The sequence below is a fragment of the Cottoperca gobio genome, chromosome 6, assembly GCF_900634415.1.
Source record: "Cottoperca gobio chromosome 6, fCotGob3.1, whole genome shotgun sequence".
NCBI lineage: Eukaryota > Metazoa > Chordata > Actinopteri > Perciformes > Bovichtidae > Cottoperca > Cottoperca gobio.
In genome coordinates, this window is record NC_041360.1 from 2335419 (window position 1) to 2407507 (window position 72089).

A 72089-nucleotide genomic window follows, 5' to 3' on the forward strand; every position below is an offset into this window, starting at 1 on the left:
GCCACCCTGATACAATCACAGCCCCCACCCTCCCCCCTCTGGTCCCCGTCGTCACATATTCATAATATGGAAGACTTCTGTGTGTTTTTTTTTTCAGTAGGCTTGCTCCCAGCACATATGTTGTTAATTACAATCAATGTCCTCCTTCACATTAAAGCTGCACATTTTCTTTTAAAAGATAAGAACAAGTCTATATATTCAGATACATAACACATTAAAACAGGATTGTTGTGAATCTCAAAATGTGAACTGTATTATTCTATGCACATCAGGTCATTTTGTAACATTACCTGTAAAATAAGAAACCACAGTACATCAGTATGTGATTCCTTAAAGCTAGGTTGGATATGTATTTTACAAACATTTCTAGTCATATTTGTTGAAATGCTAAGAGCTCGGACTTGTTGCAGCTATTGATTTTGAGCTTCTTCTTCTCTGATGATCATTGGATCTGTGCACCTGTGCTTTATATGCCTACTAGTATAGGAGCAAAGACAAGGCTGTAAAGACATCTCATTCAGGCTCATGGCCTTAATGTTGCAGGCCCTGCACAATCACACAATAACATCACAACATAACACAACATAACACAGCCCCTTCTTCACCTTGCACCATGTTGAAAATCAACACGAGAATCGAGGGTAAGATCCTAAACCGGAAGATACCCAACTGTGCCAGAGTGGGAGAAACATCAGTCATCATGGCAGTGTCTGTGTGGACTACAAAGCTTTCATCTCTTCCGGTATCAACGGTGGAAGCAGTTGAACAATAAGCGAACCAAAGTCCAGGCAGGCGGACCGCGTCTGTTTTCTACAGAATCCAAATATCTTCCCACGGGGCACTGCACTCCCTCGGGTCCTCAGCAACACACATGAACAGTGTCAAGTAGATCGGCCCGAGGGTTGGCGAGATAATCAAAACTCTCACTCTCTCTCTCTCACACACACACACACACACACACACACACACACACACACACACACACACACACACACACACACACACACACACACACACACACTTCTTGAGAAAGCTATAGCACAGGCCAAGCATTGGGCCCATTCCGAACAGGCATGTACAGAACATTTGATCATACAGAAGACGTGAAATGATTTAAAGTAAATTGATGCAAAGTGTTTGATGCTGTCTATCCTCTTTGTCTTTGCTGGGGAGTTGCCATCTGAGGTTCTGAAGGGATCTTTTTCTTAATTCAAGTTTCAGTTGAATGTATTTTCAACACACATCCTTTGAGTGAGGGATGATGTTTCTCATCATAACTCTAACCAAGAAAGAAATACTTCACAAAAGTCAAACTACGTCTCTAAAGTAGAGATATTTCAAACACCCACACGCTGAATCACCATCTATTTTCTCTTCTGTGTTGGACTGTTTCCCCCGCTGATGACGGTGCTCTGGAGGAAGGGTTGCAGGCTGGGTGCTGTTGGAGTTCTCCTCCATCCTATATTATTGGATTACGATTGCTGATGCATTAATGTGTACGCCACTTTAAGGTTGCAGTTGGTAAACGTTGCTAAAATTGCAAATTAAAGCACATTGCAGCATTTCTGGTTTATTTCTGAGAAATGTGAGATAGCACAATTCCTACAATAAAGAAGGGACCTTCTTTCTGTTGAAGTAGATTCTTGGTCTATGCTCATTTGTTACGGCCACAGCCGACACCCCTTTAACTCTTCTGCATAGTTTGTGTTCCGAATGCTGGTTTAGATGTGATGTCCCCCGGACGTGATTGGCTGAAGAGGCTATGTTGACATTGTTGCTACGGTAACATTGTCTATATTAAACCGATCTAACTTTTTGTTAATAAATTACTTTACCAAGAAACATCTGGTTTTATGTTGCTTCCCTTTCCCTCTTCGAGCTGCGTCATAACAGTCTACGCTCATTACATACATACCATACTGTGATGTTACCTGTTGTTTAACATTGTTTCAGGTCGTGTAATGAGTGAAGTGTTACTTTTGAGAGACATATGATGTCAGTGTCTGTGAGTTGAGATGTGAATCATCTGTTTTGGTTGCATTAGTCCAAGTGGAGCCTCTTGTCCACAGTCAGGGATAAGGATGACAGAGAAGAGGTGTAGTGTCACACACACACGCAGCTTTTTTCTCACACAGGTAAGCTTATATTACAGGCACAGCTGACAGGTCGCTCTGCTGTCCGCCGCTCTGCTGTCCGCTGCTCTCCAGGCTGCGCTGCGTCGTGGTTGAAGAAGCGTCGCCGTCTCCTCTGGAACCCAGCCTACTGCAAGAGAACAGAACCAGGCCATCACCATGCATTTATTATGTGACTGATTACCTGATTCCGTTCAGCTGTCTGGCCTCCAGCTGGGACACTCCTGTCTCTCCCCAGCAGCCGGCGCCCTAACCACACCCCACTGCACAGTGCATTTCAGATGTGAGCTGTTGTTCTGGGATGCATGTCGTGAATAGAATCGTGTGAGAATTGAACTTGGTATCGGGAAATGTTGTCCACTTGCAACAAAATCCATTAGCTACACAACGTCCCGGTGCTTAGACCTCCATCAGGGGAATCACTCCTGTGCAAGTGGACGACATGCTTTTGGACTTTTCAGCATCAGCCTTCACAGAGCAATCATTGTGTTCCTTGTAGGACCTTGCTGTGAGAGGCCCTCTGGTCCTCAGTACTCAGTTCATCTACCGGGGGCAAAAGTAAAAGTTGAACCATCTGAGTTAGTGATACCATGAACAGGTGGTGAGGTTTTAATGGTATTATTGTCATTGATAGAGTCCCCTACTGTAATATTAAGTGTGGGTAAGCGATTTCTTTAGTATTTGCTCTTTCATGCTGTTAAACAGTTTTACTGTTAACAGTTCAAAAGTTAATAAGTTCATCTTGTCAGCAATTTGCACCTCTCAGGTAAAATGTCACTGTGCATTATGTTACAAAGATAAACTGAACACACACATCACCCAGTGTGCAAGAGACACACACTCCACCAGAGGGCAGCACGAGGACACAAATTCATTTTCACATGTCAATGTGCCATTAAACGTCCTAAGCTTTGACATGGCAGCACTTTAATACGCCCTGCACGAGCACATGCATTGTGGAGTCATTTGGAGCCCGAAATTCTGTCATCAAGTACTCAAAACAACCTTTGCACATCTTTGTGATCACACACTACAAACTCTTCATCGTATTCCTCACTGTTGCACATTCCTCTGACAATTTTGTACATTTCTGCACAATACTACCACTTTAATAACTGCACAGCTCTTCCACTTTTGATTCAGATACACTGTTCATATCTTTTCTCAGTAACTTGTCATACACTTACAGAAATTCCTTTTTGTATATTTATGTTTGATACACATTTTAGATTTTCTTATAGTTTTTATATTAGTTTTTATAATAATTGTATATTTAATTTCTCTTATTGTGTTTATGTATGCACCTTTATTCCTTGTATGAGACAACCTACTTTGAGCACACAGTGGCACTGTTTGGCCTATTTACATCACATTCGTGAGATTTGAAATATGTTTAAATGAGTTGATAACCCAGCTCATAAAGGATGTGGTTATTACATCTATAACTTCTTTTGGGTTTTCTAAGAATAAGACTTTAACCACGAGGTTCCAGACAATCATTTAACCTCTTAGTGGTGACACATTTTGTCACTTTTTGTCAAAACTTCAGACGAGTACGAGAAATTTGTAAAATAAATTCTTGGCAGAAGTGGCAATAATAATAAAAATTAAAAGAACAATAATTCATTCCAGAGTACGTGTATGGTGCTGAAGCGGTCAGACATACTGTACCGGTCACAGCTGAAACTTGGATGTTGCTGTTGTGGCTGTTGTGTGTCCTTCAGCTCCTGCCCCAGTCCGGCCCTTTGTGAAGAGAGTAACCGTGGGAGAAGATGTTCCACTTATCTTAGACTTCATCATGTAAACCTTCTGGTGCCCAAATCCACTACTGTAAATAATCTGAGGTCAAAGCAGGAGAAAAGTGTGCTGCAGTGTTTAAGATGAAGCACAGATCATTGCTGTTGTTAATTAAGCATGAGATGTCTGAAGTTATGATCGTTTAAAGTATGTCCAGACTTTTTGTAAACTGTCCGTCCAAGTGAAGCAGAAAAGTGTAGTTTAAGCTTTCTGCAGAACCTCTTTGGATCACAAGAAGTTCCTGTAAACCTCCATCAACCTGCATTAGAGTCACAGAGATAACCTGCCGTTTGAATTATTCAACTCAAAAGAAGCAGAGAGAGAGAAGAAAAATAAGAAATGATATTTGTTTAAAGTCAAGAGCGAGAAAGAGAGATAAGTAAGGCAAGAGACAGTTTACTCTACAAAGTATCACTCATTATCTTCACTCTTGGATAATCTAACTGGGGTATTGTATTAGCTGCCTGAAATCTTGCACTGTTTTTTGAGGAAACAGTGAACGCAATGTTATTAACAACTCTATCAAATGACAGATAATGGCAATACAGACAAATGGAGCTGGTAAAATTTGTTTCTCTTTCTCAGTTTGAAACAGACCTAATATTAAAACTTTAGATCATCTTCGTAATTCTTGTAAAGTTAAATAGCCTACTGTACATTGTGTGTCCTCATCAGTCACATAAAAGGAAATAGCAATTAAATAAATTATAAAAAAATATGAATTACTACATTACACATCTTTAACACTGTTGCACATTGGAAAGTTTTTACCCCCACACATTCTTCTTTCTTGTCAAAAGCTGGCGCCTACATTACCCACAATGCAACCACAAACCGTTCTGTCAGAGGTAAGCACCAACAACACAGTTTTAGAATCTAAAAGGTCTTAATGCATTCAGAACAAACTATATGATTATTACTAAAGAACACGCTGCTTATTTTTAACAGAGTTACACAGGTTATTTAACTGGGACTCTGTAATCAATCACATTTTATTTATATAGCTCAATATCACAAATGACACATTTGTCTCAGTGTGCTTTACAGACTGTACAGGTTACGACACCCTCTGTCCTTAGACCCTCGCATCGCACAAGGAAAAACTTCCTAAAAGAAACCCCATAATTAAAGGGGGAAAAATGGAAGAAACCTCAGGGAGAGACTGAGGAGGGATCCATCTCCCAGGACGGACAGACGTGCAATGGGTGCAAAGAAAAGGTGACAAAACACGGTGCTTCCTCTAATTTCCTCTTAAACTATCGTTTCTCAGCAGTGATGGAATGCAACTAAGTAGATTTACTCAAGTACTGTACTTAAGTTAAAATTCAAGGTACTTCTTCACTTGAGTATTTCTATTTAAAGCTACTTTAAACTTCTACTCCGCTACATCTCAGAGGTCAATCTTGTACTTTTCACTGCACCACATTTGTCTGACAGCTTTAGTTCATTTTCACATTACAATTTTTCATCCCCGTCTTGTCAAATCATGTATCTGCAGATGAGTTGATTTAGAATTGTTGTGACAAACTGAAGCATGAAGTGTTCCTTTATGTGTTGAGAACATTCAGCTACGTCTTCAGCTACAAAGCCTCTCCGATCAGCTGCACAATGCATCGTCACAAAGCTGAAAAGTCATGAAAAGTTAACTTTTTATATATATATATTCTTTTATTATATGACTATATTTATGTATTTATTTATTTGTTTATTATATTATCATTATTTGTTTTCTATGTAAATCGGTTAAATCGTGTGTAGTGTGCTATATAAATAAAGTTGAATTGAATTGGTATGGGAGAGAGAGAGCATCCAGGGAAGGTCCCTGTTCGCTCCGAGCAGCAGGATCAGCACCTTGGAGAGCGATGCAGTCCTGACATAATGTATCATTTCTTACAATAAATCATTGCTCCTGCTTTGATCACAATATTGTTGCAACACCTTCATTGAAAGCGTCCATGACATGAAGAATAAAACATTCCACTACAGGCCGCATTAATACTTACAGCATGCTACAGTTGCAGCTGCACGTGGTCTGTCCCTGCATTGTGTCCATGCTGGAAAGTCTAAAGGTGCTTCTGTGTGTGACGCAGAAACCAAAGATGCACATGACGTTCGGATCAGGGAGGGGCCCTAAAACATAATTAAGTATAATTTAGATCTTTAAGACAGTCCGTTTGAGTTTGAAGAGTCTAGAACTTGTGAACGCTGTTGTAAATTCTGGTCCTGAAGCAAAAAATAAATACAAATGAGTTTTGGAGAAGAGAAGTATCCTCAAGACCTAAGTACATTTTTAGATAATTAGAGTTCATTTTGGGCTTTAATCTAACGCAAATAAAAAAAACACTAGTGGCAGTTTGTATACATCTCTGGAACTTAGATACATTGTTGAAATATGCAAAAACAAGTACTGTTATATTTAGCTGCAATTAATTTCTCTGACTGTAAACTTCAGTGGCCACCACCACTACAGGCTGAGTGTGTGGGTTCTGCTGTGGAAGCAGAAGTTAGTCTGTTGAGCTGTGCTGTTACTACAGCAAGTCCCTCTCTGCTGCAACAACCCTCCATCAGCTGACGGGCTCTGCCTCCAGTGGCTGTGTGGAGGCTTTTCTGTGCCAGGCAGCAGTCCTAGTAGTCGGGACACAGATGTCAGTTGCAGAGCTCTCTTAGCTCCTATAGGTTAAGGTTGTGGGCCAAACACTTCATGCATCGGAAGTTTTCCAGCTTGTTCAGCTCACATGTTCGTATATTTTCAGTGACAACCATAAATGTTGTTTCCCACAGTGTGAAACAACTCCACCACGCTTTCACCTGAGAGACACATTCACATGACACGAGAGCTGTGAACAGTAAACGTGACATCCGGTCCACTCGCATTGAATGTCCACCAATCACAGGCAAATGCTGCTCTGGTGACTTCCAGGCTTCCCTGAGCTTTTCTTCTGTCTCCTGGTACAGCCGAGGCACCACTGTCTGTGTAAAGCTGCTCAGATGGTTTGGTATCCTACATTTTGTGGATCATAAACTGACGGTGTTTTGAAATATAATATAAATTATATTTGATTTTAAAAAGTTGTGATTTCAGATGATTTCCAGCTGGACAGTTCTCCCTTTATAATGTGGTACATACACTTGTGAGTAGTTACCAAATAGTGAGGAGCAAAGCAGGAGTGACCTGGACATCAGATGGTGTTGCTCTGTTGAGGTCTTTAAATCCAAATTCAGAACACATCTTTTTGCCTTAACTTTAAATGAGTGACCTATTTTTTCATTATTCAGCTGGTGGTCTCAGTCTTAAGTCTAGTACTATAGTCCATGTTTGTCCTACCGATGAGAATAATGTTAACTTTCTAGAGGCCACTGCACCTCAATAACCCTCTGTTGTTTGTGTCCCACAGCACAGCTGTGTGGCTTTCTCTCTCTCTGAGGACCGAGGGGGTCAAATGCTGAACAGACTGTAAAGCCCCTTGAGGCAATTTTGTGATGTTGGGCTGGATATTTCAAATGTACTTGACTTGAGTGATAAATAATATTAAGTAATAATAGGTAGTTCCTGAACAATGCAGAATGGAGGACTATATATGATGAGTTACCAGAGAAGGTACTGTGTGATTATACATCACTTTCAAAGTGTTTCCTGGTTAAATATGTATGAGCCTATGTGTTACTCTTTCTGTGCACCCCCAAGTAAAGTGATATAACATACAGAGTAGATAGTAAGTAAAGCATCATCTCACGAAACTAACAAGACTGTTACCCGGTTCTCTAGTCACACAGCCTGTTAGATTGTTGAAAGCTCCAACAAAAAACACTAAACCACTGAAGTGTCAGAGCTGACCTATAATCCAAACTATAATATAATCGATAATTAACTTAATTTGACTGGTGTACACAAAGTTTTGGTCATTGTTGTTGTAAAAGCTGAGTTACAGTATGTGAACACAAACACCACTTCCTTCTGTTTCCTGTGAGAACTGACCTTTGACCCCTACATCTTGCTCCCAGCATCGAGTCAGACACATGCTATCCCCTGGGAGCTTGACGGCATGTGCTCTACAAGGTCCCTGCTTTCCTTTGCTCAATTCTCTGTATATTTTTTTTACTCTTAAAGTCTAAAAATACACTTGAGTGCGGATGTTGCTGCCGTGTTACATAAGCTTGTGGGATTGAAGTGTCAGTTATAAGAGGTTGTACAGAAAGTTTCTGGATCTTAGTTCTCACAAAGTAAACAATCATAGAAGAAAGGACAGTTTCCTGGAACAGCTTCACAGAGGAATATCTACAAAAATTAACTTCAAGCCTCATGTTTTGGTCACTTTTTAATATACTTGAGGAAAAAATGTCACAGGTTTCCTGGGCTCCTCTTTAAAAGCTAATACTAACAATAATGAAGTCAATTACTCAAACTGTATTTAGTTTAGATTCCAGAGTTTTCGGTATTATAGCAGCGTGATCATTCCCACAGTGAAAAATAAATGTCCCTTCATCCCCAGAAATGTGTCCTGGATAATGTCTCTGTCTTTCTTATACAAACCCAAACTGTTTCCCGAATGAAGTATTACCATTATTTATATTTCTTGCTATGTGATCTAATGAATATAGATCAAATATATAATGTTTCTGGTCAAAGGAAACAGCAGTAATGTGCGCACAAAACAAATAAAAGCGTACATAAAGTGTGAGCTGGCTTGCAAATTGAACTTTATAATCATAATCAACTTTAATATGTGTGCACGTGGATGAACATCACCACAATTAATCATGAATGGGCAATGCAAAAACATTCATGATATACGAATAGGAATATACATATTGTTCCTGGGGACAGAAACACAAAGATGTTTGAGGCTGATGGCTGCAGAGTGAATGCCTGCACACTGCTGAGTATGGACTGGTGGAGTCACACTGGAGCTCACCACTAGTTGTTCAGCATCTGTACAGACACATGAAATAACTTCATATCTAAAAAAAACCAATAAACTCTATGTAACTCCATAATGCAGCATCAACAAAATAAACAAGTGTGTCTCGCATTTATAAGGTGGATGTGTGCATGCAGCTGGTGAATATGTGTCAGGTGGCTGGAGAAGGCTGAGAGTGTGTGGCAGCCCTGTCTATTATCAAGCTATGTGATGTGCAGGTTGTTTAGTGCAGGTTGTTTAGTGCAGGTAGCTTTGTATGAGGATACACTGCACTGAGGCTCAGTAACTAGTGGGGTTTTCTACCACGCCACTGCTGCTGTCTGTCACTGCATCACAGGGTCCTCAACAGAGCTGAGCATTAATTAATTCAGTCTGCAGCCTGATATCGTGTCACACACACACACACACACACACACACACACACACACACACACACACACACTCCTGTTGACTCATGAGAGTGTTATTTGGGAATGTTTTGACTTTGTGAAACATGTTGTCATTTGTTTTACATGCAATCTATCACATTTGCAGATTAGCAGCCATTGGCAGGGAGAGATGTTGGGTGTGTATTGGGGTTGCTGATCTTGTGGTGATTACAGTTTAGTACAGACTGAGAGAGTGAGGGAGGGCACCTTGTGTTCACCAGAGTTTTATCGTTGTCTAAGTTTAGATCTTGGCTCACAGACGGCTTCTCAAGTAACAAGGCTTCAGGCTCAGTCCAGCCACTCCACACTGAGACAGAAACACAGCTACACAGAGCTTTAAAGGGAGACGAGCAGAACCATAGAAAAGTGGAAAGTCACAAGAATATAGGAGGAGAAGCAGGAGAGGGGCCGTTACTGCCAGATGCTATCACATATAATTTCAAACAGGAGACAAACGCAGAGAGAGGAGGAGCACAAATCGGACTATTGTGTTTGGAAACAACTCTTTGTCACATCACTTTAACTGGGCTTTCTACCTGCTGGACCATGACAGAGGAAGCAGAAGTGGGAGTTGACCTCTCTCCAACCTCTGGGTCTGAGCAACAGGCGCCACATTTTCTACAAGATGTCATCTTCCACGGCAAGTTTAAGGTAAGTGTCTCCACAAACAGAGCAGACAGAGAGACAGCTGAATGTGTAAAATGAGGGTGAAACACTGGATGAAGTGTGTTCAGGTAGAGATGTAGACAGTATGCACAATCATATGTGTTCCAGGTGACCCTATAGGAAGTATATTGTGATTTGGGATGTCAGTATTGTAAGAGAAAAACACTGCCAGGCTGAATTCTGGGGAAATATGTATAAAATGATACATGAGACATATGAGATATATCTTCCCATTTGATGGAATAATGCAGCCAAAAAACAAAAACATGGAGTGTTCAGTCTGAATATTTCACCAGACGAGTTAAATATATTCAGATTGTACTGAGTCAGGACCACGATTACAGCGACACAGACAGTGCAGTACAAAATGAACACAACAAAGGCGCCAGGCAGGTATGTAGCGCAACATTCATTACTTTAACAAAGAGGAATATTCCTCAAGACAGCAGCTGTGTTCTTGTTAAGCATGACCAAAGCTTTTATATTACCATAGAAACAAATAAGTGAGGGATCATCGTTTCACAATAATGCACATTATCCCGCTTAGTACTTGGATACTTACTAAAGAAATCAACAATGCGACACAAAACATTGATTTAAAAATGATTTTATTGAATACAATATATTGTAAGTAATAGTCCCTTTCTACAGTTGGAACTGCGTCCATGGTAACAATTCATTATGCCAAATTTGAGAAGTGTCTTTATATCCCAGCCCTAATTTATATGCAACTGGCAATCTAGTAGGCTAAGTTTTACCCTAGTGAAGGAACAGTTTTGAACAGATGCATAAAATGAGCGCAGCACGGGTTGAGGTTTTCTGCCCGGTAACTGTCAAAGTCTGTTCACGTTTTGTTTTCCATTAACAGCGTGTAATCACTGGCAGAGCCCATCCCGTGTTCCCTTCACTGTTGACTTCCTGTCTGTCGTCTTTAATTCTGCCGGTTTCTCTATCGTCCAGCTCTTTGTGTCTTGTTCTTTTCTTTACTGGGGACAGTTCAGTCATTAATCATGCATCCACATTTTTGTGCTATCCAAATATATTAAAATGATGGTGTTTTCTGATGGAACAGAATGTTTTTTTGTTGCCACAGTTACATTTTCCAAACTTTTTTCTGTGGAGTGATGCGACTGTACATGGTCACCCAGAGCCTATGAACCGAGCGTCCATAGCAACAGTCTGCTATAAAGAAATAACAGACCGGAGAACTGCGGAATTGACCAATCAAAATTGAGTATTCAAGTCATACAACACCTGACCCCGACGGCGTAGTTGATCTGTCGACCTGAACCATCAGTCCATGAGGAAGATCAAACAAAGGTTCATTGTGCTAATTGACAGGAGACTCACACTGCACTTAACTCCAGATAATGTGTGTGTCTTCTCTGGAGGTCTGGGCAGCAGAGAGCTCATAAAAGAAGAGCTGGATTAGGAAGAGGCATGGGGCCTCCGTCATGAAACATACACACAGATTTCATCTTAACTTGTGTGTACGAACAAACTAGAAACCTCTTGTCGGATTCAAAATGGATTTCTTAATTGCTAAATATTAGTACAAAATGATAGATGTTCAAATCTAGGTTTTTCTATGCATTTGAAGGATTCGTTGTCCGTGTGTTGACATCAGAAACCGAGGTTAACAACGGTCTCACAACAAGATCCATTCACAAAACGGTCTGTTGACTTACTTGACATTAGATGATGGCACATGTCATGATATAGTCACTATTTCGGGCACACTTGAGTCCACAGTATCATTTGAGTTGCTACCTGACTGTGTTCTGCAGTGACGCAGGTGTGTGCACACTCGGACAGCTGACAGATGTTTTTTGGTCGTTTATTTTTTATATCACTATTTTACAAGCTTTTCACATCCAAACATGTTACTTAATCTTTCCACCCATCCAAATAGTTTATTTCGGTCAGGGTTGTATGAAAGGATGGCATGGAACGTTTAGTAAGATTTAAAACCTTTTTCTTTGAAGACATTGTTACTGTTTGTGTTCAGAAATGTTACATTTAACTTCCTTTGTTAAATTAAGAAGTTTTGTAAGATTAGTAATAAACTTGTTCTTATGTAAGGCATAAAAAAAAAATCGTTTTGGTATCGGTGCTGACACTTGGGTGTTGTTTTGGCAATAAAATAAAAAAAGCAACAATCAGCCCTGTGCTAATCTGAAAGGTATTCATTTAGCAAAGCTACCGAAGGTAACTGAGTGTCAGAATCATGGCCGAGGAGACAATGTTTCAGTGATTATTCAAATATTCTCTTGTGAGCAAGCTCCTCAAGAGTCCCATACTGTAAGACATCAACATGTTTTTACAGGCTGAGTAGTACTCACCATGACCAGAGTTAGAAAGCTATACAATATTAAATCTTACTATATTTAGCTTTCAACATTTGTGAGAAACTAAAGTTTTAAATACAAAAATCTCAGCTGAGAAGTCATAAACAATGCACTTTTGTTAATATTCACCTACTGTAGCTCCACTCTGTTGGTTTTATTGAACACCAAAAACGTCCACAGTGTGATTTCTCTTCACTCACAGATTATTTATGAGTACAGACACATTAATCGGACCAAAGCAAAGTTTAATTTGAGCTGTTATAGAATGAACTTTAAAGTGGCACTAAACAAGAGAAGCTACCACGTGAATATCTTCTACCATGCTGTCTGCTCTGCCAGATAAAAGCCATAAGAAGAGATTTAGGGTCAGAGTTTGGGTAATCCAGGTATCTTGCCAACCACAAGCTGGATCCAACAGGTATTGGAACCCAACCCCACCCGTCACTAGTAAACTGATCTATAAGCGTAAAATGGGTAGAGTTCTCCTTTAATTATTGGTGCATGCTCTCAGTGTAGTTTGATCTGTCACCTCCCCTCAGATCTGCAGCCAGATGTTATAAGTAGACTTCAGAAGGAGAAATACTGTATGCTCAGGCCATGACACAGCTCATAATTCATACACTATTTATGTCTCATTTACAATTTACTAGGAAGCACCACAGAAGGTATAGCAGCTGCCACCCCTTCTGTGGCACCAACTGCCCCCGTGAAATCAGCCTTTTTTATCTTTGCCATCCAGATTCCTGAAATGTGTTGGATATTCAAAAGTCACACAAGCAGAAGCTAGACTGAAAGTAAGGCTGGATCCTCATGGCTCACAAACGTAACGGGCGCGTTCTGTCCAAATCCACAATTCATCAAGTGGACTTTCTGAGGACTTAAGAGAGCCCGCTTTGGAATTTAATTTATCTATTTATTGTATATACAGTATTTTTTTTCCTTTCTCTTTCTTGCGACTTTAACTTATACAGTATGTCTATTTACTGTCATTATTACTCTTAGTATTGGTTAAATTATTGATTAAATTATGATAATAATAACTGTTGTTGCTGTTGTGATTATTGTCATCATTCATCAAGTTTTTCAATCCATTCAAACCCCACAACATAACTCCCATCAGGGCCAAACGTCTGAAACTGAAAAAAAGATCTTGAACCAAAAAAACAAGACAAAAAATAAGATCTGAATGTGAAAACATAAAATCTGCAAATAAACACAACAAAAACTCAAATATCAAAATATATATGAAAATGAAACATTTAAATGAATTATTAATCCAAAGAATTACAGAGCTGAATCAAAATAATATACAACTATTATCATATACAAAATTGCAGTGTGGAGTGTGTATGTGTATCCTCATGTGTATATGTGAGGTTTTTTTATGATGATATTCGGGGGAAGCATGACCTCGGACCCCTAGGGCAGCGGTAACAAGGCAAGCTCCTTATTCATGGCCGCATAAAGCCCAATTTAAACTCAAGTGAGCCGGACCAGTAAAACTATTGCACAATCATACTATAATGACAGAGTGTGTGTGTGTGTGTGTGTGTGTGTGTGTGTGTGTGTGTGTGTGTGTGTGTGTGTGTGTGTGTGTGTGAGTTTCGATTATCTACAGCAACACACACACCAAGCGTGAAGTAGGTTGGGCTAGCTCACGCTTGGTTTGTGTGTGGCTCCATTCTGATGCTTATTATGCAGACTTCATGCTGTGAACATTATTATGTGTAGCAAGTTATTAACAAATTAGGTAAACTATCATTTAAACCAACCTTCTAAATAATAATGTAAGTGAATATACTGTTAGGTAAATCTATTGCTCTCCATATGTGCATCGTTCACACTGAATCTCCCCGCACCGACTGATGGCAGGGGATGAACTTTTCTAATTGCAGGGACAGTATGTGTTTTTGATTTGCCTCTGCCAATGAAAGGCACGACTTCAGATTAGATTTAGAGTTGAGTACAGGATAAAACAAAGTTTATCCTGTACTCAACTCTTTATTAAAGTAAAAATATATAAAAAAAATATTATACATATGAAATTAGTAAGGTGTGAGTCTGATAATGATGGAAATTGTGATACATTTTGTTTTAACAACACCTTTTGCCACACTATGATGTTCAACTGCTGAGCCAGGTGGGAAGATTTACTTTGTCATGAAACATGAGAGAAACAAAACTGTCTGTCTGTCCCCATGTGTCTGCTTTCAGCTGCTGAAGTCTCTCACCCCAGAGGAAAACACCCAGTGCCAACATGGCCTCTACTTCCACGATGGCCAGCGGCGCGTCGACTACGTCCTCACCTACCACGTGAAGAAGCCGGCCACGGGCCGCACCAGCCGCCAGTCGACGCACCTGCTCACTGAAAATGCTGTCGCCCGCAGCCTTCGCCGTGGCCGCAACGAACATCTCCGACACCACAAAAAACAAAAGGCAAGAGACTCATCGACCCTGCCGTCCTCCCCGGTGGCCGACGTGGAGCTGGGCTGTCCCGCAGAGACTGTCAACGGTCAAGAGGATCACAAAATGTTCCGGAGGGAGGAGTTTGAGGGGAAACTCAGAGACATGGGGCTGGAGCTGGAGAAAGATGAGGACGTGAGTTTCCATCTTTATCCATTTATTTTTTTCACTCTCTACTAAATCTATTTCTTATAGTGTCTGTAATCTACTTTACAGACATGTTTCTGTATAAAAAAACACAGCAACTCAGCTGCACTGGCCTCTGTGGGTTGAAGTGTGATGCCTCTTGAAGCCAGCTGTGACATTCCTCTGCTCTTCTCTCTCTCTCTCTCTCCTCTCTCCTCTCTCTCTCAGAGCAGATAATAGTAGAAAGAAAAGAAGAAAGAGAGAGAGAGAGAGAGGAGGAGAAGAGAGCTCTAGATATAGAGAGATAGAACCATCGCAAGGAGAGCGATCGAGCAGCGAGAGCGAAGAGGAATAGATCGAGAAGAGCGAGAATGATCGCCGAACACGAGGCCGCAAAAGCGAGGATAGCGAGAAGGAAATAGAAGAGGAGATATATCGAGAGAGAGATCTAGAGCGAAGAGAGAGAAGAGCGAGCGATCGAGAGCGCGCCAGAAGAGAAGAGGAAGCTAAGCGAAGGAAGAGTAAAGAGCAGAGAGAGAGCGGATCATTCAGCGACCCCCTGAATCTAATCTATCAAAATATCCTCGCCAATATCCCTCCTATCATATCCTATCCCTCTCCCTATCCTCCTCCTCTCTCTACTCCTTCCTCCTCTCCCCTTCCTCTCCTCTCCTCTCTCTCTTCCATTCCCATTCCTCCTACTCTCCCCTCTCCTCTCCTCTCCTCTGAAACTTCTAATAGGAACACATATATATATTCTTCAGAGGATTGAAAAAGTCTGTTAAAGGCAATAAAGGTAAAACTGTTTACCAAAATAAAAAGGTGACATGATCATGAGGAGGAGTGTTCGTGTGTCCTTAGTCATGGCACTAACTTTAGTGTCGGGGTGGCTGTTCAGTTTAGAGCAACTGCAAATTACACCATCTTATCAACATTAGCAACATTAAAGAGTGGTTACATAGAGACTAAGATCTCGTCAGGGGAAACAAAAGACACACAACTCATCAATCATCAAATAAATTGATGATATTAACTAATAAATAAAATACATACATTGTATAAACATGTCTGTACAAGTAATACATACTTTAAATCAGGGGTGGGGAACCTCCGGCCTACGGGCCGTATACGGCCCGCGAGACCATTTGATCCAGCCCTCGAAGTAATTCATAACACACGCAAAAAAACTAGAATAGAACTAGAATAAAAATCTAGACAGCAATAGACGGGCGATTAACTGTTTTTCCTGGTCAAGGTCAGGGTCCTTGAACACAACACAAGCTGAACGTGTCATCACGTGGTCACGTCATGTCAAAGAGCTTCAGTATTAAACGAGACTGTCATTGATGTCAGTGAACGCAGCATGGTGAGTGTAAAACAGAGAAAGGTGGATGCAGAATGTTGCACTTTCCAGGAGAAATGGACAAACGATTATTTCTTTGAGGAAATAAAAGGCCAGTGTTCCTAGTTTGTGCGGACGCGCTTGCGGTGTGAAACACGAAACATGTCAAACTGCACGAGCTGAAAGAGTGCGTTTGGATAAAGTTAACGCTCTTCGGTGGAGTTTGGCCCAACAAGCAGCTCTCTGCAGAGTAGAACATACAAACATGGACAGATAGAGAGGTAGACCACCACACCAAGAACAGACTATTCCACCACTGCTGTGCAATTATCACTGCCATTTACAATACTCACTTTATATAATTTGTGCAATATTCACTTTATTTTCTATCAACCACTTGGTACTTATATTATTTTTATTATATTTAATTATTGTTTACTGCCTTTTTACTTCATATGTTCTTTAGCTGTGACGAGATACATTTCCCCGTTGTGGGACTAATGAAGTATTGTTGATTTCTGATAAAACAGAAAGATACAGGGATAAAAAAGTTGCTTTTTGCACAGTATAAAAGAAAGGTGAAATGAATGGGCTGTGTCTTAAAAAAAGTTGCAGAGGTTATGAGTTCAATAATTAGTATGGCCCTCGAAGGATGTTATAAAAAAAAGATGGCCCTTGACATGAAAAAGGTTCCCCACACCAGCTTTAAATAAACATATATTTCCTGAATGTATATACCTGTCCCTTATGTGTTTACATTTACATTACATGGATAGGGGCTGGGTGGCAGAGAGCTGTTAAAATATGAGCAGAGTCTGGCAAAAAAATTCCCTTATTTTGAAATTCAATGTTGTCAGGTATGCACCCTACAGGAGAGAGTGAAGGGATCTCCTGTCGGGTCTCACTTCCTCAAACTAAAGGATATGGATGCAATAAGCTCTTACTTTTTCAAACTGGACAAATTGGTTGCAGAGACGAAGCAGATGCCTTGAGCTCTAGGAGACAGAGTGACCACCAGCCACAGGATCTGTTCCTGTTTCCTGTCAGCGAGCAGTGCTTTCCCTGCTGCCCTAGAAAGGAGACTTGGCCTTACTTAAGTTTCCCTCCTCTGTACAGATGATGAGGTGCTTTCCAGAGCCCTGTCAAACACATTGAAGGACATTCTGGAAATAATTATACATAGAGATCAAACATATTGTGTACCTGACAGAACAATCATGAACAACATTTTCCTCATGCATGATGTTTTGGATGTATGTAGATCATATAATGTTGATTTTGGTATTGTCTCTTTAGATCATGAGAAAACTTTTAATAGGGGTGTGGAGACTCTTGTCCACAGTCAGGGATAAGGATGACAGAGAGGAGGTGTAGTGTCACACACACAGCTTTATTGGCACACAGGTAAGCTTTCTATTACAGGCACAGCTCTCCTGTCCGCCGCTCTGCTGGCCGCTGCTCTCCAGGCTGCGCTGCGTCGTGGCTCACCAAGCGTCTCCGTCTTCTCTGGAACCCAGCCTACTGCAAGAGAACAGAACCAGGCCATCACCGTGCATTTATTATGTGACTGATTACCTGATTCCGTTCAGCTGTCTGGCCTCCAGCTGGGACACTCCTGGGTCTCCCCAGCAGCCGGCGCCCTAACCACACCCCACTGCCACAAGGGGGGATCCCTCTAATTAGTTTTTATGCACTTAGGGCTTTTGGTATTGGTGATAGTTTTCACGCTTGGGTTGGTATACTGTACAATGGTGCTCAATGTATGGTGAAGATGGGGACAGGGCTGAGTCAGCCAATCCCTGTACAGCGGGTGATAAGACAGTGTTGTCCTATCTCAGGTCAACTCTATAGCTTAGCTATTGAGCCCCTGCTTTGCAGGTGGAGAGGTCGGCTCAGTGGTCTCTCACTGCCTGGGTCCTGATCTTGACCACCCTCCTACTGTGTCTGCTTATGCAGATGAGGTTCATACATTTATCTCGAGCCAGAGGGATGTTATATGTTTTCAGGATACCCTCTCACTGTTTGAAAATGACTGCATGGGTGAACTGGGCAAAGGGTGAAGTTGTTTGTTGGTGGGACAGTGGAGGATCTGCCTGCAGGACTCAAAACACACCCTGAGAGAGAGCAGCTACATCTCCTCTAACAGGCTGACCAACAGAGTGGTGGAGGAAGTATGTGTTTCCAGCTCTGAGGCAGTGGCAGGAAAGAGGAGGTTAGCTGCTATCTTTCACAACCCAACCCAGGACAAGTTTCAGGCTGCAGGGAAAAAAGCTGTCTCATTAAGATTCTGAACCTGGGCTCTTTGACAGGGATGAAGGAGTTGAGGTGGACTAAGTTTTTTAGGGTTCAAGTGAAGATGTGTCTCCTCTCCTCTCCTCTCATTGCCTCATCTCTTCTTTCTACTCATCTGTGTCTCCCTGTGGTCTCCTCTGCCATCCTTATATTCAATCCTTGCTTTCTTTATACTTAACTACAACAAGTTAAGATACATCCACTTTCTTTTTTAATTGTTTTTTGGGCTTTGTATGCCTTCAATGATAGTACAGTTTAAGATTGGGAAAGGGGGAGAGAGGGAGAGAGGGGGGATGACATGCAGCAAGCACACAAACACACACACACACACACACACACACACACACACACACACACACACACACACACACACACACACACACACACACACACACATACACATACACTCTACCAGGTGAGCTACCAGGATGCCCAAGACATCCGCTTCTAACTGTCTTCGACAATTTAGGAGGCAGGCAATTTTTGTAAAACTATTTGCAGGGTGGCAGTTTAGATATATCTGTGTATCAGACGCGTAAATATGTAAACTGATATTCTGTCTATGTATAAGATGTTCTGATGCCAGCATATAAATAGAAAAGATGGCTCTCCACAGCAGGGACTTGAAATGGCTGACCTGAGGTTGTAAATACATAGAAGGGCTTGATTCCTCTTTTCCAGAGGGAAAATATGCAAGCATGTGTGAGACCACCTCATATTTGATATTTTGGTGACCACCAGTGGTAATGCAAACTAGGCGGATCCTGGTGTAATGCTGTAGAGAGGCTGCATAAGTCATTATTAGACGTAATACAGAATCAGCAGTTACAGTAAAAACTTCACTGATGCTCAATCAGTTATATATAGAAGTTATATCCATATCTATCCATATCCATCACCCCAAAGATGCTGTTAATGGTAGAATTGAACTAAAGTGGTCAAGTGGAAAAACATTTTTTATTCTCAACCAATGGAGTCTCCTCACATTTCTGTCGCTTGTTCCCCCGTGGTCATCTTTCTGTTTTTGTTTTTTTTAGATGCAACGTTCTGTTAATTTAAAAAGGTTTCTCTTTTGTATTCTTAATTACATCCAAATATATGTGAGTGTTTGTGTTTTTGTCTCTTAGACCAAGATTGCAGGGGTGGGCTTTGTAAAGATTCATGCTCCCTGGAACATTCTCTGTCGGGAGGCCGAGTTAATGAAGCTGAAGATGCCCACCAAGAAGGTATCACTCACTGTCTCTGTCTGTTCTGTCTTTCTGTCTTAATAAACAATGAACAAGACACTTTTCTTTTAATGCTTTTCAAGCAACCCATCACAGTCAATCCTGACTCAGCGTGGGTTTGAGGCCCTTTATGGGTGGGTCGCAACATATTAACTTGATACATCTATAATACATATATATACATTTAATGATTTTGCGACTTTGATGTTACCCATATTTTGTATTATCTAGATTTTAAACATGTTTCCACAAGATCCTTTTCAGACTTACCAGTGAATAGTAAATGGACTGCATTTATATAACACTTTTTACAACACAAGTCAGCATTCACCCATTTACATTCATATAATGGTTGCTATGCCATCGGGAGCCATTTGGGGTCCAGTATCTTTCCCAAGGACATGTAATTAAAATTAAGTTGTCGAAAAACATAAAGATGAATATCTTTGACGTTTGTTAGAGACGATGAGGAGCACCTACAACGTGTTTGTATGGAAAACTGTCAGGTTTTTTTTAGAAGTCTTTACCAAGATCAGGATCCACTTGTGTCCCTAAATTGAAAGAAATGAGGGACAAGGCATTATTTTTAACATGACACATATGCAAGACGCAGTGGAAAACTAACACTAACTAACAGAACAATTCCTAAAAATACGATAAACTCCTAACAAAGACTCGGGATGAGTTGAGCTTCACTAAGTCCTTCAATCATGGATTTGTTGTCAACAAACAACTGCAAACAAAAAAGTTCTGCTCCTTGTATTCAAAGTTCTGCTCTTTGTATTTAAAGTTCTGCTCTCTGTATTCAAAGTTCTGCTCTCTGTAATCAAAGTTCTGCTCTTTATAGTCAAAGTTCTGCTCTTTATGGTCAAAGTTCTGCTCTTGGTAAGCAAAGTTCTGCTCTCTGTATGCAAAGTTCTGCTCTCTGTAGTCAAAGTTCTGCTCTTTATAGTCAAAGTTCTGCTCTTTGTAGTCAAAGTTCTGCTCTCTGTAGTCAAAGTTCTGCTCTTTATAGTCAAAGTTCTGCTCTTTGCAGTCAAAGTTCTGCTCTTTATAGTCAAGGTTCTGCTCTTTGTATTCAAAGTTCTGCTCTTTGCAGTCAAAGTTCTGCTCTTTATAGTCAAGGTTCTGCTCTTTGTATTCAAAGTTCTGCTCTTTGTAGTCAAAGTTCTGCTCTTTGTGGTCAAGGTTCTGCTCTTTGTATTCAAAGTTCTGCTCTTTGTAGTCAAAGTTCTGCTCTTTGTAGTCAAAGTTCTGCTCTTTATAGTCAAAGTTCTGCTCTTTGTAGTCAAAGTTTAGCTCTTTATAGTCAAGGTTCTGCTCTTTGTATTCAAAGTTCTGCTCTTTGTAGTCAAAGTTCTGCTCTTTGTGGTCAAGGTTCTGCTCTTTGTATTCAAAGTTCTGCTCTTTGTATTCAAAGTTCTGCTCTTTATATTCAAAGTTCTGCTCTTTGTAGTCAAAGTTCTGCTCTTTATAGTCAAAGTTCTGCTCTTTGTAGTCAAAGTTCTGCTCTTTGTAAGCCCACCATCCACACGAGAACTTCCCTACGTAAATAAACATAGCGCTTCCCTCACTCAAACAAACATTTCCTGTGTACATAACCCTCACAGTATAATGTGGAAGAGATACAATTGCATCAGAGGCGGATTATTACTGTGTTGGTGTTGTTGGAATTATTTTCTTTCCCCCACAAATCGTCTTTGGCTAAGTACATACATACACTTTTTTTCATTTTAGGCTCTTCAAATTACTCACAGCATTAACATTAATTAAATACTGCTGACAGAATCTGCTGCCCTCGTTGTTTCTCATTTAAATGAAAGTGGCAATTAAAACTTAAAAAGCTACGACCTGAGTGTTTTGTAGACTACATTGACATTAATGAGAGCAGGAGAGATAAAACCTTTAATAACATTTTAGAGAACAATTAGAGTCACTCGCACAGGTGCACCCAGATCACTTTTCTCATTTGCACACTTGGTGGTATTGCTGTTTTGTCCAGAGTTGTTATAATTGTTTACTGTAATGTTTCCATGTTGAATGCATTTCTCTACTTGAAGTATATTTAACTTGAGACTGCAGTTCCCAGAGATCTTTGCTACAGTGATAAGGTTCAGTGGAACAGGTGTTTTGCATCATCACTGACCAAGTGATTGTGTGTAGTGTTCACTTGTCTGTACTGTTGACACTTGAAGAAGGTTTATGACTGAAAGTTTGCCCTTATAACTGAATATTGCACATATCAGGTTGTGTACTGGTTGTTTTTCTCTCATTAAATGCAGCCCTTCCAACACGCTTTTATTGGTAAGCAGAGAACTCGATATAAAGTATAGGAATCACCTGAATATACCTGTGTGTGTGTGTGTGTGTGTGCGTGTGTGTGTGTGTGTGTGTGTCTGTGTGTGTGTGCGTGTGTGTGTGTGTGTGTGTGTGTGTGTGTGTGTGTGTGTGTTGTGTGGGCATTTCTAGGTGTATGAAGTCAAGCAGTTGAGTGGTGTTGTGGAGAAGATCAGCTCCCTGATCAGTAAAGTGGTGGAACCTCTCCACCCTCATGTTGAGGAACATCAACCCAAGAACATCAAACACCTGTCACATACTTTCTCCAGGGAGAAACAACACCTGTAAGTGCATCTTTTAAACTTTGATGGAAAAAGGTTGGACCCTCGTAGCTTATTATATGTGTACAGGCTGCACAACAGTAAAGAGGACACCTGTGATGAAGCTATTTTGTTCATTGTCTAGCATTGAAGTAGAAAAAATGTTACCAGAGCGGCGCTTCACATGGGAGGCTTACTATTTATTGTGAACAAACCCTGTCCTGAATGAACCTAGCAAACTAAACTAGGATTGATGAGACAAAGTTAAGCCAGGTTGTTGCCCAACCGTCTGGTGGGTGTCAGGGAGAGGGTCAGAAACAAGATAGATTATGGCCACTGAGGAAGATGTTTAGTTTGGAACATGCTTTTTATTCATGATAGCTTAACAGTGTGATAAAAATGGCAGACTGGAAGCACTTTAAATGTGTTACTCTACGGATACTGTAGTATATACTAAGTAAGATGTCTGAACCTAAACAGACAGTAACAACAGACAGTAACAAGTGTGTGCTTTTTTGTTTAATTTACAGGTTTGACCTTTCAGACAAAGATTACTTCTTTGACAGCAAAACCAAGAGTTCAATAGTAAGTTCACTGAGGTTTTCTGTGATGTATCTACAAATATAAAAAATGTTAATTTATGTATGAGTTTTTCTGACAGAAATATGTTATATCACAACGCAAAACCTTTCAGTTGTTTGTTAGAAAGACCAGATATATGCAAACAATGACTAAAACATCTAAGAGGTTTTGTAAACCATCTAAAGCATTTTTTTAATGTCACCAAAGCTAAGAAGGAAGCTAATCACAGCTTGGTAGCTGTTTGTTGTCCACGATGAGGTGATGGATTATCGTCACAGTCACAATGAATAGTATGGTATTGTACACGTATTGTACAGTGGGTTTATCCAATGCCTAGATCTGGATGCATTTACAGTATTTATGTAAAATACTCTCTGTCCCACCGAGGTCATGCACTGTCAACTGTCTGAATCAATTTTGGCTAAACTTTTGTAATTTGGTGTATTTTATTATTGCTGTTTCAGATTGGCCAAAGGTCAATGATCGATTTTGTAATCGGAAACAGTTGCAGGGTACCGAAGGACTAGAAGGGCGGCAGCCTCTGCCATGTCAGAGGCAAAGCAGCGGGTGTGGGAGAAGTTCGGAGAAGCTATGGAGAAGGACTTTCGGTCGGCACCAAGGTGCTTCTGGAAAACCATCCGGCACCTCAGGAGGGGGAAGCGAGGAACCATCCAAGCTGTGTACAGCAAGGGTGGGACCCTGCTGACTTCAACTGAGAAGGTTATCGGCCGGTGGAAGGAGCACTTTGAGGAACTCCTGAATCCAACTAACACGCCCTCTATGGTAGAGGCAGAGCTGGAAGCTGATGGGGGATCATCGTCAATTTCCCTGATGGAAGTCACTGAGGTAGTCAAACAACTCCACAGTGGCAAAGCCGCAGGGGTTGATGAGATCCGTCCAGAAATGCTGAAGGCTTTGGGTGTTGAGGGGCTGTCTTGGTTGACACGCCTCGTCAACATTACGTGGAAGTCTGGGACAGTGCCTAGGGGTTGGCAGACCGGGGTGGTGGTTCCCCTATTTAAAAAGGGGGACCAGAGAGTGTGTGCCAACTACAGGGGTATCACACTTCTCAGCCTCCCTGGTAAAGTCTACTCCAAGGTACTGGAAAGGAGGGTTCGGCCGGTAGTCGAACCTCTGATTGAAGAGGAACAATGCGGATTCCGTCCTGGTCGTGGAACAACGGACCAACTCTTCACTCTCGCAAGGATCCTGGAGGGGGCCTGGGAGTACGCCCATCCGGTCTACATGTGTTTTGTGGATCTGGAGAAGGCGTATGACCGGGTCCCCTGGGTGATACTGTGGGAGGTACTGCGGGAGTATGGGGTGAGGGGGTCACTTTTGAGGGCCATCCAATCCCTGTACGCCCAAAGCAAGAGTTGTGTCCGGATACTCGGCAGTAAGTCGGACTCGTTTCCAGTGAATGTTGGCCTCCGCCAGGGCTGCGCTTTTTCACCAATCCTGTTTGTGATTTTCATGGATAGGATATCGAGGCGTAGTCGTGGAGGAGAGGGGTTGCAGTTCAGTGACCTGAGGATCAAATCGCTGCTCTTTGCAGATGATGTGGTCCTTATGGCATCATCGGTCTGTGACCTTCAACATTCACTGGATCGGTTCGCAGCCGAGTGTGAAGCGGTTGGGATGAGGATCAGCACCTCAAAATCTGATGCCATGGCTCTCAGCAGGAAACCGGTGGATTGCCTACTCCGGGTAGGGAATGAGCCATTACCCCAAGTGAAGGAGTTCAAGTACCTCGGGGTCTTGTTCGCGAGTGAGGGGACGATGGAGCGAGAGATTGGCCGGAGAATCGGAGCAGCGGGGGCGGTATTACAGTCATTTTACCGCACCGTTGTGACGAAAAGAGAGCTGAGCCAGAAAGCAAAGCTCTCAATATACCGGTCGATCTTCGTTCCTACCCTCACCTATGGTCATGAAGGCTGGGTCATGACCGAAAGAACGAGATCACGGGTACAAGCGGCCGAAATGGGTTTTCTCAGACGGTTGGCTGGCGTCTACCTTAGAGATAGGGTGAGAAGCTCAGCCATCCGTGAGAGACTCGGAGTAGAGCCGCTGCTCCTTTACGTTGAAAGGAGCCAGTTGAGGTGGTTCGGGCATCTAGTAAGGATGCCACCTTGGCGCCTCCCTAGGGAGGTGTTCCAGGCACGTCCAGCTGGGAGGAGACCCCGAGGAAGACCAAGGACTCGGTGGAGAGATTATATCTCCTCACTGGCCTGGGAACGCCTTAGGATCCCCCAGTCGGAGCTGGAGGATGTGGCCCGGAGAAGGGAAGGCTGGGGTTCCTTGCTGGAGCTGCTGCCCCCGCGACCCGATCCCGGATAAGCGGTGGACGATGGATGGATGGACGATGGATGGATGTTTCAGATTGGAGCTTTATCATTGTTTTATTATAGTGTGTGTAAATCAAACTTGAATTTCTATAAACACATTTTGGGACATAAAGTTCAATTCTTTTGTTTTTCATTTCCTTTCAGGTTTTTGAAATATTAAAAAGAACGAAATGCAAGGCCAAGTACAGCATGGGTAAGTCTGGATCTCTGGATCTCTCACAGTCTCTGTGTGTAGAGTGACCAGTTTAATTCTTGGTCTCTTGTTTTTCTGTAGAATTTAAAGATGATTGAATGTAACGATTTGAACCAGTTAGGGTGGGTTGAGTTGAAATAACTGAAGATAGATAATTTATTTTAGGAAGTATTGTTAGTTTAACATTAGCTAATCTGCCCATAATGGATAGTGGGTTAGTTTTAGGGCTAGTTAGTCATTTATTGTTATAAGTAGTGGTGTCCTCTGTCAGCCTTGATGACAATATTTATGCCTAAAAACGTGAGGTGACTATGTGCATAATGGGATAGGTGTTGTATGGGCAGCCACATCCTAGCTGTTGGTATGTATTGGAAGGATTTAAGATTCATTCTAGTTAATAGCGTACTCTGAAATATATGAGTATGATTAAAAGCTATAATTGTTTCTTGTAGTGATGAGGTGAGGTTTTGTAGACACAGCAATATGTCATCTGCATAAAGACGGATCTTATGATGTGTTTTTGAGTGTTTGGCTTATTTTTATGTGGATGTTCTGAGGAATTGCTGCTGCTAATGGTCCGAGGGAGAGAGTGAGCATCCTTGCTTAGTCCCCCTGTACAGTGTGAAGCTAGGTGATGTTACTCTATTGGTGATAACATTGGCTAAAGGTGAGATGTACAACACCCTAACCCAGTTTATAAATGATTCCCCAGAACCAAATATTTCTAATATGTAAAAGAGACATGTCCAGTTTTACCCTATCAACGGCTTTTTCTGGATACAAGGTGGTAATCATGGTTCCTGCCTGTGTTACTGATGAATAAAGCATTAAGTTAAACAGTCTGTGTGTTTTACTGCATGAGATAAACTGGATGGATAATGGATGTAGTGACTTTTTCAGGACGTTACTAATGATTTTTATATCTGTGTTTGTAAGAGAAATGGGACAATAACTTAAAAACAAAACGTTTTTTATTTCACCAATTAGTTTGTTGAAGAGTGGTGATGGGACCAAAAGTGCTTATAGAACTCAGCAGAAACCCCTGGTGCATTATTGTTTGGCATAAGATTGAGGGCAGTGAAAAGTTTATCCAATGTTATTGGTGAATCAAGTATGTGAGTTTGTTCTTTAAGCTGTGGTTAGTAGTTGTGTGTAGTAGTTGTTGTATTCTTTACTTGGGTCTTTTCTGATGACTATAGACTAGCATAACATCTTGGGAAGATTTTATTCATCTCTTGAGGTGAATGTGTGGACTTCCCTGCTGAATGGTTAAGATTGTTGTTTTTTCTTTATTTTGTTTAGTTGGATTTGAAAAGTATTTATTAATATTTATTGTATTGGTGGAAATATTTAGTTTGTTTTTAATTCTTATTCATAATTTAATTTAGTTGAAATATATATTTTCCTATTTAATTCTAGTTGTTTTCTCTGTTTGGTTACTTGCAATAATATTTTCGAGTTGTTTGATTTTATTTTCAGTTCAGTTTCTTTTCTTTTCTTTCTTTTTTTTCAAAATAATTTTACTTCTTAATGTTGCCTATCCTGTGTCCCACAGAAGAGTAAGTGAGGACTTAGGAGAATCACTAATTTTTAGGAAGGATGCCCACTCTTTTTTTAATGGATCTGTCTTAAACTTAACTTGTGCTAAAGCGACATTGGTGATGAGTTAATGCAGACTGGTTCTGTTCCAAGTGTTACAGGGGCATGGTCGCAAATAATGATGGGGTGAACCTTTAAGTCTGAAATATTATTGATGACAGGATGCTGGTCTGGTCTATAGTTAACTTACAGGTGTGCATTTCTCATTGGATAATTAGTTGAATAGGATTTCAAAAACATTGGATCCAAAGGTGGGAGTTGCAATTGCCAATGTGGAAATGCCACAATGACATCAGGAACAAAAGAAAAGGGAGCATTAAGTGTCACAAATTTGAGGAAATATCACAAATTCTGTTTTTCATTTGGGCCAAAAGGCTCAACTGAGTTAAGAGTATGAATTCAATATGCCTCTCGGCAGAGCAGTGAGTTGTTAATTGCATCATCTCTAAGAGAGGGTGACATGTATTACCCACAACTTTAATGACTACATGATATCAACCCGATTATTACAGTCGTCGTAGGGTGTCGAGCTATAATGAGTCAATCGTTTTGTCTGTGTTGTGTGTCTTAATAGAAGACAACCAACGCTACGTCTGGGATACCTCATAAGGTCACAGCTCTGCTGTGGACACATTTCCTGAGCTAGGGTATACAGAGGTGGAACATACATTGACACCCTCTGTGTTTGTTTTCTCTCTGCAGGTATCACTAGTCTCCTGGGTAGTGGTGTCTATACAGCTGCTTATCCTCTTCATGATGTGAGTATCCAGGCACTAATAGGTTATTTTTATCTTAGGTGCTACAACTGTAGTTCCAAATCATGTTTATATGCTTGTGTTTTGAAGACGTTCATCATTCATCATTTTTGGAAACACTAGAAGATGAGGTGAAAAGATGCCAGCACTAGTAAACTACTGTAGCTCCACCTTTTTCTTCAAACTAGTCCATCTCTGACTAAACCCAGTGTATGTCTCTGGTCAGTATGCACAGTAACTACCTTTATTGCTTCTCTTTCCTTTCTCAGGGAGATATTAATGAGGAGAGTGCAGTGCCAAATGACAGAAAGGTGAGCAGGTTGTTTCTAAATGTATGGAAACCAGTCTTCAGGGACTGTTGTTCATTTTTTGCATTTGTAAATCTTTGCACACGTGCATGTATATAGAGTCCACACGACCACGACTACGACCACACATCTGTCACCACTTCAATTTGAACCTTGCAACACAAACACATTGGGTCTGTTTGACAATCCTCTATTGCCATGGATCTCAAAGGTCTACTTACTAGATTGTTGAGCTTGAAGCATACTTGGCAAACACTCACAATGTAAAGAATGAACTTTTTGCTTACATTTTTTACAGTTAATGGATGATACACAATTTGAGCTTAAAACACGTTTCAAACTTTCAAAAATGTGGTATGGTAGGATGAGTGCAGTTATTGTTCAAGTTGTTTTGTTGTAAACATATATAACTATGTATATATGCACTGTCCTGCTTCTGAGAATTCTCACTAGAGTACCAAATGTATATTAATCCGCTGCTGAAAATATTTACAACATATTAAAAAATACATTGAATCAACTATTAGAGCCCACAGTACAATTTAAAGTTTTAAACATGCGATTCATCTTATAGTCGACCCATGACACGGGATCTCTTCCAGCTCATTTGTGTTTGTCACATGAATTCTACATCCACGGCCCGACCTATATTAAAGACAAATATGGCAGTAGAAAGTCTAAAGGCGTGATCAAACTGTACATAAATAATGCAACAAAATACTGTTGATTGTCTTCCTCAGCTTTTGTATGAAGAGTGGGCAAACTACAGTGTCTTCTACAAGTACCAGCCCATCGGACTTATTCGGTAAGGACTTAAAAGAGATCTTAGAAAGCATTAAACTTTTACTTTCAAAAGGTGTGAGTAAGGCTGAGTGTTACAAACTGTTTTGTTTGGGCAGCTGATAAGCCTTCAAACGCATCATTTGTTACTCCAGTTGGACTTCCTGGATCTGATTTCAATGTCTCACCAGTACCTTAAAAAACGCAGCCCCCGGCGCTGTTTTAATGCAGACTGAATCGCTGCTTATATCTTTTTAGTACAGTTCAGATTCCTGTGTCCTGATACCAACATGGCAGTTTTGTCTGAATAATCAAAATGATTTGCGTCTTTTTTAGGAAGTATTTTGGCGAGAAGATTGGTCTGTACTTTGCCTGGTTGGGTCTCTATACCCAGATGCTGATTCCTGCCTCTCTAGTGGGAGTCATTGTGTTTCTGTATGGATGTGCAACAGTCGATGACAACTTACCAAGGTAAACAAACACACACACACACACACACACACACACACACACACACACACACACACACACACACACTTGTGTGAGCTATTTTGATTGGACTTGATTGTCAGCCTATGGAACTCTTTAAACATATTAGTTTTATTAGTTGTGACAATATCTTAAGGCCCTGTCACACATATCCGTATGGCAGAAACGTATGTCGCTGCATACGACATATCGGCAATAGGTTGATATAAATTAAGGGTAAGTTGTGATCGTTTGAAGGACGCAGACGATACGCCAAACACACCAGACATAAGTCCCTGTCATACACCTCCGTATGGTGGAAACATGCCGGCGTATATGAAAATTTCAGGATTTCATTTAACCCCTAATATAACATATTAAAGGAACATACTTTCAGTCCTAGAGTCAGATGAGAAGAGGGATTTCAGTCTCATATCTGTGCATTGACTACGGAGCTGGACAGTGGTAAGCCTAGCTTAACATAAAGACTAGAAGCAGCGGGAACGGCTCTGCCCAAAATAAAAACTAAAAATCTACCAGTAGCTTTAAAGCTGATTAACATGTTGGATCTTATTCGTTTAATCTTCAGACCTACAGGAATGGAAAAACAAGAGTATGTGATTTAAAAACAGCCGGGCAAAAGTGTGTGTAGAAGAATAATAAGAAACCATGAATGAAGAGCTGTGTGTGCAGATCTTTGCTGTCTGGGTGACAGTCACTTTATGAAAAGAGGAGTGAGAGAAGGATGATGAGGACAGAAACTAGCATAAACAACACATGGCCAGTTGGGTGCAAGTAAAAATGATATGTGTTTGTATTTGTGTAGTTTATTTTCTGATTCAACAATGCCACTCATTAGACATAAACCCTCACTTAACAAATGGTCATGATTAAAAACGTAAAGATGCAATCAGGCTCTGGAGCTTCTAAAGATGCTCTCAAATTTCCACCAGGCATAATGTCAAAAAGTTCAGATTATTTTGGAAAACATGCTGTTGGAAAAATGGACTCTATATGTAACACACGGATATGAGATTTATGTAAAGATATCAATTAGGGAATTCCCAAAAGGTAAAACCATTCTTTTAGTTAATTATATTAAATATTGGGACTCAATAATGGACAGCATGAGTTGCTAATGTAAACTGTATAAAGGACGTTTGTAAGAGGTAAAGTATTTCAACGTGGAAGCACAAATACAGAGTGAGGGAGACACAGGAAAAGCTTTGATGAATGAGCTGGGAAATACAGGCCTCCTCTACTTCCTCAACCTGCTTCTCATCATGCACAGGATATTATGACACATGCTGTCGGCACTCAATACAGACACACACCACACACGCTCAGTACTAGTGTTAATGTCAGAGTCTCACCTGGACACTGAACCACACAGTAAAACAAACCAGACCTCCTGTCTGTGTGTCTGTCTTTACTTTTCCAAATGTTTTCTAACGCACCAATTAAATAGCTGTTATTACCATGATATCAAAAAGAAGATCTTTTAAAAGTATTTTGTATATAAACTTATTATAACTTTAACTTATTTTTCTGTTAGCCTGGCATCATTTTCTCTCTACAGCAGTAGAGATCCATAATGCAGAACCCTCACCACCCCATCAATTAAATGTAGGCTAATTGTCTGCCCTGAATATTAATGTTAATTATTTGGTGTTACATCATTTACAAATCATGTCATTGAATGCCAAATAACGGATTTGATTAAACTGGACATTTGGAATATCATTATCATTAGGTCTCGTTATTGATCACAAACCAAGCCAACCAGGAAACTGTAATTTTGCGCCAAACAAGAAGCAACGGAAACAAGCAGTCTATCAAGGGAAAAGGCTGAGGCTACTGGGAGCAGTAGGATATGTATGATTTCAACATTGGTGGGAACACATATTCAGTGGGGGTCTGGGGTCCCCCAGGATATGTTGAGCGTTGAACACTTCACTTCCTGCATTCAAGTGGATTTATATGCTTCCACGCTTCCCATTCATTGTCTATGTAAGCAGCCGTGCATTGCGAAAGTCGGGGCGTCACATTGTCTGTCCCTTGTTGGCATTAAGTTGAGGTCTAAGCTACTTTATACAAATCAGGGACGTCCAGCGCGACTCACCGCCTCTGGAAACTACCAGAAAAGCTTTAAATGAACCGTTATCAAACTAAAATGAAGACATATTCAGAAACTGCATGGCTTATTTCTCACTACTTAATTTTGTTACTGAAGATACATTTTTTCTATTCAATTTTCAAATCTATTTATTTATGCGTATACTTAATGACCTTTTCAGCGACATTTGAGAAGTTATTCTTGAAAGAATAACTTCAGATGAATCAAACGGTATATGTTTGTCAGTGCATTCTGATTTGACCGATATATGATGACATGATAATATAAGGAATGTCTCGATGCAAAACACTTTTATTGGGGTACAGGTTAATTGTATCTTATTTTATACTATAATTATACTTCACAAGAGTTTGGACAGATGAGAGCTTCAGGGTGGCGGCATTGTTTGTAAATCGCTTGCACACAATTTCCCCGCTGATGGCAACAGTAACATTAAGGGACAGAAAGACATTTCTCAAGGAGAAACAGATGTTTGCAGAAACCATATCTGACCAAGATGTGGATTCACTGGGAAGATGATCAACAACGCAATCTAAGTAATCGAGGAAATTAAAAAGTGACTTTCCAGTAGACCTGCCGCAGATGACTGACACGGACTGGGAAAAGAGACTCTTGTAAAGTTGCACACTTGGAGCGAACTGGACCGGATTAGGCTACGCAGAACGAGTCTAAGAGAGGCTCAGAGATTTGCACCAATATGAGGTATACATTGAGCAAACAACATCCTTTTTTTAATCTCCTATTAAGTGTTTTAAGAGTGCAGATAATAAACCTGCTACACTGTCTCTTATATACTGTACAATGGAGGGAAACTGAGGAGGGAAATGTGGCCTTCCATTGAACAATGATCCTGTGATCCTGGATGCAATCTATCTTAAAAAACAAAGCTTTGATTCTTTATTTAGCGGTTTGGTTTGGTGGTATTGCTGTTGCATATTGTTGTTACTAAATGTTCTTATGATGGTGCTACGAGGAAATCCATTGCTTTTGCGCTTAATGCTTAATATTGCACATTTCTCTGGGCTATATTGTGCCTATTAGTAGTACATATACATTATTATTTAGCTGGATGTTGTTTGCTGTTTTTCCGATAAAGTACAGTGTTTCCCCGCGCCGCTCTTAATGGTATTGTAGAGTTTGTCATTTCCTGGAAAACATTATAAAATGTTGATGACTCATCCTGCTCTTACACTAACATATACTAATTTTGCATCTCATTAACACGCTTTGGATCTCGGTTCGACTCGACTTCATTGTCTTCTTCCTCCATTTTATCCCTGTCCGATTTATGCTGGTATAGGCAATGTTTATGGTGAGAAGTCCTCGACAACAGAACTAGTAGTTACTGTCAATCAGATGCTCAGCGCTATTGTCTACTATAAACGGCAATCAATATCTGCAACATGGCCCTCCATAGCTTACAAGAAACACGTAAATATGGGGAATCAAATAGAGTACCTTGGCTTTAATTAAACATTTTTTTAAATTGACTCAACAAGGCATATTTACAATGTCACCATATCTGCTACGCACATCCACCGTGTGTCAAAATTGGCCAATTGCACAACAATAAGAGTTCTTGAAGTATAAGTACATAAAGTATTTTGTGGTCTGACACTGCCCTCTGGAGTATCTTTGTCTGCACAAGACAATACAACTCTCTACATGGATGCATCATTTTAGTACTCTCTACAGAGCTTGTTTGGTAGAGACTTTGCCTCTTATGTGTGTGTGTGTGTGTATGTGTGTGTGTGTGTGTGTGTGTGTGTGTGTGTGTGTGTGTGTGTGTGTGTGTGTGTGTGTTGTTTTCCAGCATGGAGATCTGCCACCCAAAGAACAACATCACCATGTGTCCTCTGTGTGACAGAGTGTGCAGCTACTGGAAACTTAGTACTGCCTGTGGAACCGCCCGGGCCAGTCACTTGTTCGACAACCCTGCCACCGTTTTCTTCTCTATATTCATGGCTCTGTGGGGTGAATACACAATGGCTCACTCAAAAATGCATACAATCACAGTCCATTTTATGATGTCTTCCTAGAAATTTTTGAGGCTGCTCTTTGTGGTGCAATTTAATAGATCCACGGTTAAACCACGTCCCCCTTAGTTACTGTTACTACATCTGTCAAGCTTTCCATTTCAGCCCTGCATGCTCTGTGACAACTGTGGTAGATTTACAGCATACTTGAAATTCGTACATTTCAGACTAAAATACTGTGGACGACTCGTCCACAGTGTACTTTAGTCTGAAATGTACGAATCCCCAGCAGCCGGTGCCCTAACCACACCCCACTGCCACACACCCCCACCGCCCAACTCAGGCCGGGAGCCCGCCGGCCGCAAGATAACTCTCCCCCCTCCCCCTCCGCCAAGCGAGAGATGAAATCAGCCACGACCATCCGGTTACCTGGCCTGTGGATCACCTTGAAGTTGAACGGTTGCAATGCCAGATACCAACGGGTGGAGCCACTGGAGCGGGGCATGGTCCGACCAGAGGGTGAAAGAGCGCCCAAGGAGATAATAAGATAATAACGCAGGGCGTCGACCGCCCACCATATGGCGAGGCACTCTGTCTCCACCGTACTGTAGTTCACCTCCCGCTGAGCCAGCTTCAGGCTAATGTACAGTACGGGGCGGTCGACCCCCTCCACCTCCTGGAACAGAACAGCTCCCACTCCGCTGTTCGAGGCGTCGGTCTGCAAAACAAAAGGAAGAGCAAAGTTAGGAGAGAACAGGAGTGGCTTCCCACAGAGGGCTTTCTTTACCATTCTCAAACGCCCGCTGACACGGCTCTGTCCACTGGACCGGATCTGAAGCCGCTGAAAGGTGGCTGAGGCTCTAAACAACCCGAATGGAAGAGTCACAAACTGGTATAAGCCATACGCAGTGGAGATGGCCGTTTTTTACCTGGACTCTGGAGACAGGGGAATCTGCCAGTAACCCTTGGTTAAATCCAGTGTCGTATAAAAACAAGCCGTGCCCAATTGGTCCAGGAGTTCGTCGAAATATTGGTTGTTGGCGTCAGAGGCTAAATCGTCGTCAGGCACTGATTAGCTAAACATATAGGCTACCTATTACCACTACTGACCTCCGTTACTCAATGCACAAGATCACCCAACTGCTTAAGGTTTAAAGTTGAAGCGTAAGGTGTAATAAATTCCAGTGTCTGAGTGTTTGTCTAATTATATTCTTTCTGGTTCAAGCTGCCATGTTCATGGAGCATTGGAAGAGGAGGCAGATGAGACTGAACTATGAATGGGACCTGACTGGGTTTGAAGATGAGGAGGTGAGTGGTGCCCGAATAACATAACCTTGAAAAGGAAGAGGTATCAGCCGCATATACATACATTGTGCTACATGTCATACAAGTTGGCACACATTCAAAGCCGGTTCACTTATAACAGGGGTTGGGAACCTATGGCTCGCGAGACCATTTTGAGCTGACATTTTTAGTAATCAAGTAATAAATAATTATACTGTGTCATTTTAAAGTAAAACTTTTAGAAGCGGATTTTTCTTTTAGTTCTCCCCTCTCCTTTCCTCCGCCCTGTCTCTGACTGTAGGTGTGTTCGCACATGTGTGTGTCGGCAGTGAAGCCCCGCCTTTCACGAAACCGAGCAGGGGAGAAACTGTGCAAAGCAAGCAGCCAGGGGTGTCAAACTCAATCACAGAGAGAGCCAACATTGAAAACTGGGACTACGTCGAGGGCCAAACACGGTCCACATTTATTGAACAGGATACACATATTGGATAAAGTGCCCACAGGCAGCTTGACATCATACATGTTCAGGGCCGTGATCACACGGCCCTGAAGCTGGAAGTTTAACAGTGAGATGCTTCGTTATGTCGCACAAACAGTCCAGCTCACATCATCCCAGAGATCTGTGGTGTGTTTCCCTTTGCTTTCCAAAAACTGCCAGATTTCATCACGCAACTCGAAAAATCTATTCAGCACTTTCCCTCGACTCAACCATCGCACCGCCATGTTCAGAAAAGACTTAAATTGACTATAAAGTTTCCTGTCTGTGTTATGGTGCTTATTACATGTTCCATCTCCAGAGCTGTACAACACAGCGCTTCCTGGTGTATGATGCAGTGATACACCGTCAGCTGCATCTTCTCCCGCATCCTGCCCAATAATCCGCTCTTTTCATCACATCGCAGGCGCTCCATCTGTCAGTCCCGTCAGTTTGTCCCGGGGCAGTTTCATTTCTCACACATTTAGATATGTCCTCAAAAATGTATTTCCCCGTGGTTGTACCATGCATTGATTTAATAACCAAAACCGGCGGGCCAGTTATGACAGACATATGATATTTTCTCGCGGGCCGGATATAATTGCCTTGAGTTTGACACCCAGTTGCAGTAAACACTGAAACGTGCTCATAAATGAGATAAATAACATAAGCGTTTAGTTTATTTAATAAAAGAGCACCTGTTCACTGAAACACTGATACCGCTATTAGTACTCGGAGATGGGATATACTTAAAAAATGCACGCATAAAGTTGCATTCAATTTGATTAAATATATGGCTCTCAAGGAAATACATTAAAAAATATTTGGGTTTTATGGCTCTCCCAGCCTAAAAGGTTCCCAACCCCTGACTTATAATATTAAAGATTCATGTACTGAATTGCCCCCCTACAAAGCAACCATGATACAAAATGTTCAAGCAGGGTTTCTAAGAAATTAAACAATAATTATTTAGTTTTAGTTTTTCAAGATACTGGTTTCCATTTTAAGCATCTGTGACAATGGAGGAATTTCTTTAATGTTCTAATTAATGAATATGTCACCATTTATAATATGTTATGTGTGATCTGGAATCAGAATAGATCTGGGGAATGTATCCATCTCCTTTCCCCAAGGTAATAAGTCAGCTTTTCAAGATACATCAATACATTTAGAGATTGTGTGCACATCCGTCAACTTCTCCTGTAATGTTCTCTACAATTTATACTTGAGCAAACATATGTGGCCATAACCACTCTGCCATTAGACCATATAACCCCCCTCCGGACTGCTGTCATTGTTATGGCCACTTCTCCCCCAAATAAATGTAATTAACCTTTCTAATCGTCTGACTCGTTTTTCCTGTTGTATGGGTGCAACATATTCTCATTGATGTAAAATCAATATAGGGTTGAAATGTCTATGCTGTTGATTGAATATTAATTCAACCTTTAACCTTAATTAGTAACCTTTAAAACTAATAGGAAAACATGCAGGTCACCAAGCTAGGAATGATGCAGTGCAGGAAATTACTTTATTCTATTGTGTATTTTACAAGTACTTTCAAAACATTCCTCTTTAACGCAGTAAAAGCATGTGGTGAAATAATGTGATAATCTGAGTTATGGTTATCCTGGATGTTTTTACTAACACCCCCACCTCCATGTACACCCCCCTCTCTCTCTTTCTCTCTCTCTGGGTTTATTTTCACAGGAAGCTCTCAAGGTTTGGATAAATTCCTATTACTAGATAAACTCCTTTCTTTACTCTTTTAGCATTTCTGCTGCTGCTGCTGCTGCCAACCTCTGATCATAACACATCACACAAGACTGTGGTACTTTAAAGGGTATTGGCAATTGGAGTCTTTCTTCTACTTACATGGTGTGCAATATATTTGAGGTTTTCTCCAACAGTATAGTTCATAGTTGTTAGGATAGATTTACAAAATATGTTTTAAAGAAAGACAACTTCATCTTGCCCATCCAATTAGCAGCATGTCTGACCTCTGAAAATATCTTAATATTAGCATTAAAGTTCCAGTGAGGCCAAATAGTACCAGAATTGTTTTAGTCACAGAAAATATTTTAATTAATTAATGTTGCCTTCTTAAAATAACACGCAATGCCAAATCTAGACAACACGGAGAAGTGATCACAATTCAGAGCTCAGTGGCAGATATACAGGAAGTACAGCCTAAACCGTTCCCGAATAACTTAAATCTATGTCAGTGCTTCCCCTCACAAAACACCTATATCCAAGGAGAGTGCACTAACATAATTAATCCCTAGCACTCGAACATAGTCATACAGTCGGTCAATACGATAAATGATCATTGCCCAAATATTCTTACGACCTGATTTCTAAACCTACAATAATGGACAAATGGCCTTCCCATAATCATTTGTTTTTAGTGCTTCATAATAAAAGTTATAAAAAAAGAACATAACAGGACAAACACCCAATTCAACAAAAACAAAACAAAAAAAACAACAATAATAATAATAATTAAATGACCATAGCTGAAAAACAATATGTAAGTTGTTTTTAGTGTTGTGTTTCCAACAGCCCAGCAGCCACATGTATAAGTGATGTGTGTATTTATATAGTGCTTTTCTAGTCTTAATCACTCAAAGTGCTTTACAACACAAGTCAGCATTCACACATTCACACACACATTCACACACAGCTGGCAGAGGCTGCCATACAAGGTGCCACCTGCTCATCAGGAGCAATAAACATATTTAGCCCAAGGACAAGGCTGTGGGCCCTCCAACCTTATGGGAGGTGGCGGACCAATCAGAAGGTCTACTTCCTGAGCGACATATACACAACAAGAATGTATGCGGACGCACATGGCAGTAGCCAATCCAAATGACCCCAAAAATCATTAGAATGTAAAAAGAGAAATACATATTGTTGCCTCATTTATTGAACACTATATTGCGCTCCAGGGGTGAGAGATCATACGAGAGAACAAAGGACTTCATGTTTGCTTCACATCAATATCGCTTTGCTAACTTTATCACTGTTGCTTCTCTCTCTGACACACTGAATGGAGCCTGGGATGGATTCCAGAAAACAATTTACTATCACAGCAGATGGACAGAATAAGGCAAATAGGATCAGCCTAAAATATATTTCTGTCCAATAGAGAGATTGATTCCCCAGTAGAAACATTTTCAAGGATAAGAATATGAGTAGTGTCATAACATAGTTAATTACAAAATAAATCCCTCTACCAGGTTCCATAAGCTGCTGTTATCAATCTTTACAATATGATCATTGTTCCTCTTTGATTATTTCCTGACGTTTCATCTCAAGCTTTTTTTCTTCTGTTCACTTTCACTCTAGCAGTGACTCTCACTTTCTTACACAATGTTTCATTTAAAATCTATTTAGTTTTTAACATCCGGTGTTTCAGGTGGTGAGTATGGACTCTACTGTTGTGATTTTTAAATGCCTGTTCTGCATCCCTGAAGCTGTTAGAGTAAAGCACCTACCTGTTACCTGTAGGAAGGGTTCATGTGGTGTGAGGGGAGGGGAGGAGACCCTCATCCAAGTCATATAACATAAGATATATATGAGAAACCACCTTGGAAGATCTTGTCAGCAGGAAGGCCCTTCTTGATTCTTTATGTTGTGCCACTTTTCAGTGGAAACTCTGAACCCTTCACTCTGCAGACATACATCCTGGACCAATGCATAGGGAATGAAAAACAATATCCTTTAAGAAATACAAAAACTATACTGAAATTATATTGCTTTGTTAAAAAAAACTAATACAATTTAAATGAACTTAAATTAATTTAATTTTTTTAGCTATAATAAACTTAGCTACCGAAAAAGTGTTAGTCTGTGTTAGGAAAGTTAATTAAGTGTCTGAAGGGGCGTTAAATCCAAAAACACAGATTACTACATAATCTTGCTTCAAATAACAAGAACATTGTTTAAAAAATGTAGTGGATCCATTGCCATCTAACCAAGCTATTCCACTCAGGTCTGATGTCTAATGTTAACCACTTGGGTCGGGACGAAATTGCGTGGTCGTGAAAGAGCACTGATGTTTAAGTTTAAAAGATTTGAACTTTATGGCCATTCCTATCACAGTTCTCCGACATGTATTCTTTATGTATACAGTATGTGGCTACATACATACTACTGAGACATCGTACCTGGCTCAAACTAAAACAAACTAAAACTAAACCTTTCTGAAAAATAACTAAAACTAAACAAAAAATGTAATGAAATCGAAAAGTTCAATAATCAAACCTAAATAAAATAATAACTAATTCTAAATTCTAAATTATTTCAACCTTGGTCCACAGGTTCAGTAACTATCTCTTCTACTACAGGTGCACATATCCACCAATTCCACTTGTGTTTCACGGTCGCTGTCCGTCATCTCTGTTTGTGTCCATCACAGGACCACCCAAGGGCCGAATATGAATTCAGGGTCATGCAGAAGACTCTGAGCAAAGATCAGAAATCACATCACAAGGTAATTATATGGTAGGCTCTACATATTTGCATTTTTTAAGTTGTATGTGTTACAAATTCCATCATATTTTCTAGAGCACTTTTTATAGCCTTTTAATTGTTTTTCACCTCTACAATTTTGCATAGTGTGTGATAGTAAATATATTGTTATTTATTTACTTTTAGATTGAAAAGCTCACATGTCGAGACCGCCTCCCAGCCTACATGACTAACATTGTCATGATGCTATTAATGGTAAGAATAACCAAATTTGAATGACATTGATGATTCACAGAAACATTGTTGAATAATTATTTATTTTCCCCCTCCCAGTCGTATGCTGTTTGTAATCCTGCAAACCTTTTCATTGTCAGATTGGTGTTACGTTTGCCATTGTGTTTGGTGTGATCCTCTACCGGATCTCCACCAAAGCGGCTCTTCATATGAGCTCCAATCCGGTCACACGGAGCCATGTACAACTGACAGTTAAAACCACTGCAGCCATCATCAACCTGGTGGTCATTCTCATACTGGATGAGGTGTACGGAGCTGTGGCCCGATGGCTCACTGTGTTAGGTAAATTAGGTGTAGAACCGGCTCAGGCACTGAACTAGGTCAATAGGTCACATGTCTATGATAACAGTGGACAATGGGACTGCGTTGCCTTGTTCCCCAGTTTGAACTCCAGACAGTCCTCGGTGGCCTCTCAGGCCTACCCTTGGATCCGTTGGAGCAGGCAAGCCAGGACAGTGTATCAGACTTACTTTGGCCAAGTGAATCTGTGCCTTACCTGTGCGTCATTCTTGCATGTCTATCAGCGATGATAGGGTGTGGTTAGGCTGCCGTCTTTCCAACCTATCAAGGTCATCACTTCCACCTTCAGGTCCAGGGTTATTTGCCTGAGCCCCCCTCCCCCCACAGCGATCTCACAACTCTGACTCCTGACTCTGTGGCTTACTCTTTGCTTGGTGCTACATCTGTGGAGGCACCTTGTAGTCAGGGTTACTAGTTTTTGGTCACTTTAGCTCCTAGCTTGGAAAGTGTAGTTAGGTTGTGGGACCCCAAGGCGGTTGGTACATAATGGTCAGACCTCTTCATGTCTTTCGCTCAGTCAGCAGTTGGGCCCGAATTGTTTGCGATCAGTTTCAGGCCCATTGGGAGTACATCGCATCCCGGACGGCCTTCTCCTCCAGTGGTCACCAAAGTTAGCTCCAAAGTTAGCTCCCAAAGTTAGCTCCTATATTAAGTACTGGATGTGACTCCAGTTATCTGAGTATGTCCCCTCTATCTACAGCTGGCCCCTGTTCTATTCCTGACTTGTTATCAAAAATAACTGTGTTGCCTGTTTTTCATTGCAAAACAACAAATAAAAGTGTCTGTTCATTTTTAGAGGTTCCTAAAACAGACAAGAGTTTTGAGGAACGCCTTATCTTCAAGACCTTCATTCTCAAGTTTGTCAACGCTTTCACCCCCATCATCTACATTGCTTTCTTCAGGGGAAGGTTAGTAAGCTTAATTTATTTTAATGTGTAATTTCGTAGATTTCAGTTACTTTTTAACCGCTCTTATGTCATTTCAATAATGGCACCAATGATAAATAAATGTTTGAAGATAGAGAACACTTTATATCTGCTCTTAACCCTGTCTCCTCTAGATTGGTGGGCAGACCAGGCAGCTACCTGTATGTGTTTGAATCCTACAGAATGGAAGAGGTAAGGTTCACACTTTTACAAATGATCTGAACAGAAAATATAATTAAATTAATAACTTTTTTTAGTGAAACATTTCTTTAAGTGGGCGGAGTTCTGCTAGCTGAACGTGGACCTTTAATACGTCAGTGTTTCCTGAACAGTGTGACAAAGTGTCTTTATCTTTATAAAGTATCTTTATCTAAGCAGTGTGGGCGGTGCCATGTTTTTCCTACTGGCCTCACCATCGCATTTTTAATGCTTTCTATTCATTTCACATTTCTGCTACTTATATGATACAACAAACTCAAGTTTTGGCAGAATTTTGATTATTGACTTTAGGAATAATACACAAAAATAATTACACAATTATTACAAACACGTCGTGATCTTGTCTTCTGACAAATTTACCCTATAACTCAGCATTATGTTATGGAAACCATTAGAGAACAAAACAGCAACCATGAAGGTGAGGCATTGGGAGGAGTATTTTCAGACTAGGAAAGTTGACACTAAACCTAAATCACCAAATATTTCCTCAAAAAGCTCCGAGCTGATTTAGATCATACCTAAAAACACTGGGAAACATTATAAACACACATTTCATTCACCGACCATGAATACACAAATGCTTAGGCCTACTTGTTGCCTTTTTGCTGTGGTGGACTGTAGTGTTGTGCTGTTTTACAGTGTGCTCATGGAGGCTGTCTGATGGAGCTGTGTATCCAGCTGAGTATCACTATGTTGGGAAAGCAGCTCATTCAGAACAACCTTTTTGAGATCGGAGTACCGTAAGTATGCATCACTTTAAATGTGTAATTTATGATTACAAATCACATTGTCACGAAGTACACAAGGCACACCTGTAATAGTATTTCTCACATCCAAAGGCTCCAATACTAAACCAAACAAACATATGATAAACATTTCATACATGTTTAAAGTAGGTTACCATGACTACAGAAATAATGATAATTGAAAAAAAAAACAAAGACTCTCCTTCAAGTTTCAAACAGAAAGATCCAGTCTATATTATATATCCAGTATTTATATACTCAATTATGAACTTCACAGTGGGAATCAGCAAAATAATAAATTGAACAAACATAAATGAATCCAAATCTTAATGCATGACTATATACCACCAGGGGAAGAGAAACATGTGTGCATGCTTGTGTGTTCATGTATCTGTATGCATACATGTGTGTGTGTGTGCGTGCGTGTGCGTGTGCGTGTGCATGTGTTCCTCAGCAAGCTGAAGAAGCTGATTCGTTACATTCGGTCAAAGCAAGGGGCTTTTCAAGAAGAAGAGAGACAGAAGAAGCTGCAGAGATACGAAACTGACCACTTCCTGGAACCATTTGCTGGGTTAACACCTGAATATATGGAAATGAGTCAGTACCACACGTGATATCCACACACACACACACACACACACACACACACACACACACACACACACACACACACACTACTTTTGTTCTCAGCACTAAACAACAACAGAAGCAGAACATTTCACGAGTCTGACTCATGGTATTTAACCTTGTGTTGATACAGATCTTCTAAGAGGGAATCAAATATGTTTTATTAGTCTGATGAGGAGGCTGAATGATGATTCATCAGATTATGTAGATTTTGTTCCAGGTGGTGCTTGGTTCTCTTTTATAAATCTCAGTCTGGATGCACGTTAATACTTTACCCACATCAGAGAGGTTCTGTTACGTAGCTGTCATTGCGTCTGCCCATTCCACGGCTGTGGGTATTTATAGCGTGTATACTGTACCACTAATTCATGTACCATCACCACTCATCATTATTAAGCAGAAAAACAATCAGTGATTTTGTTATAGCACTGACATGGACAGACTTTGCCAAGTGCCCCACAAAAAAAGAAAAAATTAGAAAACTTTAACACAGGGAAGTAGAATGAGGCCTCCAATTTAAATAAAAATTGACTAACAAACTAAACAAAAATGGTTTTATAACTCATATATAAGCATACATGTAGTTTGTGTGAGGGAGATGAGCAAGGCTGATCCAGACTAGACTGCAAAAGTAGCTAAAGTATATTTACATCAGTCTAGTCTGGATTCAATCACAGATAAAAGGCTGACAATTATGACTTTGTAATATATAATTCTCTCTTCTTTTATGCCCAGTCATCCAGTTTGGTTTTGTCACATTGTTCGTGGCATCCTTTCCTCTGGCTCCGCTCTTTGCTCTGCTCAACAACATCATTGAAATACGACTTGATGCCAAGAAATTTGTGTCTGAGTTGCGAAGACCAGTGGCAGCAAGAGCCAAAGACATTGGTGGGTTCTATTCAACATACTGTAGATCTTATAAAAAGGCATACAATGCATGAAAGTACCCGGAAGTAGATACAGTGAGATCTTGGTGTAGTTCCTGTAAATATATTCCATACAAACTGCCAGGAAACATTTTCGTGCACTGTAGAAAAAAGAAAGTCGTCTTCTCTGTAAAACACAGCCATTGATACATGTTGTTATGTCTACAGGTATATGGTACAACTTACTAAGAGGGGTAGCAAATGTGGCCGTCATCATTAATGTAAGTAAAGCATGATTGTATTCATTGATTGTGTTGCATGAGCTGTGCAGTTTAAAGATATGTTTGCATGATTTGGCTCAGTTCTTCATCACATTGAGTTGAAACAATGCAGTGTCACGCTTTGATTTGAGGTCGTTTACGTTCACATCCACGTGCAAATTGTTGTAAGTGAATAGAAAATGAATTATCATTGTTCAATGGCTTTGAGCTCCGAGGATCTGTGAATGTGCTTTTGATTCACCCTGATATCTTACAACGTGATGAATGACATCCACAGATCTACACAGAAGCAACCACAATGTCACAAAGTCAGGCGGAATTAAAAACTATACCAGTAGCAGTAGATTTGACAAAATAATCTCAACTCAATGCTACTAGCTTTGTCAGAGTTTTCAACACATCTGAACTGGTTGTTTACTAATGCGCAATGAGAAGCTCTGATAAAACGATGTTCATCACACTAATTGAGTGCCAAATAGCTAGGATGGTAAATTAGTACAAGGAGACTGGGGCTCAGGTACTATGCCTGTGTTAGAAATGTTCATTTTCTATACACTGTGAGTCCATAACATGTGAATGATCTATAGTATGCACCACTGTCATCGTCTTCAGTTTATTGGCACAGTGCAGTGGAAAATACATCAATAACACTATTAGTATAGTATAGTATATAACAATAGTAGTTAATAACGTACTCTGGTTTCTGTTTAGTGGTGTGTTCAAGTGTTTTAGTTTGGTGTTATTGGTTGAACTAGTGCCCATGTTGGATGTTTTTCTGTCCTTGGTTTTAGCCCCAGTGTCTGTCATTTCTCGGATTTGGTGCAATGTTTTGATACAATGTTTTAATCCCACCTGATTTATGTTCAAGTGGATGTTTAGAATTGAACAGAAGGTGCTGGTCTGAGTGGGTTCATTCTGTACATCTCATTTTCAAGGCTCCTCTCTTTTTTCAGTGCAGGAACATCAATCTGTGTTACTTCTGTTGTTGTTATCTACTGAGTTGAAGTATCATACTTATACGGTATGTTTATAAATGGGCATGAGAGGCCATTGTTATCCAATAGCACAGATTTTTATCGTTTTTTTCTTTTTGCTCAACCTTCAGTACTTTTAGTTTTTCTGTGATCAATCCTGTTCACACATTGCTTTTCTGTGGCAACTCACTGCTGATGGTTGCTGTGAAACTACCAGTTTATCAGCTATTAGCCTGATAACAATAAGCTTCTGGGCCAATAACGCCCAATATTTGGGTGGTTCCGGTGTGTTCCGGATTACCGGGCCAAGACTTTCACTTCCGCTTCAATTCCCTGAATCAGACGGGTGGAGTTTAACCCCTCCTCACTTCCCTCCTTTGCTTTCTCTTTGGGTGATGCAAAAAAAAAAAAAAAAAAAAAAAAAGAAACAGGTAATTGCTAATGATAATTGCTAATGGTAGAGTGGTGTGTGGTTGAGTTGTCAGCTTCGGTTTCTTCAAACATGTGGTGCAATATAATTCCCACTTTGGCTGGTTGTGGTATGTCAGATCTCAAATGATGTTGCCCCTCTATTTCAGAGGTGCCAAAACAACAGTGAACACCTCTTTTGCTTGTCAATCAGACTGACTTGCATTCAACCAAAGCTAAGCAAAGTCAATACTTCTCTGACCTACAAACTCTTCCAATATCAATATCTAGTCTCAGTGCCTTCAGGTTCTGCATTAATAAGCAAATATATGTTTATGTCACGGTGGGGAAAAGGTGAGGACCCAAATGCAAGACGGCAGACGAGGAGATTAACAAAGGAGGGCTTTATACCAAAAAGTAAAACTTTAAACACAAACAAGACGACACGAGGAGCATAAGGAGCATAAGGAGCATAAGGAGCACAAGGAGACATCTACTACCAGGGTGACACTTAGATGACGAATTGACAAGGAACACTGAGACAGACAGGGATATATACACACAGACACTAAACGAGGGGAACGAGACACAGCTGGGGAGAGAGCTAAAAGACAAGGGCAAGGTGAACAGACACAGGAGGAACAAATCAACAATCACAGAAGGAAAACACACAGACAGGAAGTACAACTAGACATGACACAGGGGGGGTGAACACTTCAAAATAAAACAGGATATACAAAATCACGATCATGACAGTTTATAGAGATTAATGTCACTATAACTCCACATATATGACTTGAATTGCAAAACGGAGTCATTCTTTTATACCTTTTACTTTTTATTAAATTTCCTCGTATCTTGCAAAACAAAAAGAATAACGAAATTGTTGAACAGTGAACTCTGAATTTAGCTAGCAAACTATCGCTAACGCTAGCTCGTACTATCAAGCTAACGAAGATTGTTCTGCTACAGACTGCTAGCACAATAATTAGCAAGACAAAGGCTTTGACGGTAATCAAAAAATAATACAAATATTATTTAAATCCTCCTATTTACAGAGGGGATGTAACTCACTAACTAAGTGAGTAACTTAGTACTAACTATGCAATTTTCCCCATGTTCATATAACATTTTCTTCTCAGCAAAGCATTTATTCATAAACATAACTTTATTCAATATTACACTCTATCTTGAACCGTGTGTTGCCATTTTGAAAAAAGGTTAGAGAACTTTTAATGCACGTTTTCAATTTGCACATAAATGAACATGGTGGTAACGCAGAAAATTTGTAAAAAACTATGACACCTCATAGTGTTGCGCCCTCTTCTTCTTCAATGGTAAAATGTATTTTTCTGACTGGAGATTTTCCGCCTTCCACAGCTGATCTCGATGAACCAACTCTTAATAATTACATTACAGTAGTGGTTGGAAACAAGGCGGTGGACTGAAGATCCCATGCTGCATTATTAACCTAACATTCCAAACTGTAAACAGCCACATTCAGCATGTTGAATTTAAATTCACTCATAAGAAGAAAAGTCGGCAATGCGTGATGCTGAACTTGAATTATACCAGGCATAACATGTACATTTAACAAATCAAAATAAAGGTGGGTTTTTTTCTATTATTTTATTAAATCTCTTCCTGGATAATATAAAGTCCAGGAAACTAATGAGGTGCCGTGCCCTTCTTATCCTGAACTATGATCTGCTATCTGTTCAGTCAGATGGCCAATCCTTGATTGAGCCTGTTTGATGAGTCAACCAGACCTTCGTTTATAGGTGCAAATATGAGAGGTATATTAATTTAAGGTAGGTTTATTTATCTTTTAAAATAGATTTTAAACATGGGAAATTAAGAAACTCTAATGTTAGTAATTGAAGTGAATATAGGCAGTGGAGATATAAATGATAAATGAAATGACTGCTGTGAACTATGTTGAGAGTAGTGAGCTGATGAAGCCTCTTGCATGAATGATGAAACATCTTCAACTCAACTACTACAGTCCAGTGGATTGTTTCATTTCAACTTGACACTGCATGTTGTTACATTCCACACACATTTTAACTCCCATTTCTGTCCCTAACCTCTGAATCCCCACCCTTACCTCCAACTCCCAAACCACAAATCCTAGGCATTTGTCATCTCCTTCACATCAGACTTCATCCCTCGGATGGTCTACCAGTACATGTACAGCCCTGATGGCTCCATGCATGGATTTGTCAACCATACGCTGTCCTACTTTAATGTCAGCCACTTCCAGGAAGGCAAAGAAGCCAGGGATCCGTTGCACCTCGGCTACCACGTTGAGATGTGCAGGTGGGAAATCAAACTCAATAAAACCATGTTTAGCATTCAAACTGTCATTTGAAATGTGTTACTTGATTAACAATTAATCAAGTGAGTTATTTACAGCTACATTTTCAGTGGCCAACATGTATACGGGGCAAAAAGACTGGGACAAATAAAATGGGTGTGACAAGAACACTTTAGCATTTTAGTGAGCACAGGTGTTGGCCTGCGGAACAGAAACCCTTAAATTCCAGCAGGGTGTTGGAAGATAAAAAGAAAATACTGAAGGTATCAATTTTCAAGCATGTTTTTGAAGAGTGTATGCATCTGCCATCCAGTTGTGTGGGCCAACACTTTGTGCTGTTATCTTTTATATGGATACGATTCCAAGCTCTTGAGCCAGAACTGAAAGTATTTAGAAACATGACATGCAAGTGGAAAAACAGAACATTTACTGTAATAATCTTGTTGACAAGACAGAAGCAAAATATTTGGACTCTCCAAAGGAAGCACAGCTTGGACTTTTACTTCTAATATAAATGTCCTGACAGATTTAATGGCTTTCAGTAATCACCCTGATGACATCTTTGAGTAAAAGTGATATTTAGAAAAACACAGAACATTCGTTGCCTTTAGATCCTGACTTTTCATTATTCAGATTTCAGTATTCAATGAAGTTGAGGAAGTTCTGTGGAACTCTGGGTCTCTGAATTACACTCATGTGGATAATATTGTTAGTAAGACATTTTATTCAGAGTTAAAGACCAAACCAATTCTTATTTTTTTATTGTTTTCTGTCTCTCAAGGTATAAGGACTACAGAGAACCCCCTTGGTCAGCAACTCCATATGAGATCTCAAAGGAATTCTGGGCAGTGCTGGCTGTCCGACTGGCATTTGTCATTGTTTTCCAGGTAAAGTAAAACATAGAGAAAAAATAAACGATAGATTAGTAAGAACTTTTCATAATCAATACTCTGGCATTGATAGACTGAATCGTACAATAACTATTTTTGAATCGTGTATTTGATCAACATTCTCACATTTTACAGGGCAACCACAGCAGATATGGCTTACAATAATTAATTACTGGCATCTAGACTTTTCTGTTACTACTTCTCTACTTTCTGTTATAAGGTTTTCACACTACATCACATGCATTTTTATATATCGGTATGGAATAATCTAGATTCAAAATCATGATTGTGTGATTGATTAGAGAAAAAAAATAAAAATGACATGACTCTCTTCCATTCATCTCTACCAGAATGTTGTGATGCTGATGAGCGATGTTGTGGACTGGCTGATTCCAGACATCCCTAAAGACATCAGCCTCCAGATCCACAAGGAGAAGATTCTGTTGATAGACCTCTTCATGAAAGAAGAGCAAGGCAAGACACATACTGTTGAGAGCAGTGCCTCCGTAGGGGGTAAGGAGAAGTGCAGCAGGAGCACCAACAACAATAACAGCACAATGGCTCACCCACGCTCGGGACTGCACAGCAACAGCACTAAAAGCCTCTAATGCTAGTAACCCTGAATTATTTGTTCAGTGGAGTAGTTCTTCATGAGCATGTCTTGGTTAGCAAGTCTTGCTAGTAGCCTACTAGCTCAGGCCAACCTAAACTATGTGTTTGGTCTTTGTTCATAACATTCCAACAATTGGGAGAGCAGCTAGCTGATGAGATGGGAGGCAAGTGAAGATGAATGAGGGGGGGGGGGGGGGGGGATTTGTTCCAAGAGTTGTGAACCTGTATTTCAATTCGTACAGGCGTATTCAGATTTGTAAATGAGTACAGGAATCCCTTAACTCACACTCAGATTTCATGTACAATAATAATGCATGATCAGGTTTGAAAAGTGTACACACATTTATAAAGGTCCATAAGATTTATACATGTGTATAACAATCTGAAAATGTGCACTAAAAAACCTCAATCTTTTTATGATGGACTGAAAAATCGAAGAAGGTATACATGGAATCGGAGTTTCGGGCTTCCGGTGGAATCACAATGCATGCTGGTGTGGCGGGCGTAGAAAAGTGAGCACCAACTCTACAAGGGCCGCCATATTGGATTTCTTCTCTACGTGTTTACATTGTATTTAGCTTATTCATCAAGGGTGTTTACATTGTATTTGGCTAGTTTTTAGTGTGTAAGCATCGCTCTTCTAGTTATGGGATTGGGACACCAAAATTGTGTAGTGAAAGGATGTTCAAACAGTGGGAGAAAGCTAAATAAATGGGCAGAATCTCATTGTGAGCTTCATGATTGCACTTGTTTGATGAAAAATTGAGACTACAAGCCCCCGTTCGAACTATTTCCATTTCCAACAGCACTAAAGAACAATGATAGAAGGCTAGCATGGACCAAAGCTGTAAAGAGACAGGATTACAATGGGAAGTCTTGGGAGCCCAAGAAATCTTCGCGGATTTGCAGTGAGCATTTCATGCAAGGAAAACCAGCAAATGAATTCCGTGATCCTGAACTCGACCTGGGGTATGTAGTCTATCTACTTGATTTATATATTGACAAATGTACTTTCTATATATTGAGTTTTATAATAATTAACAAACACAAGTTAGGTATATATTTATAATAGCTTACCATGCAACACAACTGCAATAAGCACTTATTATATGTATATATGATATCGCCAGTTTTCTTGACTGCGCAGATCCATGCCGAATGTGGCGTATGGGAAGTTTTCATTGAATGAGTACATTTTGCTTTCAAAAAGCAATACTCAGAATCTGCGAGAGGATTGAAAGATATTTGTTTCAACCAGCCAGACTCAAACAGTCTAAATGCTTTGCCTTCTTTTTATTCGTTCAAAGTTCGTTTATGAAACTCGACATCGTTCCCTGGGTGGTCAGACATTAAAAATAATGTTATATCACTGAGGTATATCGGCGGCCAAGAAGTCATGCTGTTGTTTTCATTGACCCAGCCATCCTGCAATGTCAAGGGATCAGGCACTGAAACGCCACTCGGCATAACCAAAAGCTTAGTCTTTTCTTTTTCTGTGATTGAAATTCTTTCGTTAGCTGTTGGTTGCTGCTCAATGCCCATCTCTGATGCAGCAAACACCCTGGCAATAAGCTCCAGTTTTGTTCCTCAAATTCCGCTTGCAGCTAAATTCTCTCAAAGCTTCGACTTTCCACATCTGAACCTCATCATAAGAAAGGAGTTCAGAACTCATTGTAGAGTAGTAGGTTTGTTTACAAATCAAACCCCAAAAGTGAAAAACACGCTTGAAGAATAAGCTAAATATAATGTAAACACGCAGAGAGTTGATGCTCACTTTTTTAGGCCCGCCACACCAGCATGCATTGTGATTCCACCGGAAGCCCGAAACTCCGATTCCATGTATTCACTAAAGGTCGTGACACACGAAGCCAATATTGGCCGTCAGTTAGTGTCTGGCTGTGGGTGAGCATCTGTCGGCCTTATTTTTGCTGTGTGCCCCGCGCTGTCGGCATTTTGTGCCCCTGCCGGCAAAATAAATCACTCTGATTGGCTGTTTCGCTTTAGCGAATCAGTGCACGGGAAGAGAAACAGAAGTGAGGTAAGCAAGTCAAGAGAGCACACAGAACGCCTTTATTTAAAAGTTTTACAACATCATAGCCATCTGGAATGAAGCAATTGAAGACCAACTGATCAGCATGATGAAAAATGTTTGTATATAAGTATATTGGAATGACGAATACAGACTACCGCCGCCTGCTGGTGTGGAGAGTTATTGCCACTCGCACATGCTTGTTGGCCTTTGGCTGTAGTCGTTGCGGTGTGTTCAAGGCTTTTTGGCCAATACAAAGGCGACATGAGGCGACACAGCGGGCGGCTTCGTTGCCACAAGTACTTTAATGTCGGCTTTGTGTGTCAGGCCTTAAGACTACAGATGTAAATGAACCCAGCAACAGTTTATCTGGTTTGCCACTAAATATATGCAGAATAAATTGTTTTCTGTTGCTGAACCTGGAATTTTTGTTGAAAAGAAGACACATTTTGAAACTGCAAGTGTGTATTCAACTTAGCAAAAGGCTGAAAATATATCAGCTTTGTACCAGTGCTGCTCTTATGCGTTCAGTTTGAACCTGGTTATAGTCTCATCCTCCGTGTCACCAATAAAGGTACTTCAGATTTGTACCTGCTTATCTAAGACTCAAAACCTAATACATGAAAACCCCCAAAACTCTTAAGTTCGATATAATTTGAGGTCTGGACACGAGTATATCAAGGCAATACCATCATTTCTCAGGCATGGCAGGAGTGTAGCAGAAGTTACAAGTTAAGGTTACACTACATTAGGTTTTCCTGCTCTTCAAGCTAAATATATCAATATTCTACTTATTAATAAAAGGCCATTGAGTTGAGTACTTGAGTACATGAGTACTTTAAAAAATCGCACATATACCAACATGTAGAAATGTTTGTACATATTCACAAACCTGAGGACTCATTAAAGAACTGTGAACTTGTTCACACATTTGAGCACACATACAGAAAGAGAAGCAGTTTCACAACTCTACACACACATGAGCTAATTATTTAGCAACATATTTGGCTCCACACAAATGTCCCCTGCACATGTGATAAACACACGGTGGCAGTGTCTCAGCAGAGACACAGAAGCACGAAGAGATTAGGCGAGATGTGGTGCAGTGCCTGTACGCAATGTTATGTGCACACTTTTCATGTCTCATCATTGCAAGCGTTACTTCATTTGCTAGTTTTCTAATACATTGTTCTCTATTCTTGATATCATATGGTTTGCTTGGCTTTTTTTTGAAACACTTGCTTTACTCTCCAGAAATGTTTTTAACGATTTTGAATTTTAATTGCTATGACGTTGCTCACAATACATCTTCTTGTACTGTGAGTGAAGCAATGATGCAGTCTCTCATGCTAAACTAAATGTGGAGAGGAGGAACAAAATGTGAATTTCCATGTATACTCTGAATAAATATTATAATTGTAAAGTATCTTTACTCAGGAAAGTTTGATTCCCTGCTTCAATTATTCATGTGGGCATTGGCCTGAAGTAATCAAATCAAAGTTTATCCAGTAATACATATGAAATGACTTAGCTCATGGTATGTTTTCTGTCATATTTCCTTCATCTTGTATAGTTGACAAAATCTAAAAAAAACACAATAAAGTTGTCATAGCCATTCATATTTAGTAAAGATGTTGTAATGCATGCCGTTTCATTCTTAGGTTTCTTGAATGGAGTGAAAATGAAAACAGGCCTCTAACTTTGTTTATGTCCCAAAATGATGGTTTTCTCTTGTCATACCGTAAAAACACCACACACCCTGCTAAATACACACTTCTCCATCACTCAAGCTCAAACGTATCTGCAGGTGCACATGTTTGAAGTTTGAACTGAGGATGATTCCCATGAAATATGGCTTCCAATACATTTAGTTGCTTTTGTCAATTTAAACTGCCCCAACAAAAAGCACTTACTGTATTCAGCAGTCAGGTCAATGCTCAAGTTGTGGTAATAAATGAATGAGTGGCTGTCCTGAAGAATTCCGATGGACTGCAGAGGTCAGCAAAACTACAAGTAGCACTTACCACATTTACTCAAATCAGTGCTTGTGTTTGGCGATGTTGGTGCCAAATGTATGCATTTAGATAGCAGTGTAAAAATTGTGGAAAGCACCTATGAAGACAAAATCATCAGTGTCTTCCTTAGAGGTGATGTGAATGTGATTCCATCTAACTTCAGTTACAGTCTGTAGCATTTGTCACGTTCAACCACCCCGAGAAGCACTTTCTGTTTTAAGGTAACAGTTTGAAGTAGAAAAGTGGCAGGAGCAGTAGCATTAAAATATAGGGAAGGTTTCTTTAAGATTTAAATGATAAAGTCAATTCAACATTTAGAAACAGTTGGGCAGGAAAATAAAAGGTAACAACACAATACGATGACAGGAAAGCATCCGGCTGGTCAGTTTGAGGAGTGATGTGCATGTAATCAAGGAGTGTGAACAAGACAGGCAACATTGTATCGTAGGCCTACATGTCGCTCTTCTGTTTAAAACTACATCTGACACACAGCAGGAACGAGCCAGGAGAGGCTCCTCATGTCTGCATAGACCCGTCCCGGTCACCATTCTTCTCATGGAGCGACTCGACTCAGCCGCCTACACAGCTAAGTTAGCTGTTACTACAGTTAGCTTGCTAGCTATAAACAGACCCGACTTTATTTGAGTGTTGTTTGTGTTTCTGTTAGTTGTTCTACTTTAAAGGAACACACACACAGCTGTTAATAGTGTGAACAATGTATGCAGTCCACACTGTGAGTGTTGGCCAAGCTGCCATAGCAGAGTGTGAGGAAGAGATGGAGTCGTGCAGACTGCTGGAGGAAGATGGGAACACAGCAGGTATGTAGACGAGGTTCTTTATTTTCACTGAGATTAGTTTTAGTCCAAAAACAAGAACAATAAACTAAATATTTACATTACAGGGATCAAGGGAAAACTGATGCAGGTTATATTTTACTACATTTTTACTTGTAGAGTTCATTTTGTTTGAATGTCAAAATATTTAAATGGCTTGTTAATAATAGTAATAATACTAATTTTCAGTCAGTTTGAGGCTAAACACTGATATTTTCTATGAGACATCACTCAGTTGATCAAGGCTGTAAAACATATTGTTATTAAATGAGTGTATTGGGGTAACGACTGGACTGGAGTGAATAATGTGCTTGATAATTAATACCACTATTTTATATTTTTTCAATATACAAAAAATATCAATGCAAAGTCATTTTGGTCAGGGGACAATCTTAGAATTATATACAAACAACCAGATGCACAAGTTAACTATTGAGAAATATAGGACTTTTGATAAAAGCTGCAATGACATAAGGGAATAACTTTGGAGATTGTACAAACGTTTGACTGCTTGTTCCACAGCTGTATATAACTTTAGTTAGTTTAGTTGAGTTATCATGAACATGTTACTGCTAGGAATGCACCGAAAGTGAAATTCTGGTCCGATACTGATTACAATTTAAAATGACAAAATTGTGTTTTTAATTACGCACAAACTAACAGTAGAATATGGGCCTCTTAACAAAACAAAAATGATAGTATAGTGCACCTCCTCTTCCGAATATTAATTAATAAAAAGAAAAATCTGGGTGTCAGAACTCAAGGAGAAGAGATAGAGAGTACATGCATTTGGTGAGTGTGAGTGTAAAGTGTTTGTATGTGAGTGACCGGCTGCTGTAACAGGAGTGCAGTAGATTGTGTCAGTTTTGCCAGATTTTACTGACAAAAAGTATCTCAATGAGAGCCTGAAACCTGCCCAGTCATCATAGAAGTCGAATGAAGTGCTGTTGCCACTCAGTGCTATGGAGGAGTAGGCTCCAGACTCCGTGAGCAGCAGCAGAGGGCAACATGTCGCTAAAAACAGAAAGTGTGCAAGAGGCTTTCTCACAGAGTGTGTGTTAAAACGGAAAAGCACTGTTATACCACACCTGTTATATATAAATATTGACATGAGCATTGCACCTCTATCCGTGTCTGAATAAAGCATTACATAACGGAAACCTCTGTTTGAAAGCCAAAAAAACCATCTCCGATAGATGAAGCCAGAAGGTTGTATGTCTGAGGAGGGCAAGACAGTCTTCCCAATGTCTTATTTCTGTCTTACCTGAAGAGCAGGTTCGCTCTGAGCAGCAGGAGTGGTGACCCGCTCTGAATCATGAGGAACAGGAGGAACTGTGGGGCAGTCAGGAGGGAGATGATAACACAGTTCACATCCACTCCTGTCCGTGTGCAGAGTGAAGATGATGAAGAGAAATCTCCGTGCTCACAGCTTCTTCAAAGACAAACTGATGAACAGATGAAGCTGAGACTGAGGACAGTAATTAGAGAGAGACTAGAGAACCTGGGTCACATTTAAATGCTTTGAAAAACAATTATCAAAGTGCTGTTTGTGGTAAAAGACTTTGATCCAAGAGAAGTATGTACAGTCCACATGAATCCTTTATTTGTGGTAAAGGTTTATTCAGGAGATCCATTTGAATCTTTCCCACCAATACTTAAAAAGTAGATTTTTAAGACCACCCTTACTCCCCCATGACCTTTTCTTCAGTCACTGTTGGATTCTATTTCTCTGGAACGTAATGCTGTACCCACTATTAATTAATTTATCTACACTGAACCCAGAAAATGTTTGCCTGTGATGATGACGTAGATAGATAATAGTTCTTAAAGATCCCCTCCATTCAAAAATGTGTTTGCCTGATGTTGATGTCCCCTCATGTATGAACTTGACTCACTAGACGTGTTTTCACACAGAATCTTCAGATTCAAACGTACCTCCGGTGAGATAGATTAGGTAAAATAACATTTATTTTTACAATAAACACTTGAAATGATAAGGTAGTACAACATGTAAACCAGTGTGACGTAAGCAGTGATGGCCACGACAAATCCAGAATGTCTCAATGAGGGAGAAAGAGTACATAAACTGAGAGAGTTTTCTGTTTTACTTGAATTACTTCAATGTAGGAAACCCATATTGAACAAAATACTTATCATAGTAGAGTATTTTTACATTCTTTAAAATGTGCCTGGAAGCAGACTTCAAATGTTTATGTAATACTTGATGTTTAGTTTAATCTATGTATACATGGGCTGATCTTGAAGTGCAGTAACCATAAATAAAGAGTTTATTATCATTAAAATTATATAAAAGTCTTATTCATGACATTACTTTTTCTAAATATGAAGTCTGATTTGGGGTGTCCTAGCCTAGTGTTTGAAGACACTGATGATGTAATGTAATCACTATTTTGTGACTGCTGGATTCATAGTTTTGTGTTAAGTGGGCATTTTATATTACTTTATACTTCTACTCCACTATCATTCAGAGGGAAATATTGCACTTTTTACTTCACTACATTTATACGACAGCTTTAGTTACTTTCCTTATTTAGATTATTACACATTTTAAGTAATAAATTATGATGTACAATTATAGGTTAAGCAACCCAAGTAATTTAAATGAGCTCTACTTTTAACAGCTGCAACATTAAAGTGATGGACATATTAATGCATAAATAATTGTAATCCAGCAATATAATATACGTATATTATTTGGGAATGGGCCATTCTGCAAACAATACTTTTATAATATTTTGATATTAATACTTTATATACTTTTTATACTTCTACTTCAGCAAAATTTTGAATGCAGGACTTTACAGTGCCAACTAAAAGTTGCAAGCTGCTGCTAACATATTAGTGTTGTGCTCTTTGCTAATGACAGAGGGAATGTGTATGCGAGTGAGAGGTTGCTGTAACCTCGCTGAAAGAGCCACTGATGTTGCAGCGGTGTCTGTTCGGTATACTTTCCATAGATGCCTTAATGATAATATTACACAAAACACTTAATTCAACTAAATTAATTTGAAATATATTCTGTTATAGTCTCGAGTGTCTTTGTGTTCACACAGAAATCAGTAGCTGCTTTCACAGCAGCACACTACTCGACAGATGAAGATGTTTCATAATCTACTCCGGATTTCTTTCTGCCAAGAATTTGTCAGGACCCTGAGCTGCAAACCTTCTTCAGTCAAGTGCTTTGTCACTGTCAACCAGGTCTGTCCACTTTCAGTGAGCACTTTTAAATACATATGCTAATATTATGGTCATGGTCACAGTATGTATGTGATTAAGTGAATGAATCCATGTTTGGAGTCAGTTCAGCAGGTTTAGCAGTAAGTGAGGACTTCACAGTCAGAATTCCCAGAATGAAACTGTATCAATATAAAATGTCAGTTTAGTGAAATAAACATGTAGACAAATGGCTGGAATAATATATATATATATATAAAAATATATATATATAGTGTTTAAGTGAATGTACTTGCCACCACTGTACTACTACCACCCTGCTCAAGGCAGTTAAATACCTGAAGATGGCAGCAATGCACTTCTGCTAAATTCAGTCCAGGCTTTGTGAGACTTTTATTTTGAAGAATAAGCATAATCTTCCAGATTTACAGTTGAAGAAGAAGAAATGATTCCGGTGTGTAGCCTTGAGAAGCGTTAAAACATCATGAGTGAGTGTGGATAAACCTTCGTTAATTTTGAAACATTAATTTGAAATTAATTAAAAATAATAATTTGAAACTTTGTTTATTATGAAACACCCCCGATAGTCTGCTAAATGAACATGGGACGAGTAGGTTACTAACTGGATATGGGGTGAAATGCCCACATAGTTATCGTAACTCCCTTACAATAAGTCACCATAAGACACATTTGTGTACTGAGTGTGCTTAAGCGAAACTTAAAGTTTATTTTTAGTCCAAATGTTGAGAGAGTTGGTGAATGTGAAACAAAGCACGGCTGCTGAGGAGATATGCGAGGTGTTGGAGAGAAGCAGCGCAGAGCACCGACAACACACACTGCTCCAAACTTCCGCTCTTCTTGTGTGTGTGCAGATATTTGCAACGAGCCTCAGGCCCTGTCACTGTGGATATCAGCATTCAGCAGGACCACCTGACATTGTAATGATCTCTACTGCAAATAACTGTTTAAAAAACAATATGGTCCTCTTTGTGGGGTTCATTAATGAATAAATGATCTGAACTCTAGTTTATGAACATTGAGAGTCAATGTTTTATTAGATTCAGTAGAAGTACTATTGTCTTGATACGATTGATCTAAAACATTTGTATTTTATTTTTGTAGACACTCACCTAGTCTGAGACAAGAGGCCATGCACATGCACCCACCCCTTAACTTTGATTCTTGAGACCTCGGAGTCAAATAGTTCTATCAGCACGTGTTGGGCTGTTTTTGCTCGATGGTGTGAATTTCACAGGTCTTCCTGGCTGAAACTGGGATGCAAATCTCAGCAGCTGCAAAATCTGTTCAGTCAAATAATGCATCCAACTCTTAAGTTTCTTTTCAGACACTTACGGAAACAATGTTACAAATTCATGTTGTGCTGTTTTGCCAGGCCGTGGTTCAACAACTCCCCGGCTCTGCTTCATAGACTCTCATGGAAACGTTTTATATTTTCTGATTTTGTGGATTTCAAGCTAGTCATGTTTTTTTTTAATGATTATAACATTGAATAAAGATCTACCCTGCTTTTCATCCTCTCCAGAAGTCCAACAGGTGATTGTCGTTGAACAGGTTCCCTGTGAGCAGCAGCGGGACTCAGAGCCCCCGCACATTAAAGAGGAACAGGAGGAACTGTGGAGCAGTCAGGAGGGAGATGATGTCACCAAGCTCACATTCTCTGCTGTCTCTGTGAAGAGTGAAGAAGAGGAAGAGAAAGCTCAGTCCTCACTGCTTCCTCAAAGTCAAGCTGAGGAACAGATGAAAGCTGAAGCTGAGGACTGCGGAGGATCAGAACCGGCCTGGAGGCTGCGAGTCTTTGTGAAGCAGCGACTAACTGCAGAAGAAATATTTGTGCTGTTTGAAACAATGCTAGCAGAGTATGAGAAAGAGGTTGAAGGTCTGTATGAGTTGTTGGAAGAGGCCCGGGTTAACACAGCAGGTTGGTTGAAGGTTTTACTCTTTAGTGACACGCAACTGTAGGCTGGGTATTCATTTTAAATCATCAAGTATTGTCTCTCAGGTTAATCACACCATGAAGACTAGATTGTAGTTGTCAGGACAGACAGACGAGGACCCAGGAGCGCAATTTCGAGATCAAGGACCGAATGAGGCACGGCAGTAGTACAGTTCAGGGATATTCAAAACTCGTAGTCGTAAGGCGGAAGGCAAGTCGGGTTTACCGGGGCTGGAGATCAGAGTAGTAGTAACAGGTCCGGGATCACAGATCAGGAGTCAGAGTTGAAAGCAGACAGGCAGGGTTCCGATGCAGGCTTGCAGACGATCTGACAAGTGTGGACTGAAAAACAGGGCCCCAGAAGTCCCCAAGAAACACCACCAAGGCGGGCGGGAGGAGGGGGAGCCGGCGGAGGGTCAGAATTCCTCTGAGCGGTCAGAGTCCATATCCTCAGTGGCACCGTCTCCATCAGAAGACTCGACATCCGAGGGCCCCAGCTCAGAACCAGGTTCAGGGTCAGGATTAGACACCGGAGCAGGGGCAGCAGGGCCTGGAAGTGGATCTACATGGCAAGAAGCCCTGCGCCGACCCCGTCGGAGAGATGGCTGGTCAGGGTGTTGGCGATGGAATTCAGTGATGAGGGCCAGATCCACAATTCTTCCAGCAGGAACCCAAGCCCTCTCTTCAGGACCATAACCCTCCCAGTCCACCAGATATTGGATGCCCCTACCCCTTCGTCGAGAGCGGAGCAGTCGCCGGACCGTGTAGACTGGGCCACCGTCGAGGAAGCGCGGAGGAGGAGGCGGTGGTGCTGCTGGGACCAGTGGGCTCTTCATGGTCTTGGGTAGCAGTAGTCGGACCGCCGTAGGGCTGATGACCCTCTGTATGGGAAAGGGTCCAATGAAGCGAGGCGCCAGTTTCCGCGACTCCACCCGCAGTGGTATATCTCGAGCCGACAACCAGACCTTCTGTCTGACATGGTAAACTGGTGCTGGGGTCCTCCTCCGGTTGGCTCCGATAGCATAGCTTGCACTGGACTTCAGGAGTGTGGCGCGAGCCTGGGCCCATGTGCGGTGGCAGCGGCGGCCATAGGCGAGCGCAGAGGGACAGGTAGCATCTCCCTCCTGACTGGTAAACAGAGGTGGTTGATATCCATAAACACATTGAAAGGGGGAGAGTCCGGTGGCAGAACTGGTGAGTGAGTTGTGGGCATATTCTACCCAGAGAAGATGTTGGGCCCAAGCACGGGGGTTGCGTGAGGTCACACACCTCAGTGCCTTCTCCAGCTCCTGGTTCATGCGCTCCGTTTGACCATTCGATTGTGGGTGGAATCCCGATGACAGACTGGCGGTGGCCCCAAGAAGGTTGCAGAATTCCTTCCAGAAGGCCGCAGAGAATTGAGGGCCTCGGTCTGACACAATATCCCTGGGCAGACCATGGACTCGAAACACATGTTCCAAGACCACCCGGGCAGTCTCCTTTGCAGTTGGCAGCTTTGGGAGGGGCACGAAGTGGGTAATTTTACTGAAGCGGTCAACGATGGTGAGGACGACAGTGTTTCCTTCAGATTGCGGAAGGCCCGTAACGAAGTCCAGGGAGATATGGGACCAGGGTCGCATGGGCACTGGCAGAGGCTGGAGTAACCCAGCTGGGGGCTGACTGGGGGTCTTGTGCTGGTTGCAAGTGGGGCAAGCTCTAACAAACTCCTGGATATCTTTCCTCATCAACGGCCACCAGAAATGTTGGGAGAGCAGATGGAGGGTGCGTGTGATTCCGGGGTGACAGGCCAGGCGAGAGTCGTGCCCCCACTGAATCACCTGAGACCTCAGATCTGCTGGGACAAAGAGACGGTTAGAGGGGCATGCACTGGGGCTCGGCTGGTTCCGGGTGGCTTCTCTGACCTGCTCCTCAATGTCCCAGGTCAAGGCAGCAACAACACAGGGGCTTGGGAGGATGGTTGTCAGCTCCTCATTGGATGCCTCATCCTTCTGAAACATCCTGGAGAGTGCGTCCGCTTGATATTGCGGGAGCCAGGACGGTAGGAGAGCGTGAAGTTAAAACGGGTGAAGAATAATGACCACCGACGCTGGCGGGAGTTCAGCCTCCTGGCTGTCTATCCAGACCACAAACGGAACTTTAGACCCCTCCAACCAGTGGCGCCACTCCTCGAGGGCGAGCTTGACGGCCAGTAGCTCGCGGTTGCCGATGTCGTAGTTGCATTCTGATGAAGTCAGTCTACGGGAGTAAAAGGCACAGGGGTGCATCTTGCCATCCTCTGCTGCTCGTTGGGAAAGCACCGCTCCAACTCCTACATCCGAAGCATCCACCTCCACCACAAACTGCCGTCCAGCGTCAGGCATTTGGAGAATAGGGCCTGAGGTGAAACGAGCTTTGAGGGTCTTGAAGGCTTTGTCAGCGGCTGCTGTCCACTGAAACGGCTGTTTCACGCTGGTCAGCGCAGTGAGTGGTGCTGCCACTGTGCTGTAACCCCGGATGAATCTCCTATAAAAGTTGGCGAACCCCTGGAACTGCTGCAGTTTTTTACGGGTCTCTGGAACCGGCCACAACATCACAGCAGACACCTTTGCAGGATCCATTTGAACGCTGCCTTCGGTCACCACATAACCCAGGAATGAGACAGACTTGGCGTGGAACTCGCACTTCTCTACCTTCACAAAGAGAGTTCTCCAGCAACCGGCGTAGAACCAACTGGACATGGTGAGTGTGTTCTGTCTGAGTCTTTGAAAAGATCTAAATGTCATCAAGGTAAACTAAAACAAACTTATTGAGCATGTCTCTGAGGATGTCGTTTACCAGCGCCTGGAACACTCCCGGGGCATTGGTGAGACCGAACGGTATGACGAGATATTCGTAGTGTCCTGTTGGAGTGTTGAACGCAGTCTTCCACTCGTCACCCTCTCTCATCCGCACCAGATGGTAGGCATTCCGCAGGTCTAGCTTGGTGAACACTGTGGCCCCTTGCAGCAGTTCAAAGGCAGAGGAGAGTAGGGGTAGAGGATAACGATTCTTGACTGTAATGTCGTTCAAGCCCCGGTAATCGATGCACGGACGGAGAGAGCCATCCTTTTTTCCGACAAAGAAGAATCCCTCTCCCGCGGGGGGAAGATGATGGACGGATTATGCCGGTGGCCAGTGAGTCGTTTATGTAGTCCTCCATGGCTTTTCTTTCTGGGGCTGACAGCGAGTAGAGACGGCCCTTCGGGGGTGTGGTGCCAGGCAGAAGGTCGATGGCGCAGTCATATGGTCTGTGTGGTGGCAGAGACGTGGCCTTGGACTTGTTGAACACCTCTCTCAAGTTGTGAGAACAGGCAGGAACATTGGATATGTCGGGGGCGGTGCTGGAAGCTCCCCGGTCGATTGGCAAGATGGCTCCCTTTAAGCAGGTCCGATGGCAACCCCTCCCCCACTCGCGTATTGTGCCTGTTTCCCAGTCAAGTTGGGGGTTATGAAGATGGAGCCACGGAAATCCAAGGATGAGTGGTTGGCCGGGTGAGGGTAGGAGGTGGAACTGGATGGACTCCTGGTGGTTTCCTGACAGCAGAATTGTCACAGGGGCCGTGATGTGAGTGATGGTGCCGAGACGGTGTCCATCCAGGGCTCGTGCAGGAATGGGTGGAGTGAGTTGTTGACGGTTCACGCCCAGTTGCCGCGCGAGCTCTGTGTCCATTATCTTTGTTTCGGCTCCGGAATCCACTAGGGCGGCCAGGGTGTGAGTTGTGTCGGAAAGTCGAAGGCGGAGCTAAAGCAGGGGTTTTCGGATGGGGGGAGACCCATCACCCAGATCTCCCCTACACCTGGTGAGCTGTGGCTTTTGACGGGCAGGTGGTGACACGATGACCCTCGCCACCGCAGTAGAGACAAAGGTTTGAGGCTAGACAGCACCATCGCTCCTCGGGGGTGAGGGAGACGCGACCAATCTCCATGGGCTCAGGTTGATTGAGTTGGCTTTGGGGCTTGACAGGCGGGGGGTGGAACGTGGAGGACCGAATGCGGATGGCTGGTTGACTCAGACGCCCTCTCTCTTCTGCGGGTCTGGATACGCCGATCAATGCGAACGGCAAGGGCAATGGCGTCATCAAGTGTCTTGGGCTGCTCATGAGAGACAAGCTTGTCTTTAATGTAGTCCGCCAGGCTGTGGAGGAAGGCGTGCACCAGTGCCTCGGAGTCCCACGAGCTGCGACTTGCCAGGGTACGAAAGTCTATGGAGAAGTCTGCCACCGTCCGATTGCCCTGGCGGGTGGTCAGCAGTGCTTGTGATGCTTCGTTGTTGTTGAACCTAAGTCAAAGACCTTTAACATCTCCTCTTCGAAGGCACTGAAGGAGGCACAGGCTGGGGTCTGCCGGTTGAACTCTGCCGCTCCCCACAACCGAGCTCGGCCGGTGAGATGGGTAATGACGTAACCCACCCCGGCTCCCTCCGTCGAGAAGGTTCTGGGCTGTAATGCGAACTGCACTCGGCAGCTGGTCAGGAAGGCTCGGATCTGCTTCGGGTCACCGTCAAAGCCAATCTTCGGTTCTGGAGGCGGTACTGCCGGAACTGCAGCGTTGGACCCTGAAGCAGCTGGAGAAGACACAACAGCGGGATGGAGTAGGGCAGACGGTACTGGAACAGACGAAGCAGGAGTGGCCACATTGGTGAGTAGCAGCAGGGCTTGGGCTAGTAGTTGTTGCTGCTGTTGGAGCTGTTGCTGCTGTTGAATGTGTTGTTGCTGCTGGTTAAATTGTTGTTGGCTGCTGAGTTGGAGCAAGGAAGCGATATCGCCGGTCATCCGATTGATGTCTCCCTCAGTGTGTTCCAGTAGCTGTAGGGCAGACATCTCAGTCTCTACCTGCATGCTGGTCTGGGCGTGCGCTGGGTCCATGATGGTCAGATCGTTCTGTCAGGACAGACAGACGAGGACCCAGGAGCGCAATTTCGAGATCAAGGATTTATTGAAACACACACACACAACAGGACCGAATGAGGCACGGCAGTAGTACAATTCAAGGATATTCAAAACTCGTAGTCGTAAGGCGTAGTGATGGGACGAGCAACACTGGTGCGTCAGCACTGTGCCGAGAGCCCAAGAGTGAAACCCCGTATTGGTGCGTGTATTGCTTTAAGAACTAATCACGTGACCGATACAGGAAGTGTATCGGTTGAATTTGTCGCGCCAAAGTGTGTTTATAAGGAATCAAACTGTATCAACATGTCGTGGGTTTGTTGGATGGAGTTTTGCTGTTGCGTTATTATGGATCGTTCAAGGAAGTTTTCCCCGGTGTGGAATCATTTTGATCTTCTGACGCCAAACAAGGTAAATCTTTTTCTCCTTTGAGCACTGTTTACTGTTAGTTTTTCCATTATATACCATATGTTTTTTGGGTGGCGCATTGCATTCACTTTATCAAGTGAATGCAACGTCACCTGTGATACATATGATAGTCAGTGAAATAGCCTTACAGTTGCTTTATTCATATTATCTTGTTATTACAAGATCCTGATAGATACCCTATGTCATTGTCATTTTTTCTTTGACAAGTGAATGCAGTGCGCCACCTTAGTTTTTACTCTGTTCTGGTAAGTGGTTTGAATAGTTTTCAGATAAATTAAATTTTTATGTCATTGTAGGTGAAGTGTAGGCTCTGTTCTACAGAGCTGTCTTACATCAATAAGAGCACTTCATCAATGCTGAGGCATTACAGAGCTCGGCATGGTGGCGATGAAGAATCAGCAGATACCCGTGAGAATACCCCAGGTATGTTGACATGTTCTCCTTATTAACTTTACAGCCCTGGTGGTCTAGTGGGTAAGATTCAGAGCTCACACCCCAGTGACCTTGGTTCAATTCACGATCAGGGAAGTTTTCCTCTATTGCATTTCTCTGCTACATTAATAAAGTATTTATCTAGCTTCCTTCTCTGTTTGACTCTGTAACATTGTTTGTAAAAAAAATAAAAAATACAGACCTTAAATAAGCTTTTAACGAAATATTTCCTTTTGGCTTGCAGTTCCTAAGCAAGCAGTGGATGAGGCAGTGGTCAACATGATCATCAAAGACTGTCAGCCACTCAGCTTGGTTGAAAATGAGGGATTCAGGGAGCTCTTGAAGCTCATCATACCCTCGTATGTTCTACCAAGCAGGAAGGTATGTTTAAGAAAGGTTATTATTATATTTTTTTTAGGGCACAATCTCTGGGAAACATTTGACATGGAGGTTGAGGAGAACAAGAGGACCTCTAATGCCACAGCTGATTCGATACTAGAAGTCCAACGCTACCTGGCAGAAAGCAACCTACCCAGAAAACAAGACCCATTACAATATTGGAAGAGCAACGAGAGAGCTTATCCACACCTTCATGAGCTTGCACTGAAATGTCTCTGCTCACCATGTTCGTCTGTGCCATGTGAGAGAGTATTTTCTAAGGCGGGGGAGCTGGTGTCAAAGAGGAGAAATCGCCTTGGAGCAAAACACTTCAGAAACTGTTGCTCCTCAATAAAAATGCATAAACAAATCACTTCTTTTCTCAAGTATTTTATTTCATATGATTGAACAGTTAAGTTAACAAAATTGTGTACATAAGTCACAAATTGTAACTGAATTGTAACTCAAATTTGCTATATTTTACATACCAACTCAGTTTAGCATTTACACAAACAAGGAATTTCTTTACCTGCAATGATTTTCTAACAACTACAGGGGGCACTATTGGGTGACCGGCGCAGTATCAATACAGTGCCGACACAGTTTGTATAGTGTGTCAATACACTCCTTGAGGTATCATCATCCCATCACTAGTAAGGCGGAAGGCAAGTCGGGTTTACCGGGGCTGGAGATCAGAGTAGTAGTAACAGGTCCGGGATCGCAGGCAGGCAGGCAGGCAGGCAGGCAGGCAGAGCAGAGACAGGTGGAGGTAATCAGACAGAGTAGAGAGAGCAGGGAGCAGAGTGGCACATAATTGAAAACAATTAGTGGTGTTACCAGGCAGGGAGAGGGCTCATGACAGTAGTGTCAGTTCTATGAATTGTATACCATATATGTGTATATTTGTTTAGATTAAATCCATCCAGTGTCAAATCATCAACAATCAAATCAAACTAACGTAGTTATCCACACATGAAGGGCCCTGTCCATACTTGATAATGTATTTTTTTGCTATCAGTGCAAACAAGCTTTGGTGAGAAAATATCATTTACAGCACATGACCTCGTCACAGTTTTATACTTGTACATTTGTTTGACAACAGAAAGTCATGTCATCGAGAACAACTGGGCCGTTTAGTTTTTCATACATGGCTAACTGAATAAGCTTGATTTGATTGTTGTTGATTTGCCATTATCCTTTTTTCAGATTTTTTTCAGTTCTTCAAAATTTCCCAGTCAACACTAAAACAAAAACAATTTCCTGAGCTGAATCTGGCAGATCCTGACTCATATTGTCTCATTTTCAATTTAGTTGCTAGATTTTAATCTAAACCAGTGCTTCACTCTTTAAATCTATGACCTTTCTGTGCGATACATATTTTACTGAATGGTAATGTTATATCAGATCAGATCAGTATCTTGTGCAGTTCTGCAGGAGTTTAGTCTGTCCTTGTCCTTTCTGTTAGATGATCCAGAGCTGTTGGAGATTAAAGAACATTTATCGCCAGAACAGCAGGAGTGGAGGTCCAGTGTGGAACTGTTGAGCAGGAGGGAGGGAGATGATGTCACTGCTGTCTCTGTGAAAAGTGAAGATGAGGAAGAGAAAGCTCAGTCCTCACAGCTTCATCAAAGTCAAGCTGATGAACAGATGAAAGCTGAAGCTGAAGACTGCGGAGGATCCAGCTTTGGTCCAGCTTTACAGCAAGAAAGTAATGAAAAGACAAATTATTCTGATAATGATCCTGAAAACAGTGGGTGAGTCAGTTAGGGTGAGTAACTTTAAACTACAATGAGGACTCGTGAAGGATCTAATCCAGTGGGGAAGCTCTGTGGTGGTAAAACAGTTAATAGCAAACAACATGAGTGTTCACACAGGAGAGAAACCATTCAGTTGTCCCATCTGTGGAAAAGGTTTCAGTGAAAAAACAGATGTGACAAGGCACATCAGAGTCCACACTGGGGAGAAACACTTTCGTTGCCCTGTTTGTGGTAAAATATTCAGCCAGAATGAAAACCTGCGCAGACATGAAAGAATTCACACAGGGGAAAAACCCTTCAGTTGTCCTGATTGTACGAAGAAATTTAGCCACAGAGGGGCGCTCGTTGTACACATGAGAATTCATACAGGAGAGACACCATTTGGCTGCTCGATCTGTGGAAAAAGGTACATTGAAACAGGAAATCTAAAGAAGCACATGAGGGTCCATACAGGAGAGAAACCTCAGGTCTCAGGTCAAAAACCACAAGTGCTCCGATGAGAGCAGTGTAACCGCAGCCCATCATTCATGAGGAGAACGGGTCTGAATACTGCACACACACACACACACACGCTTGTGTTAATATAGATTATGGTACATTTTCAACTGCAGAGAGTGATAGGTAACATCTTATATTAGAGACGGGCCTTTATTTCTAAATTAATGTTTAATTAAGTATGTATGTAAAGGCCATATTTCATGTTTACCAGTTGTCTTGTTCTCTTGTTAGTGATACTAAAGTACCATTACCTCAACATTTCATGCACACATTTGAAAGCTTTCCAGTTGCTCAAAGGGCATCATCAGTCCCATTTATTTCCGTTTCACTTGAAACGTCAAGTACCAGAGCTCAACAAAGCGTCAAAGTAGTAATAATTACAATTAATGCTACAAAAACATAGTGATAGAAGACACTTGTTGAGCAGCTACTACAGAAGAGCAGCTGGTGTATTTGTTCACAGTGCAGCCAAACAAACGTTTGAATAATAATGTCAGTGAACATGAATTGAGACCATGATCTGATTCCATGCTGCACACAGCATGAGGAATTTGACTCACTCCAGCAGCACATGGTGGAGTGAGTTGCAGGTGTGCAGCTCACTGTGGTTGCACCTTGTTCCCTTACTCCCTGCAAGGGAGTGAACCACCAGATCCTCCTCCACACCCTCCAAGAACTGGGAGTCTCAGGCTCTGCTCTCTCCCTGCTTGAATCCTACCTAAAGGATCGCACCTACAGGGTAACTTGGAGAGGGTCTCTGTCGGACCCCTGTCAACTCACCACCAGTGTACCTCAGGGCTCTGTCCTGGGGCCTCTCCTCTTTTCACTGTACACAAACTCAATTGGCTCTGTCATTCACTACTGAAACTCCCTCCTCGTTGGACTGCCTGCATGTGCCATTCGATCTCTACAGCTCATCCAGAATGCAGCAGCCCGACTGGTCTTCAATCTACCCAAGTTCTCCCACACTACACCGCTTCTCCGCTCCCTTCACTGGCTACCAGTGGCGACCCGAATTTGCTTCAAGACTCTGGTGCTGGCCTACCGTGCTGTGAATGGATCAGCCCCTTCCTACATCCAGGCCATGGTCGAACCATACACCCCAGCGCGTTCACTTCGCTCTGCGTCGACCAATCGGCTCGCCACTCCCTCACTACAAGTGGGATCCAGATTTCCCTCAAACAAAACCCGCCTGTTTGCTATCCTGGCTCCAAAATGGTGGAACGACCTCCCCATTGATGTGAGAACAGCAGACAGTCTTCACACCTTCCGGCGCAGACTGAAAACCCACCTGTTTCGACTGCACCTCGGAGAATGAAGAAAACTAAATAACTGTTCTTTGTATGTTGCACTTATATTGGTTTGGCTTATTTATAGCTAATAGTTGAATTTGTATTCTATTGTTTCTGTATGTTGCACTTATGTTGTTGCACTTCAAACTATTTGAAGACAGTGTTCACTTAAACGATTGTACCTATTTGAAGCTATTGTACTTACAAGATTCTTGCTGTTCGGAGTTGTATCTCCATGATTGTTTGCACTTTTTGTACGTCGCTTTGGACAAAAGCGTCAGCTAAATGAACTGTAATGTAATGTAACATTTAAAACTGATCTGCTGTCAAGAAATGGTGATATGAAAGTGAACACTTAGCAGTGAGGTTGATAAGGATGAGCTAAAATTACCAACAGTAACTCTGGATTACATGCTGCATCATTTCCATGTAAAGGCAAATTGCACCCAGTGTGGGAATGAAAAAGGGCTAAAAAACCAGGTTTGATTTCATGAAAAGTTTAAGGATCATCATTTTAAAAGGAGAAAGTGCCAGCGCAGAGTGATGATAATGACCTGATAATTCCCCCAATTCTTTTTTTGTTTTTGCAGGTAATATCAGATAGATCAACTACTGCTGCTGTTCTTTCAGTCAAGTTGACCACGTTAGGGGAGTTTACTGGTACCTGCTGCATGTGTGTGCTGTGTTTGGACCCTCTCGTGTAAAACTGTTGCTTCTCTAATCTGCAGAACCGTTCCATACACTTGACCTATAAACCAGATTACACTGTATTATATGCACACATTATACAATTAAGTGTGTTGTATTTATTTAGAAATATTGAAAACTATAACAATGCATCATATTTAATGTGCTTAGCTACTACATATTTCACTTGTTCAGTTTAGTAACTTGCCCATCCAGTAACCATAGTTACAAAAAAAGACATATTTACATACTGTATTTTACATGCAGTACTTTTTGCCTTTGCTACGAGGTGTGTGATATGATCATATGTAATTTATTTGATGAATGAAGTTATTGAAACGTTGGTGGTGTCCCTAATACACATTGGCCAAGCCAGCATGCCATCTTTAGGGCTGATAGCTCTCATTTATTTGGACGATGTGTAAAACGATGTGTCTCAATAGTGAAAATCAAGTTATTACAACATGCACAAAAAGTAACTTGGATGATATGTAGCTGTGCTGAGTCCCGACAGTCCTGTAAACGTGTGCTGTGAGTGGTTACATTATACGAACACACTGGGGTTTACAGATCATGTGTTATGAATTGTTTATGTACACTTGTGTTTGCAAACTCATCCGGCTCAAATTTCTCCTCATGGGACGAACACATTTTTTAAATTTTCAATGAATAAATGTTCCACTACTAAGCAGTTGGAATCACTACCTCATTTTAGACCCATTACACAGTGGAACCACACAGGTGATCCTTTTAGAACAATGCAGAAGGTAAGTGGACAGGTGTTCATTACTAGTTGGAAAGTTTGTTGTAATGTGCACTTTAAAAGCTTCTCACACAGACACTTTAAAAAAACACATTACATGTTCCTGTCTCTGCTGGACCTCCAGGAACATTGTACCCATAGAAAGTGTGCTGGTGCACTGAAGCAGGCCTACATAAGCACTATATATCCATATAACTTACTTTTCATGTAGTTGCACTTCATTATGAGTAATCTAGAAGACTAAACGTAGCTGCTCGATTTAAAACAAATACTATCAGACCGGATCTCATCAGCCCTGCTTCAGCCTCCCTTCACTGGTTACCAGTATGTTTGAGAATTGATGTAAAGATTTTACTGATTACTTTTAAAACATTTCATGTTTCAGCTCCTAGTTATGTTGCTGAGCTGGAGTGCAGGGCAGGGCCCCGCTGCAGGGCTTGTAGTCACAGCGGGCTGATGGAGCGCTGGGTCTAACCTGTGTAACTGTAGCAGCGGCAGAAAGTTTGACAATCCAGCGGGGAGTCGGCTAAATCAGTGCTAACTGCTAACTGAAGATCTGTCTGTCTCCCAGCCACCGCACACTCTCAGGCAGCCTCCTGCGGACGGTGAGGACAAAGGTCTGCAGCCTCCTGGGAATGTGTAGCAGAGACAGGCAACGTCTACCACGGGGCACTGAGAATCATAATAAACCTCAAAACCCTGATGCACCACTGCACCTTATATGCTCGTGTTGGATGGTCTTCCCTGACCACCCGTAGACTGAAACACTGGCACATCCTTATTTATAAAGCTATTCTGGGTACTCTTCCACAATACCTAAGGATCTACATTAGTAGGAAATGTAGTGGACCGTATCGGCTTCGCTCCGAGGACTTGTTTCTTTTAACTGTTTCAAAAGTCCGTACAGAACTTGGGAAAAGGGCTTTTAGTTACGCTGCTCCGGCTGCCTGGAAGCAGCTGCAGAATGAGCTGAAACTAAGAGAGCTGGTCTCTCTGAACAGACATTGAAGCAGACCGCTGTGTCTGTAAATGTTTTAATTAATGTTGTGATTGTTTTGATTTGTCTGTAACTGTGCTGCTGCCTATCTTGGCCAGGACACTCTTGAAAAAGAGATTTTTAATCTCAATGAGGCCTTATCCTGGTTAAATAAAGGTTATAAATAAATAAAATAAATAAATAAATGGGTCTGTTAAGCAGAGGTGGAATGTAACTAAGTACATTTACTCTAACACTGTTCAATTACAGGTGCTCAATGACTCAAGTCTATTCTTTTTGTGAGAGAAATATTATACTTTCTACTCCACTACATTTATGACTGCTTTAGTTGCTCGTTACTTTACCAATTTGGGTTTTTGCACAGACAGTCTTTGGAGAGTTTGAATATAAGAGTTACGTTTTTCATACAAAAAGATTTCATGGCTTTTTCATAATTTTAGTGTTGTTTTTATACTTGTGTGTACTTTGTTGGACAAAAATAACATTGTGTGCCTTAATGGGTATGACGAACTTTCTTGCTGTTTTTCACTATTTTTACAAATCTTTAAATCAATCAATTAATATAGAAAATAACCAGCAGATTAATCCATAAATAAATGAAACAGTTGTTGCAGTCAAATACAAAATAGTTCTAAATGAGCTACGGAAACAAACCCCTGCATTACATTAATGCTTATAATAATCTAATGATATAATATATATATAGCAATATAATAATATAGGAGAACAGTCACAGGGCACATTTGTCTGCATTG

The 72089-nt window shown here is 41.3% G+C and overlaps 3 protein-coding genes across 9 annotated transcripts in view; 2 read left to right on the plus strand and 1 right to left on the minus strand.

The window, feature by feature from the left end:
* Positions 1 to 9582: 9582 nt before the first annotated feature.
* Positions 9583 to 49897, plus strand: ano1b (anoctamin 1, calcium activated chloride channel b). Of its 5 annotated transcripts, none has more exons than XM_029434222.1 (25): positions 9583 to 9927; positions 14505 to 14888; positions 19641 to 19739; positions 22209 to 22360; positions 22867 to 22921; positions 25408 to 25456; positions 27758 to 27813; positions 28080 to 28121; positions 28859 to 28923; positions 29235 to 29369; positions 33317 to 33477; positions 34705 to 34787; positions 36949 to 36960; positions 39659 to 39733; positions 39898 to 39966; positions 40086 to 40287; positions 41102 to 41213; positions 41366 to 41423; positions 42090 to 42190; positions 42651 to 42793; positions 43559 to 43711; positions 43918 to 43970; positions 47487 to 47671; positions 48451 to 48556; positions 48910 to 49897. In XM_029434222.1, the coding sequence occupies exons 1-25, from the start codon at positions 9823 to 9825 to the stop codon at positions 49165 to 49167; spliced, it is 2913 nt and encodes a 970-aa protein (XP_029290082.1). In that variant the 5' UTR covers positions 9583 to 9822; the 3' UTR covers positions 49168 to 49897. The 5 variants fall into 5 exon arrangements, with proteins under 5 accessions (XP_029290082.1, XP_029290081.1, XP_029290084.1 ...); XM_029434221.1 differs by lacking the exon at positions 36949 to 36960 and adding an exon at positions 37011 to 37116 and having other exon boundaries at positions 39588 to 39733; XM_029434224.1 differs by lacking the exon at positions 36949 to 36960 and adding an exon at positions 37011 to 37116 and having other exon boundaries at positions 39588 to 39733; positions 48695 to 49052.
* Positions 49898 to 64286: 14389 nt separating this feature from the next.
* LOC115009315 (uncharacterized) lies at positions 64287 to 65748 on the plus strand. Its single transcript, XM_029433239.1, has 3 exons — positions 64287 to 64512; positions 64827 to 64953; positions 65207 to 65748. Exons 1-3 carry the CDS (start codon positions 64408 to 64410, stop codon positions 65746 to 65748), a joined length of 774 nt encoding a protein of 257 aa, XP_029289099.1. The 5' UTR covers positions 64287 to 64407.
* Positions 65749 to 65836: 88 nt separating this feature from the next.
* LOC115009274 (zinc finger protein 135-like) overlaps positions 65837 to 72089 on the minus strand; it is a 15655-nt gene continuing 9402 nt past the window's right edge. The window contains exon 3 of one of the 3 annotated variants that reach the window (XM_029433158.1): positions 65837 to 66025. In XM_029433158.1, coding sequence (XP_029289018.1) covers positions 65991 to 66025 — 35 coding nt within the window. In that variant the 3' untranslated portion in view covers positions 65837 to 65990. Of the gene's footprint in view, positions 66026 to 66079; positions 67034 to 72089 lie in introns of those variants that run through there. The other 2 variants (XM_029433155.1, XM_029433157.1) reach the window with 2 other exon arrangements.

Excerpts from the sequence above, each read along its gene's own strand:
- ano1b (XM_029434221.1), top strand. The coding sequence starts at position 9,823 with ATGACAGAGGAAGCAGAAGTGGGAGTTGACCTCTCTCCAACCTCTGGG. Across the intron at positions 14,889-19,640 it reads AGCTGGAGAAAGATGAGGAC|ACCAAGATTGCAGGGGTGGG; the intron begins GTGAGTTTCCAT and ends TTTGTCTCTTAG. Across the intron at positions 43,712-43,917 it reads AGCAAGAGCCAAAGACATTG|GTATATGGTACAACTTACTA; the intron begins GTGGGTTCTATT and ends TTATGTCTACAG.
- LOC115009315 (XM_029433239.1), top strand. The coding sequence starts at position 64,408 with ATGTCGTGGGTTTGTTGGATGGAGTTTTGCTGTTGCGTTATTATGGAT. Across the intron at positions 64,513-64,826 it reads ATCTTCTGACGCCAAACAAG|GTGAAGTGTAGGCTCTGTTC; the intron begins GTAAATCTTTTT and ends ATGTCATTGTAG. Across the intron at positions 64,954-65,206 it reads TACCCGTGAGAATACCCCAG|TTCCTAAGCAAGCAGTGGAT; the intron begins GTATGTTGACAT and ends TTTGGCTTGCAG.